At 37.9% G+C, this 72,089-nt stretch overlaps 1 long non-coding RNA gene across 2 annotated transcripts; it reads right to left on the reverse strand.

Annotated features, from left to right (window-relative positions):
• Positions 1-7,235: 7,235 nt before the first annotated feature.
• On the reverse strand, positions 7,236-43,652 carry LOC103675366. Of its 2 annotated transcripts, XR_005835008.1 has the most exons (5): positions 43,595-43,651; positions 38,924-39,040; positions 38,763-38,834; positions 15,347-15,460; positions 7,236-7,501 (listed from the first exon to the last, which is right to left on the reverse strand). It is a non-coding gene; the product is annotated as an uncharacterized LOC103675366 (long non-coding RNA). The 2 variants fall into 2 exon arrangements; XR_571829.2 differs by lacking the exon at positions 38,924-39,040 and having other exon boundaries at positions 43,595-43,652.
• Between the last annotated feature and the right edge of the window lie 28,437 nt (positions 43,653-72,089).

The raw sequence follows: 72,089 nt of genomic DNA on the forward strand, positions 1-72,089 counted from the left end.
TATTGTGGAAAGAACACTAGTGTTAGAAGACTAAATTTTGGCATCTGCTTACTATTAAGCAGTGTATTATCTTGGGGGATTTCTCTGAGGTTTAGATATATTCATTATAAAACAAAGACAATTCTTAAAAAGATGCTATTAGGATCACATGTGATGATAATATATGTGAAAGTGCTTTGTAAACTGTAAGATCTACAGCAGAAATGTAAATAAAGTTTTATTACTATTAAACTGGGTGGTAATGGCACTCATACAGAGTTCTCTGATAAGGGATGTGTGAAGAGAACTTAAAAGGGGAGACCATTGGGGCGCCTGGGTGGTGCAGTCTTTAAGCGTCTGCCTTCGGCTTAGGTGTGATCCTGGTGTTCTGGGATCGAGCCCCACATCAGGCTCCTCCGCCAGGAGCCTGCTTCTTCCTCTCCCACTCCCCCTGCTTGTGTTCCCTCGCTCACTGGCTGTCTCTCTCTGTCAAATAAACAAATAAAATATTTTTTTTAAAAAAAAGGGGAGACCATAATTCTTCTAAGGGCAAGGAAGGGACCTGAATCAGAGGAGGTGAGGTTCTAGCTAATCCTTCATGGTGGCAGTCTATATTTAAGGAGAGACTTACAGGAAAGGCTGAGACTCACTGTCTTAAGTAGTATACCTTAGGCAGAAGGAAAACTCAGGCAAAAGAGGCATGAAAGACGCTATTTTGTTTGCAAAATTTTTGACATGACAAGAAAACAGAGTTCAACTTCTTGGTAGCAATTTCCCTACTAGTTTATCACTGATGTCTGAAATTTTACTCACACTATTAATTCTAAGCCCTCCCAATTATACCAACTGTACTTAATCATTCCTTCTTCTGTACAACTAACTGCTTTATAATGTACCTGCTTCCATTACCATACCAATCACAGGGTTCATTTAATTCATTTATTTGTCTGTGTTCCTGAGCATCTCCTAGGGGTTGGGTATGGTGTGGAGGAGGCTGTAACTAGTACTATACAGGTGTGAAATAGGTTTCAGTAAAGTGTTACTGAGTTGAATTGCCCCTGGTTAAGACGTAAATACCTCTGAGAACTATAACAAAATATGCCTAAATCATGACCTCTCCACCAATAAACTTTTAAAACATCACTTCTAACTTCACAGTGGTTAGGACTTNNTTTTCCCTACAATCTCTTTAGCAATAATAGTGGACAAAGCGGTGAAAAAGGAATTCATACTTGGATAAAGCCCAGAGAGAACATCATAGCAGGGGGTCCTCATGTGTGGGAGGTTTCCTGAAAGCTAGCGAGAAGGAAAGGGGAAAGCAACAGGAACAACATTGGGGTCTTCTTGATATTTTTTCCACGAATCTGCCCTACCTGTCTTCAAGAAACTCACAATTCTTTTGAGAAGAAAAGAGTGACATGAACAACAACAACAACAACAAAATGAAGAACTGTATATATGTGTGTGTGTATATTCATATGATTTCCAAATACAGATCATATGAAGTTGTTTTACGGGGTGTAGGGAGCAAAATGCAACAAAACACAGGTATATGGGTATTATGTCTCATACTCACATGAATGGCTCTTTTTCATATGCATGTTGTGATTAAGCTACATATTCACGTAAGAACATGTATAGAAACATATAGTCAACAGAGAGGGAGAAAAACCACGAGAGACTCTTAACTATAGGAAACAAACTGAGGGTTGCTAGAGGGGAGGTGGTAGGGGGTTGGGGTAACTGGGTGATGGGCATTAAGGAGGGTATGTGATGTGATGAGCCCTGACTGTTATACATAATTGATGAATTACTGAACTCTACATCTGAAACTAATGATGTACTATAAATTGACTAATTGAATTTAAATTAAAAAAAAGAAATATTTAGTCAAAATGCATAGTAGCAACTAATTCTAAAGGTAGTGCAAGTGAGATGGAGGTGAAATAGAGGTTTGTCAAGGACATTAAGAAAATTCATTTGAACTGGTTATTTTTATCAGAAAAGGTGGAAAGGACTGCTGCACACCATCTTTGAGAAGCAGCTACTGGCGTTCTCTGCCCCATAGGCAGGAAAACTAGATTTCAGGCCAAATTTGATGACTATCTAGCTGGTAATATTGGGCAACTTATTCTATTTCATGGGTGTATCTTGGTTTACCTGTTCTGTCCTAATCAAATGTGGACTAGAATAATCAAGATAGAGTATTTTGTAATCATGAAAGTCTCTGAATTAGATTTGGGAAGATAATTCCATTGTACAAAGACTTAGCAAAATTCCAGCCTTTGAAACTTGGTTATTTGAATTTCACTAGGAAGAGAAGAGCACCTATTATTTCACATATTTTGCATTAATTTTTAAAAGATACAACCCTCATAAAAACCTGAGATAGGCATAATAATGTGCACATTATCACCTTTTAGACAACCCACAGCTTCTAAGTAGTGGTGTCAGCATCCGACTAGGTCAACATCTAATCTCTATGCTCTTTCATTACAACATGCCTTATGTACCCAATATTTTATTGTATAAAAGCAGAAGGAAAGTTTCCTAATTTTCAAGACCTGAAAAATCTAACATTACCTCAAGCCTCTACTTCTCTCTGCAATTTATCCCTTAAGAAACTGTAATGGTTCAAGAAGCATTTATATTAAAAAAAATACCTCCTACATTAGAGAAAGCTTCAGAGTCAAAAAGCTAAACTTTTGGCAGAGCTGACAAAACCACAAGTCAAGATCTCTCACTTTTGGTGTGGTGTCGTTTTTAACTTCCTTTGTTTTAAAATCAGAGCAGCTACCACCCTAATAGATTCTGTAGCTCATTGGGGTCTACTATGGGTTGTGAGGGGGCTGAGCCATTCTTGAAGGTACAGTAGTGATTCAAAGAAGAGTAAACAGACACTGGAGTGGCCCTATGAAAGAGAAAATGGTTTCTGTAGCGGCTGACCAAACTCTCACATGCTCAGTCAGAGTACATATGACAGCAGGGTACCTGGGTGGCTCAGGGTTAAGCATCTGACTCTCAATTTTGGCAGCTCAGGTCATGGTCTCAGGGTCCTGAGCCCTATCTATGTCGGGCACTGTGTTCTGCCTGGTGCCTGCTTGAGAGTCTCTCTCCCTCTGCCTCTGCCCCTTTCCTGCTCTCTCTCTTTCTAAAAAACAAACAACAACAACAACAACAACAACAACAAAAACCCCCGAAACAAAAAAATATAGGATCTTGAAACCCTGTGCCAATTTCCCCTTTACTTATCTTTATTCCTTGCTTCATTTCTTATCTTATTCAAACAAAAGGTTTGAAAGAAAGGGAGTAGAATGTTTTCAATGGAAAAGAGTTTCAAATCTTTTGAGTCTTGCTTTCTTCTGTCTAAAAGTAGAGAATTTGACTAAGTTTATTCTTTTAGTTTTGACATGCTGAAATCACAGTTTCGAATTTAGAAATTTATTTTAGGTGGGGATTTATAAAACATTTTAAAACAGTTCCCATTTTTAGGGATAGACAGAAATAGGTTTAATTCTTCAAACACGGAAAGCACCAAGGATCTATTGGTTTTTCTGACAAGTTAATACAGCTAAAAAGATGAATAGTGCTGTAAGAACTGTCTCTCCCTTGAATGCAAACATCAACATCTCTGGAATGGGGTGAGGAGAGCTAGGGAGGTTTAACCCACTGAAAACTGAGCCAGATGAAAAAACCCACAGGAACTGTTGTCAGTGAACTCTTCTAAATAATTAATAATAATTAATTCACTAATGAATAATATGTTTGAGTTTTTCATTGCTATATTCGATAATTAATAGCCCAAACACATGTTCACCAACATGGCATCTTTTGTCTCTCCCCATTTTGACAAGAGTTTGCCCAAATGTATAAACCTGTATAGTTATCCCTCTCCATCTTTGCTCCTCATTCATCTCCTTGTCCTTATTCCTCAACCTCCACTGAAGAAAAGGAAGAATATGAGTTGTTTTTCTCTCCAGGTTTACTATCAGTTCAGTGAGAGCAGTGACCACATCTATTTTATCCCTGGTGTATCCCCCATTAACTAGCAATCACCTGTCGAAGGGATGAACTGATATCCCTTCAAGCTGAAGGATGTGAAGCCCCTAGAAGCTTCCTTCCCCAGTGGAAAACTGAGAGCCCTGTTTAATCCTCAACTTCCTGCTTTTGGGCTTCATGAACAGAAAGTTTCCCCTGCTCATGGGGAAGGAATAAAGGCAAAGCCAGCTCCCACTATAATTGTCAAGTTTGAATTCTCACTCTTTCTGCTCCCCTCAGGGTTTTTCTTCTCTGCACAGCTGTAAATGATTTATTTCTCCCAGGGAAAAGACATAAATTTAACAAGGCTCTTTGGTGATTGCATTTCAATTTTCCTTTTGAACAAATATACATTCTTCATTAATAATGAAAGGATATCCAATAGAAAAATGAACCAGGGATATGAATTAGCAGTTTAAGTAAAATAAAAATATTTCGATTCTCACCAGTTAATTCAAGATGGATGCAAATTAAACTGAGATAATTTTGCCTAGAAGAGTGACAAAAATGTAATAGATTGAGCATATCCACTTCGGGTAAAGATGTGGGGAAATAGGTACTTTGCTATATTATCAATGGGCACAACAGTGGAAATACCCTTCTCAGTAACAATTTGACAATATCGATAAAACGTGGTGCTTTAACTCTGCAATTTCGTGGGTTATGGGTCCATTATAGCCTTGTTTATAAAATTGGAGTGGTGAGTAATAGGAGGGTGGCTAAGTCAATTAAGGAAAATCCATAGTATGGAATATTTTTGGAGCTGTTAAAAGAAGAATAAGATAGAGCTTTCAATACAGACCTGGAAAGATGGCCATAATACATGGTATAAAAACAAGTTATGTGGTAAAAGAACATGTGTAGCTTCATGTTTGTATCTGCAAGGAAATACACTGTGAGGGATAATCAGAAAATTCTTGGCAATCATTGCTCTGAGGTGGAGAGGTGTGTGTATGTGGGGGGCTGAGATTTAATGCACTGCAGTGATCCAAATGAGGACTATTTCTTACATTCTAGGAGGAGAGGATTTTTGTCACCTACATTTTTAATTGTAAACTCAACAGAGAAAATTTTTAAAGCAAATTTCAACATTAATTCATTGAAGATGATTGCTTTTATGTTTCTGTGTTCCTTTTTACCCCCCTACATATGTTGAGTACTTTGTGCCCTGTGGTTTGATGGACAGCTATAGTGAATATGCTAGCACACTTGCCCACACTTACACGTGTGCATACACACATTCAGGTTCCTGCTTTTATAGAGCTAACAGACTTTATTGCATACATGTTTTTCTTCACTGTGGCATAGAACCCATAGCTGCTATTATTTTGCTTAACGTTATATCTTATTACTGAACACAATAGTTATTATTTTGAATATTCCATCAAACACAAGCCCCAAAATATACATAATTATTCCCCTATAATTAGACATTTAGGATATACATACACCCTTTCTCAGTTAAGGGATCTGCCATGTAAGGAGTTGTTAATATCTACATATACATTTTTGAGGGTGCTAAGGGGAAAATTACAGATGGGGTTCAAGAGATAATGCTCAGTATTGCTCTTATTGCACAGGGTGACCCTAGAATCGGAACAGTTAAGATTCATACCTTTTACTTCTTGTGTACCTACTATGAGCCAAGCACTTTCCTGTACACCTTTAATTTTCACAATAAGTCTACAGTGTTAGTATCTTTATTTTACCGATGAGAAAATTGAGCTCAGAGAGATTTTGTGAGGAGGGTATGATTTACCACCACTTTATTTACTTATTTATTTTTAAAGATTTATTTATTTATTAGAGAGGGAAAGAGTGCAGGGAAGAGGGGGAGAGGGAGAGGGAGAGAATACTCCCCACTGAGCATGGAGCCTGACTTGGGGATCAATCCCATGACCCTGAGATCATGACCTGAGCCAAAGTCGAGAACTGGCCATTTAACTGACTGAACCACCCGGGCGCCTCGACCACCACTTTAAAAAAAACTTTTTTAAATTGTGCCTTTCGAAGGAGGAAATTGCTTAATGCTTACATAATCATGTTTAATTCTCCAAAAACTCCAGCAAGATATGTATCTTTATCTTAAATTTACATTTGAGGAAGTTCAGAAAAAATAAAGCCTCAGTTTGTCAGGGACCAAACTGGTAGACTGCTAACAAAGGTGTTAAGCAACACTCCTAAGTGATGGCATCTCACAGTGGGAGTAGATTCTCCTTATTCACTTCCCAAGCACGGGGTGGGGCAGGGAGATTAACACTTGCAAGTTTTTCTCAATTGTTGTTACCACAACACTGGCCATCGCAGTTCAGCTTAGGTAGATTCAAGTTCTTCTTCCTCCTCAATATGTCCCCAGGTTTCCCTTTTCATTTTGGTTGAAACCAGAAGGATGAAAAGAAAGTAGGATGGGTCATGGTTGAGGTACTTCATGCACAGAGAGCAAAGGCAAAGGCAAGGTAAATTTAATGGAGAGGCTGAAAATAAATGTATCTCTGACATTGCATGGTGATAATGATAAGGTTGGGGAATATACGTGAGGTTCAGTGGGGTGGGGTCCAGAGCCAACCACCAAGAAAGAATTCTTGAGACGTCTTTGGTGCAAAATGGTGGTTTATTAAAGCATGGGGACAGGACCCGTGGGCAGAGAGAACTGCTGCCCTGGGGTTGTGAGGAATGGCCTATTTTATACCCTCAAGTGGGGAGGGGGCTAGGAATAGCGTAAGCCTCTAAGGAAATTTGGAAGCAAGGTCTCCAGGACCTTGAGGGGGCTAGCTACTGTTGGGAAAGGGTCATTTATTACCGTCTAATAAAACCTTAGTCATGAGACCCTTCAGATGTATATCGGTGGGCCATATGCTTGGGGGATGATTGCCAACACGTATCTTGGCAGTGGAGGGGGGCCGGTTAGAGATAAAGGAAGTTTCCAAAGGAATTTTTATACGTTAAAGTAGACTTACAGGATCTTGGTGGAGGGGAGGGGATCAAGCCAGGACTGCCTTTTGCCCTTAGCAAAGTATTAACATCGGGGCAGCTGAGTTCCTAGAGGAATGTCACCATGCCTGTTTCAAGGACTTGTCAATGGGCTGTAGGTAGTAAGGACTGTTTCTTTGTCCTTTAGGGCAGCCAGGACTGCCTGAGGAATGTTGCATACATCCCATGGGGGAGGGGGGTTTGCAGGGTGTCAGCTTCTGCTTTGTCTTCAGCTTGCCTTCTGTTCCCTCATCATTTCCCTCCTGAACAATTTTGACCCTTAAATTTTTAAGGTTGTTGAAGGAGGAAGGTCTCATCTTCTATAACTTCTTCCTGCTGAATAGGGGCGTAGAGATGTCCCTACCTATGGGTCAACATTGGTCAGTCCGGAAATGTATAGGGGAGTTATGAAAGGTAGGGCAGCTGAATCCAACGTGGACAACATGGATGAACCTACCTGAGGAGAAGGTATTATCTGTTAGCCGGAAGTTACGGTGGTGAAGGAGTCTTGGCACTAGGCAGGGAGACATCAGACATGACAAAACAAGGTTAATATTATAAGAAGAGATCTGAAAAAAAGATCTTTGATAGTTGACCTTTGATAATTTTCCTGCAGTCCAGGAGTTTAAAGCAATCACTAAAGGAAAGAGACCGTTTAAAGTGCCAGTTTAAGTATTTATGTCAGTTAGAAACCCAGAAGTATTTTGTGGTAATCTGGACTGTATACACAGCATTGTTTTTATGCTATCACATATTTCACCTTTTATAGCAGTTAAAAACATCTAGCATCACTCTATTCTATAGAGTATCACTTAGGGCTTTGATCATATATTTATTGAGAACTTCCATGTGCCAAACAACATTCTCCAGTCTCAAAGAGGTAACAAAGATAGATGCTAGGTGGTCATACCAGTGAGACACAGAACATGTCCACCATGGTTTTAAATTTGGAAGGTTGGCTGGGTTGGTAATGGTTTTAATAATGCATCCATGCATCCAGGCAAAACCCAGAGTACAGTGGCTTATCCAGCAAGGAGGAAGCTATGGACACAGGTTAAGTTGCAGAGCCATTGGGTCCCAGCCAGGAGCCAGTCATATAATACTGGGCCTCCTTGAAACTGCAGTCAGGATTTTAAGGGCACTTGGTTTTGGAGGGCCATACATACAATGATTTCAGGTCCCTATTTGATTGGGGAGTTATGGCTTGATAATAATCCCTCTTTCTTCCAAATTACACCGTGAGCATGGAGGACCAGGAAAATATATTTGAAGTCAGTATAAATATTTTTAAGGCTTTTGCCAATTGCAAAGCACAGGTGGGCGCTATTAATTCTGTTTTGGGGGCAGACATGTTTGCTGACAGGGCTTTGCCCTCAACAGTCTTGTGTTAGACTTGACTATAGCATACCCAGTTTTTCTTACCCCTCTTTTCCATGAAACTGTTACCATTGGTGAACCAATTGTCCTCTGTATTTTCGATAGGGACATCTTAAATCTGGTTGACTAGGATAAACAAGATCAATAACCTCTGAACAGTTATATTCTATAGAAGTACGATGGTCAGGTCCAGGCTTAAGGGTAGCTGGGTTTAAAGTTTGACAGGTTCTAAGCATTATTTCAGGCATATCTATAAGCATAGCTTGGTATTTAATAAGTCAGCCTCCTATCACCTATTGGTGGCCTTTGGTCTCTAAAACATTCTGGACCTGATGTGAAGTCATTATAGTCAGACTGTCCCATAGTGAGCTTTGAGGCTTCTTTTACCAGGAGGGCTCTTGTATGCTCGGCTAAAGCCTCTCCTTATAATTGTACGTTCAGAGAGGTGGCTTCTAGGATAAACGTAATTATGCGGGATGAAAGCATTAAGAAGCCTTCTTTGTTTGAGGTCTAGCTTTAATATCTTAACAAAGAATCACTGGCGAGTGGGTGGGAAGACTTGTCAAGAGATAAAGGCATCCCCAAGTCATCATCCAGTCCAGGCACAAGGAAAGTGGGGTCATCCATTATCTCCACAAGCCCATAGTTAACCCTATGGGGTGGGGTATGCTATGGCTTTTAGGGAATGATTTCATCATCCCAGCCACATTGGTCAAGGTGATAGCCGAGTTATACAATCATTGGGGAATCAATCTCATTTCCCAGTTGTTCAAATAATTAAATATATGCCCATGGGGTCCTGTTATTAGCCCCATAGAATAAAAGCATGAAGATTATCTATACATGAGCTATTGTATAGGAATAGAAAAAAGCTATTTCTCTTAAGTTTACCTCAAGTTGTCTAGCTTAAGCAAACATTTAAGGACAATCAGATCTAGAATTTAACATCCACAAAGGTGGGTTATTTAAACATAATTTTTCTCTCTAAAATAACCCTCATTTCCAGAGATAGCCAAATCAGGACTAATTTGTTTGCAAAACAAGTCCAGTTTGAACAAACTTGGCCTAATTATTTACATAAATTCAGCAAGAATAGTGACTGATCGCATAGATCTTTTAGAATCTGCTTTGCTGGAACTTTTGTAAGGAATCTCCAGGTTGAACTTTTAGTAACCTCTCCAGGCCAGAAGCCAAGCCAAGTACTTGTCATCAGACGTGCCTGCGATACCTGTAGATTTGGGCGGATTCCTCTCCACGAGGTCCCCAAAGTATCCTGAGGTTCCTGCACCTGTCAGGAAGTGACATTCTTTACTCACCTGGTGAGGCTGCTGGGAACTCTGTAAGCAAGGTATCAGGCCATTTCCAGGGGCTTTATGGCTCCAGGTTTCAAAAGTCAACCTTAGTTCCTGAAAGCTGTTTGGTCATATCTGAGTCTATGCATGTCTCTCAAGTATGACATTCCAGTCAAAGCCTTATGGTAAAATAACCAGTGTTTCCAATGGTGTCTTGTTACAAGGAGAACAATACTTATTGAACTTATGCAAATGATTATGATTGCCATGGAAGAAAGAATACTTACTGAGACCTTTTTAATCTCAGAGGGTTCAGGTAGAGAGAAATGTTAAATGCTTTAATTTGCTTTATTATTATTTCTGTATATCACTGATGTCTTAAGAGAAAGTTTCCTCAATCTGGAAGAGTAAACATTAGAGAACCAGTAATGTTTTAAACAAGAGTCACAACATTATAATCTTTTAGTTAATTTAGTCCCATACATTGTTTAGTTTGAATGCAGCTTTAGTTAGTTCTGGAAATTTTTACCCATTTCAGTTTTAGGATTCCGTAAAGATATCGAATACCTGTACCTGTCCTAAAAAGTCCTTTATATGAATCTCTTTGAAGATGAAACTCATTTTAGAAGAGAATAAGAACAATTACAAATAACAAAAACACAGAGTGGACATGGTTAGTAACTGATGAGTTTACAGTATAGCTGGCAAGGAAGTCAGGTTACTTCTGTGACACACAACACTTCGATAGCCAGAAAAGAGTGATGACGACCTTATATTAAAACATTAAAACTTCAGGAATTGCATATTATCTCTAGAATAGTTACAGCATTTACCCAAATGTAACCTAAGGCTTATCATTTGTTTAACAGTGCTTCCAGAGTAACTCAGCATACCAAAGGAAAAGGCCTAATGAGTTAAAGAGACTTCATTTACAATTTAAATCTTGGTAAAGTTTGTTAAACCTTAAAATTACAGCACAAGCCTGAATAGGATTACAGATCACTACAAAACTCTATTTTTATTTAACCAAGGTGACAATAGGAGACTTGAAGGCAAATATGTAGGGTTCTATAGTTGTCAGCAAAACTTAGAATAATACGGAGAAGTTTTAACTAAGTAATTGAAGACCTGTTAATGACAAAACATAGAAACTTTGTTTTCTGGGCAAAGAGAAAACTGTTTACATTTTCTTATCCAGAGCAGATGAACAATTCAAGAAACCTTTGTCTTTCTAAACACAGAGAAAGCAGACATAGATCTTATACCACTGTATCTTAAAAATCCATTCATTTCACTCTTAGTCGTTTCTGACCACACCTAAAATTCTTTCTACAACTTTCTTTTGCATTCAGATTTTATCCCTTGCCATCTTTCCAAACAACCATCTTATTTAGGACAAAATTGCCTTCTTTTACCTTCAACAAAAATGCATTCCCATTCCTTATCCTTCTTACGTATCTCCTACTTTTCTACATATAGAGTTGCTTCCCTTATTTCCATCAGCCTTCATTACATTTAGAATTTTGCATTCTTTAGAAACTTTAGTCTCCAGTGAAAACTAAGTAGTAACCAACTGTGAACTGTTACACCAAAATGTTTAGATGGCAAATTTATGAATCAATTAAGCAGAAAACATGTTAACCAACAGATTTAAATATCCTTAGTTTTCTGCAATAAGTAGTCAAAAGCACAAACCTACATGCAGTAATCAATGCTTCAGCACTGTATCCTATTTTTAAAAGACCTAGATGTCCAATGAATTCAATCCCATTTACTATCCAAGCAATAAAGATTGTTTACCGAAGACTTTCAAAGCTATTTTAACAATTACCCATGAAAACTTTGAGACGGACAATTAACCATCATTTTAGTCATATTTTTATGAACAACTCACAACAGAGGTAACACAAGTTTGCTTGACCTTCAGTAAACCTCGACAGAATAAAAGTTTTACATTTAGTGCCAATAACTTTAAAGACATGTCGATCTTAATTAAACCAACAAATTTGACTTAGTTTAAATACTGAATTATGTTCCACCTGGGACCACCCCATTTTCAGTTTTTTTTACCTGAGACACTGGTGGGGAAATCTAGAGTGGGTAACGTTAGGTCCAGGGGGTGCTCTTCTTTGCTCCTTGATGGTGAGGGTAGGAGGAGCAGCCATGGTGCTGGAGGCACCGAGGATGGTACAGAAGCCAGTTGTGCAGGTCGCACCCCAGGTGGTGCAGAAAGGAGGAGACAGTAGGGGCAGAGTGCTGCCAGAAGGCAGAGAAAGCGTTCCCGGTTTTCAAGCTCCAACAGGAGAAGAAGCCACGTTTTCCCACCAACAAGGGGGAATAGGGAGTCCATGTTGGGCCAGAGAAGACAGGGAATTTCCCCAAAACAAAGGGAGTTTCGGCAGCTGCTTGGGAATATTCCTTAAAGTCCCCATCCCGAGGTAGACTAACCACAGATGGTTCCAGTTATAGCCATTAATCCGGGAAATGAGTGAGGGAGAAGCTCCCACATCTGTTAGAAGGAACAGTGAGAGAAGAGAGTCAAGTCCCCTTTGTCTGGGATGGCCTGTGTTTCCTCCAGCAATCTGGGTTAACTCCGAGGAGGCCTATTTAGATAATTATCATCCAATATGTCAGGAGAGTTTACTAGCTGACCCATTCAGGCAAATACACTCTGCAAGAGGCCTTTACATTGGGGTCCTGGTGTAGAACAATGAAGGCCTAGGTATGAGCAGTGAAGGTACCCTAGGTCCATTTGTTCTGTTCCTTCTGATAGACCCCACTGTAGCCATGCAGTGTTACGGGAGCTCAGTGCTTTCCTAAATTTTGCAATCCGAATTGTTTCCAATGGGTTAGGAAGAGTCCTTGGGAACCGAAGAAGCAGCCTACTAAGGCCATGCTCAGAAAAGTGAAGAAGGTCCATTACCAAATCCCCCCTGACTCCTGGGTGGCATCCCACCCAGTATATGTCAGAGGTTCCTGTGTGTCAAAAGCGACCGGAGGCATCCCTCAACAAAAATCGCTATTGATCACAATCCTGCCTTCCTGTGAAGGCATTCCTGCCGTAAAAGGCCCGTAGGAGGGATGCCGGTGTCCCTCCCCTACCCCATCGCATCTTAGGCTGCTGGTGGGTGCTTGGTGAATGGACTGAAATACCATGCCTTGAAGGTCATGCCATGAAGGTCACACCTTATTTTGTCTTGCCTTGGAAGTATTTTACCTTGCCTTGAAGAACCAGCTGTTTTTAACCCATGGAGAAAATTAGAAAAGTTTAACAAGGGGAAATTACCAGATTTTGTAGCCTAAGTAATTAGTAGAGGACATTGACAGAAAACAGTAAAGATAGAAATCCATCACGGTCTAAGCGACATTCCAACACAGGTGGTCCTTACAGCCAACGTCCCCGGTTGGGTTTTAGTTCAATCGGGTACTGGTTTCGGTCGGCTCCGAGTGGAGGTCCCGTGGCCAGAAGCGGCTAGACCAGGAATATGGAGGGGATCGCATTAGATCCATCAGGAGGAAACCTCACACAGGAGTCTTAAGATTGGCAGCCGTGCTAGTCACTTAGGTGGCTGTCCGTGCCCAAGACAGATGACTTTGTATAAGGAAAGCAGTAAAGAGGGGGCATCAAGTTTCTGGGTCTTATTACCATCCCGGCCAGGGTACTAACTTCCAGCCAAAGGCAGGCTTTCTCCTCCCCATGGAGTAGCCATGGGCTAGAGGATTGCAGCCTGAGCAGTCGGCATGAAAGTGTTCCAATAAGACCATACTCCTTGAAGAGCCCCAAAAAGGAGAGGAAAGGAAGAGAAGGGAAAGTACTCACCATTTTGCACCAAAGCCCAAAGCCCCACGTTGGGCGCCATTATGAGGTTGGGGAATATACATGAGGTTCAGTGGGGTGGGGTCCGGAGCCAACCACCAAGAAAGAATTCTTGAGACGTCTTTGGTGCAAAATGGTGGTTTATTAAAGCATGGGGACAGGACCCGTGGGCAGAAAGAGCTGCTGCCCTGGGGTTGTGAGGAATGGCCTATTTTATACCCTCAAGTGGGGAGGGGGCTAGGAATAGTGTAAGTCTCTAAGGAATTTTGGAAGCAAGGTCTCCAGGACCTTGAGGGGGCTAGCTACTGTTGGGAAAGGGTCATTTATTACCGTCTAATAAAACCTTAGTCACGAGACCCTTCAGATGTATATCGGTGGGCCATATGCTTGGGGGATGATTGCCAACACGTATCTTGGCAGTGGAGGGGGGCCGGTTAGAGATAAAGGAAGTTTCCAAAGGAATTTTTATACGTTAAAGTAGACTTACAGGATCTTGGTGGAGGGGAGGGGATCAGGCCAGGACTGCCTTTTGCCCTTAGCAAAGTATTAACATCGGGGCAGCTGAGTTCCTAGAGGAATGTCACCATGCCTGTTTCAAGGACTTGTCAATGGGCTGTAGGTAGTAAGGACTGTTTCTTTGTCCTTTAGGGCAGCCAGGACTGCCTGAGGAATGTTGCATACATCCCATGGGGGAGGGGGGTTTGCAGGGTGTCAGCTTCTGCTTTGTCTTCAGCTTGCCTTCTGTTCCCTCATCAATAAGATCACCTCTAAATAAAAGCTTTTGCTGTTACTTACACAAAACACCACATATTCTGCCTCTGAAAAACTCCCTAAATAAAGGACAGGGTTTCTCCCTGCCAGAGGCCATAGTCTAGAATGTGTGGTCTTTTTCTCTCCTGCAGAAACCCTGTGTTTTCCAGTCCACCAGAGAGCTCAGACTGCCTCCCCATAGTGATGCGAATCCTGGAGTTCAAACTGCACCTACTCCCTTATTAAAAGTACAGTCTTGTCAATCATTTCAGTTGTGCCTAGGGATATAGACAGGTCCTCAGGCTATTTTACTCCCCCAGAGTCAGGAGAGTGGTGGTTATGAGCATGAAACTTCAAGTTAAAATATTTTGATTAGAATGACTAGTCTGTTCCTGACTAGGTATTGGCAATTTATTACACCTCTCTGTGCTGGCTTTTGTAAAATGACAAAGCCAATATTATGTTTTTCATGAAATCATTGTGGAGAGTAAGTGTGGCTACCTGGCATCGATGGCCATCGTCATCGTTTTGATCATGATTTTATAGGTCTAAAAACCTTTACAGCTTCCATGTTGGGTTATACTGTCCAGTCATTCTGATACCCAGGCTCAGACTTTTCTCTCAAACCTTGACTCATTTCTCACCTCCCTGACTCCCTTGGGTGTACCCCAGGTCTTCTGGTCTTTCTCCAGCCTTCAGACCACCTTGTTTTCTCATTGCCTCTTGACTCCTGGAGGCAGTGCCTCTGTTGAGTCCCATGTGGACCAATGAGAACAATCCTCTGTTTCTTGCACATTGGCCGGGTAAGTTTCCAAGAAACATTTTTCTATTTTCTGTGTGCTAAACTTTCAACCTTTGAACTCTATACTTTCAAGCTTTCCCCAAACTTTAACTGTTGCCTTTAGTTTATTCTGACTCAGGAGTGATTTATGTGAAAGTTCTTTGGAAATCACAAAGTGCTATAAAAATGTTGAAAATGTTATTGCTTATCTTCTGGCCATCTGTTAGTAATTCTTAGCACAAAATTCCAATCATTAAAACTAAAGCATTAAAAATCTCATTCACATTTTGTTTTCTTCTATACTTTTACATCTAAAGCAGACAGAGATACATTTTTACTTACATTTTGAGGGAGAAGATTCTACAACATCATCTTTAGTGTAGGTTCCTTTTCCAGACATTTGAAGACTTATGCATCTGTCTTTCACTTCAGTAAAGCCTCTTTAGCTGTGCGAACCTAGGAATAAAGTTGGACTTACATAAAATGAACCAGATGTGCTTAATTCTTTATCAAGAAAATCAGTTTAATTAGTTTCTATTCATAATTCCAAGCTTATTAATCAAGTGTTGGCAATCTAGGATCTTTAGAAAATTATTTTGATGAATATATATAATTTATAATTTATTATAGAGTATTTCTTTTTTATTTTACTTTCATCATGACAAGTGCATTTCTTAATCCCCATCACCTACTTCATCCATCCGCCCTCACCTACATTCCCCCACCCCCAACCATCAGTTTGTTTTCTACAGTTAAGAGTCTGTTTCTTGGTTGATATCTCTTCCTCTCTTTTTTTCCCTTTGCTCATTTGTTTTGTTCCCTAAATTCAACATATGAGTGAGATCATATGGTATTTGTCTTTCTCTGACTGACTTATTTCGCTTAGCATAATACATGCTAGCTCCATCCATATAGTTCCAAATGGCAAGATTTCATTCTTTTTTATGGCTGAATAATATTCCAGTGTGTGTGTATAAGTGTGTGTGTGTGTGTACAACTTCTTTATCCATTCATCTATTGATGGACATTTAGGCTGTTTCCGTAATTTGGCTATTATAAATAATGCTGCAAAAATAATAGGTATGCATATATCCCTTTGAATTTTAAATTAGTGTTTTTATATTTTTTGGGTAAATACCCAGTAGTGTGATTATTAGATGATACGGTAGTTCTATTTTTAACTTTAGGAGGAATCTCCATACTGTTTTCCATAGTGGCTGCACCAGTTTGTATTCCCACCAACAGTACAAGAGGGTTCATTTTTCTCAACATACTAGCCAACACTTGTTTCTTGTGCTGTTGATTTTAGCCCTTCTGACAGGTGTAAGGTGATATCTCATTGCAGTTTTCATTTGCATTTCCCAGAATAGTGATGTTGTGCATCTTTTCATGTCTGTTGGCCATTTGGAGGGCTCCTTTGGAGACATGTCTGTTCATATATTCAGCCCATTTTTAATTGGATTATTTTTGGGTGTTGAATTGCATAATTCTTTATATATTTTGGATAGTAACTCTTTATTGAATATGTCATTAGCAAATATCTTCTCCCATTCAGTAGGTTGCCTTTAGTTTTGTTCATTGCTTCCTTCCCTGCACAGAAACTTTTTATCTTGATGTAGTTCCAATAGTTTACTTTTGCTTTTATTTCTCTTGCTCAGGAGAAATATCTAGAAAAATGTTCCTATGGCTGATGTCAGAGAAATTACTGCCTGTGCTCTCTTCAAGGATTTGTATGGTTTCAGGTCTCACACTTAGGTTTTTAATCCATTTTGAGTTTATTTTTGTGTATGGTGTATGGAAGTGGTCCAATTTCATTCTTTTGCATGCTGCTGTCCAGTTTTACCAACACCATTTGTTGAAGAGACTCCTTTCCCATTGTATATTCATTCCTCCTTTGCCAAAGATTAATTCACCATATAATTGTGGGTTTATTTCTGGGTTTTCTATTCTTTTCCATTGATCTATGCATCTATTTTTATTCCAGTACCATATTGTTTTAATTACTACCGATTTGTAATATATCTTGAAATCCGGAATTGTAATGCCTCCAGTTTTCTTCTTTTTCAAGATTGCTTTGGCTACTCAAGGTCTTTGGTGGTTCCAAGAAAATTTTAGGATTTGAGTTCTGTGAAAAATGCTATTAACATTTTGGTAGGGATTACATTAAATGTGTAGATTGCTTTGGGTAGTATAGATATTTTAACCATATTTGTTCTTCCAACCCATGAGCATGTAATGTCTTTCCATTTCTTTGTGTCACCCTGAATTTCTTTCATGGGTGTTTTACAGTTTTCAGAGTACAGGTCTTTCATCTGTTTGGTTAGGTTTATCCCTAAGTATCATCGTTTTTGGTGCAATTGTCAATGGGATTGTTTTCTTAATTTCACTTTTGATGTTTCATTATTACTGTATAAGAATGCAACAGATTTCTGTACATTGATTTTGTGTCCTGAAACTTTACTGAATTCAATTATCAGTTCTAGTAGTTTCTTGGTGGAGCCTTTAGGGTTTTCTATGTATGTTATCATGTCATCTGCAAATAGTGAGAGTTTTACTTCATCCTTACCAATTTGGATGCCTTTTATTTCTTTATGCTCTCCGACTGCTGTAGCCAGGACTTTCAGTACTATGTTGGATGATGTTATAAAGCATTTTATACAACAAATTACTGTTACCAGTTCAAAATCTTTTTTATGGGTCAAATAATGTCACCATAATATTATTTAAATTATATCTTGTTCTGCTAGCTCATAGATATAGTAATTCAATAACTATTTCACATACTAATAAAAAAGTCAAACAATCCTATAGAAAAATTGAGAAAGTATAAATAGCCACTTAACATTAAAAGAAATACAAATAATAATGCTTGGAAAATGCTTATAATTTGAATAAAATATCAAAATTAAAATGAGACCTTGATAAATTATCAGACTGATCAAAACATAAAAGATCCATAATATCCAATGTTGGCTGTATTTTGAAGTGGCACTGTTCAACAGAATTTTCTGTGATGATGGAAATGTTCTGTATCTGTGGTATCCCATATGGTAGGCACTAACCACATGTGGTTATTAATCACTTAAAATATAGCCAGTGTGACTGAGAATTGAATTTTGAATTCTATTTAATTTAAATTTAAGCAACTATATGTAGGTAGTGGATTCCTGTATTGAAAAGCACAAGTTTGAAAACATGGGAAGTTCATTAAATCTTTTGTGGTAGCATAAATTCATGTACCTTTTTTGGTGAATAATTTGGAGAAATCAAAATTTAAAAGGCAGACACATTTTGACTTAGCAGTACAGACAGTAGTGATTATGAGCACTTTAATGAATACTTGAAAATATGCAAAAACTCAAATGTTATTTATTGCAGTATAATTTTTAAGAGTTAATAATTAGAAACCCAGTTAAATATCCATTTGTAAAAAATAGATTAAATAAGTTGTGATAGGTTTGTAGCATGCAATTTTATAATTGTTTATAAAAGTATATGTTAGATTTGAAATAATGACTTGAAAAGCTATCCATGATAGTCTGTTAGGTTAAAAAATAATGACATGGCCAAATACATACATAGTATGGCAAGTTCATTTCCCAAAGAAAAGAAAGTGTATATATGTTTGTCTATGCATAGAAAAATGCATGATAACATATTAAACCAAGTGCCATTGGTGGTTTTCAATGGAAGATGGGTTTATATACTGATGTTCTACTTAAATATTTTAAAAGCATTTTTTTTTCTTTTTGAAATTAAAAGTAATCCATAGGAGGGAAAAAATGTCTTCTGATTGTGCTCATTAGAATTCAAATTATGTGAAATTTGTATTCTACCTTTTAAGATTTTATAATTCCAGACATCAAAGAAATGCATTTATTAACATTTGTGAACACTGGGATGTTGACTACACCAACATACAAAAGGGAGAGGATACATGATGGAATATTTACTCTTGATGTTTGCAGGTGGTATTACTGAGGGTAGTTGCAATCTTTGTGCAGAAATGTGGGTGAAAGATCAGTGTGGAATCAGCTGTCTTTGAATGCCAAAATCATGTGGTATTTATCCTGCATATAAGCCCCAGGGGGTTGCTAACCAAGCCTAAGCCTAGACTTTTGCTGATTGATATCTCTTAAGCTTCTGGTTATCACAGAGTCTTGGATCAAAGGGAAGGCTTTTTCTAAAATATAAATTTGATCTCCTCATTCTTTCACATAAAAATCTTTAGAAGACTCCATGCAGGTTACAGAATATTGTTAAGTCCAAACTCCTTAGCATCAAATGCCAAGACTTCTACAGTCTGGCCCCAATTTTATTTTTCCTCCTTTTTCTTGCACTTTTTACCCATTATCTTCCCTTTTGCAACAGACTACTCATTCATTCCTGAAATATGCCACCCAAAACTTCATGTCCCTTTCCAGGCAATTTTTCTCAGTAATAACCTTAATTACACCCTTCTGTTCTTATCTACCTGCTGAACTCAAGACCTAGCTTAATGTTACCTCTGTGAGTCTCTCCTTGATGCCCCTAGGCAGAACTAATCTCCCTCCTGCTCTCTGTTTTCTGAAACCCTCTGTAATTACCTCTACCCTAAATTAGAGATGTTTACATATTAAATTAGAGATAATTATTTGCATTACTCATTACCATTTTCCCCTTTCAATGATGAGTTCCTCAGGCTGCTATCATGTCTTATTCATCTCTGTATGAGTTAATGCATACGTAACTTGGCAAAGTGTAAGCCTTTGATACATGGAGTTATTATTTTGTTGTGTATATTCTTAGTGCCTCCTCAAATGTATATTACAGATTTCATGTTTAATTGATTTTACTTTAATTAGTGAATTTCTCATAGCACATACCTGAATGACCTGTATATCATCTAAACCCTAGCTGAAATAGTACTGTCACATTGCTCAACTATGCTTCTGTGAATCTTAAATTTTCTGATCTCTGGTTTTAGATTACCATATTTCTCCTTGTCTTTATATCTTCATTTAATTTGTTCATTTCTTATAGAAACATGTACTGAACACCTATTTGAACCAGAGAGTTTACTAGGCACTGGGAATATAGACGTAGATACAATGAAAATTATTTCTGCCCTCATGAAACTTCAGCATCTCTCAGAAAACATAAACATTCAACAAAAGGTTATATAATTAAAACTTGTTATCTGTGAAGTAGGAAAGTCAAAGGTATTAGGAACCCTTATAAAAAAAAAGACTAATTTCATCAGATGAGTTAAAAAATACTTCTTTGAGGAAGATTGAGAAAATGGGGGAGAATTTCAGACAAAGGGAACTAAACTCAGAAAAATAGATCCTAGTGAGAAGAAGGCAGTAGGCTGTATAGAGCTAAGTTGTTCTATAATGAGTATGACTTCCTTTGCTGGGATTTTTATGTATATATAACTATGCATGATATTAATGAAACAGGATGGAGTGTCGAAGGTCCACGGAGTTCAAAAGCAAAATTGTTGACTAAACTTTGGTTTAGTCAGGAGTTAGATATGTATTTATCCCATTTGTCATGTTTAGTTGTGATCTCTCCAAATAAGGAATCATGAGGAAGTCCATCCACTTACCATGAACACTCTTAGAGATGAAGAGGATAGGTCTTATTGCTTAGTACTCCAGTGTTTCCCACCACTATGCATATGCACATCATGATAAAGACATATATTTCTGTCAGTTTTTAAATTTAAATCCTAAAATTGAGTTTTGAGTTCTTCCCCATGGAAGTCTTGTTGAAGCTGCAACTGTTCTTTTCTGGTATAAAACTCATATAACTCTGAGCAATAAGTGGAGTCTTCTCATCCAGGCATGTATAATCCCACCCTGAGTTCTGGAACCTACCTATTTCTCCTGAGTCTACTTGAAAAGAAATATTAAAATAGCTGATTCAATCATGGTCTTTCCTACTTAAAGCATCAGTACCTTCTCTCCAATATAATGCTTTATTTTTGTTTGGGCACATTGGGGCAGTCATATCTCTCCTGAGTTAGAGCTTATGAAGACAAAATATGTAGTACAGAGCTCTGGGCTGGTTAGTACTGATCTTGGGAGTAAAGGAATGATATTTCCAAGGTTCGGTGTCTGCAAAGTTCTTTTGCTATGCATATAGAGAAAAACTAATCTGTGGTCACGGGATGAACTGCTAATTTAGTTAGCCACCTTATAAATGTGGGCCCTTGGTCATAAGATTGCACAACAGGAAAACCAAAGATAGTGGATCAGAAATATCTTTATGTGGAGAGGAGAAAAAATATTTAAAACAAGGAAAAGCCCTCTCCAACTTCACTTCCCACTCCTGATAAGAAATTATGCACCAAGATACTTCCAGCTTTCTTTGAATACAGTGCAATCAACAAAATTGAAATGAAAAGAGTGTGGCCAAGGCAGGGATGACTAAAATAATTCCACTGAACTCATTCAAATTATAATGACAGCCACTGGGTAAGCAGCCCGACTGGTTAGTGTTGATTCCTTTGTGATTCAGTTTGCTGAATCACAGGGGTAGCCAAAAAAGGATATTGTCTTTTCTAAGAATGATACTTCACGTGATCATAAAAGAACAGGAAATGCAGTGGGCCTGGGTTCAGATTAGATCAAATGGTTTATACTGAGATCTAAACTGATTCAGAACTCAGCTTTGCTCTTCTGCTTCCAAGTTCTGTCTCTTCCTCTGCAGGATTAGGCATGTTCACTTTTCCAATTCCTCAGTTTTTTCCTGAACCAGAACTAGGGATGTCTTAATGCCACATAAGGGAGATATAATTTCACTGTCACATTAACCTATTTTAAAAAAAATTTCCAAGAATTTTACACGTATCATCAAATGTGACTGAAATGTGAGTCTTGCTCATGTTTTACTGGTGTTTGTTTAGAGATGGAAACATGGAGGGAAAAGAGCCTAGAATCCATAGCACTCCGAGAGAACATCTAGTCATTTGTCTGTATTCATTCTGGCCTGCATGTTCCTCCACAGCAGGATATGTAGTCACACTTGCTACTGAATTCCCAATGCCCTCCTTAGTGTCTGGTACAACAGTGAATGTTTCTAGAATACATAAGCTTTGTGGAATAGGAAGAATAGCTGAAAGACCTAGAGATGTTTTGCAGGACAAGAAATGACCTAAAGAGAACACAAATCTCATCTATTAGTTCCTGTTTTTTATTTTTAAGATTTTATTTATTTATTTATTTGAGAGAAAGAGAGAGCAAGCGAGAGAGAGCACAAGCAGGGAGAGGGGCAGAGGGAGAGGGAGAAGCAGACTCCCCACCGAGCAAGGAGCCCGACGTGGGGCTTGATCCCAGGACCCTGGGACCATTACCTGAGCTGAAAGCAGCTGCTTAACAGACTGAGCCACCCAGCTGCCCCTCATCTATTAGTTTCTTAACAGTGGATAAGTGAAGGGGAAATCTATTGTCTGTGTTACTATAAACAGCAGAGTCCAGAGTCAGGACCAAGAGTGTGTTCATGGAAAAAGATTTCTGTTCCAAGGGGCTAATGCTTTTTAAAACTGTCATCAAAACCCATACATCAGCTACATCTGCTAATGTAAAATATTTTGAGAAAATGGAAAGGAAGTCAGCAATAGAGTGTGATTATTATCACTCATTTCAAGTAGACAGATTAGGCCATGCATTTTATAGCACTGCAGGCTCATTTGCCCTGTGTGGCTTCCTCTAACCTCCTCCCCAACAGGAAGAAGTAATGTCTCTGTGTTAGGATACATCTCTTGTCCTAGCACTGCACCACTCACACATACTGCACTAAATCCAGATCCCTCATGGAAGAGGGGATGGAAAGGAAACTAAGGGTTAATTGGAGTTATTACTATGTCAGACATAATAGATTTTATTCTTTTTACAGTCTGTACTTTCATTTAATTATTATAATACCTAAGTGACATAGGCATTATTTCCCCCATTTTGCAGATGAAAAACTAAAGAGAGGTTAAAAGAAACTGACCAGTACCACACATCTGTTTCCAAGTGCTGTTTCCAAGAATCTCATATTTGCTGATGGCAGAGTCCAAGCCCCTTTCCCCCGCCACACCTAGAGGATTTGGTTCTACAAGAAGACTGACTGGGGTAGAGCTCAACTCTTCCTCCCACAAGCTGCATAACTTTTATTAATCTCTGCCATAGTTAGCTGAATTGTAAATGAAAATTTAATAATGGTACAGACTTCATAGGATTGCTATGAGGGCTAAATAAAATAATGCTTACTAATCATTTAGGAAAGTTCCTGGAACACGGTAAAGGTTGAGTGAAGGTTAACTGTTTTGGAGGATGGATAAAAGGTTCTTTTCTTTTGTAGCAGCAGAACTTAGCATGGTGCCTAATTCAATGCATACCACTTAGCAAACACTCAAAAAAATGATTGTAGAACTTAATTTTATACTGATAGCATAAATCGACAAAATTTTCTGGAAGCTATTTCCCTGGTATTCTCTCAAATGTAAATTTTTTTCTTCATAGTTCATAAGTCTCAGGAAACACAATGTGGGGTCTCCTACTTGTTATTCCTTGACACTCCCAGTCTTTTCCACCTTTTTTTTTTAAACACAAGCTTTTCAATGTCAATTAATAAATGCAGAAGGGATGATGAAATTAGAAAAATTTGTGAACATGATAGTAGTAACTATTTCAGGCAAGAATCATCAATCGATGCTAAAACTAGTGGATAAGGATTTTCATTTCTGCTTAGGACGTAGAAAGTGGCAAGCGAATGTCACTCTTGTTGTAGCAATGAGAAAAGGTTAATCTACAAAATCATAAATTTTCTTGAAATCATAAGAGAGCTGAGGTTGCAAGGCAAACCAATTCACTTCCAATGAATGGCATGCCCCTCTGAGAGGGGATTCTCTGCATTCTCTCTGAAAAGAGATGGGACTAAAGAACAATTTCATTTTTTTAAATAATATTTTTTATTATATTATGTTAGTCACCATACAGTACATCCCTAGGTTTTGATGTAAAGTTCCATGATTCATTATTTGCGTATAACACCCAGTGCCCCATGCAATACGTGCCCTCCTTAAGACCCATCACCAGCCTATCCCATTCCCCCACCCCCCTCTCCTCTGAAGCCCTCAGATTTTTGACAGAACATGAGAGGAAAATACTGCTGTCCACAAATCAGGTAAGAGGCAATCAGTTACAATGTTACACATTCTTAAAGTCAATGAGTAGGAGAGCTTATCATTTTAGAGTGATGTGAGAAGCAGAATTCATCCTAACCCACATTTTCTTTTCCACAGGCTTCCAAAGGTGTTCTGACTGAAGGCTGGGTGCAGGGCTTCAGGCAGCACGGAGACCCCTGAGCAACACCCCCATGTGCAGGTGTTTAGGTAGTGATTGGTTACCACTGCTCCCAGAGAAAAATCTGCTCCTTCTGGAAGAAGGGTAGAATTAAAAGGTGAAAGAAAGGGTGCTGGGTGGCTCAGTGGGTTAAGCGTCTGCCTTCAGCTTAGGTCATTATCCCAGCCAGGGTCCTGGGATCCAGACCCATGTCGGGGTCCCTGCTCCTCGGGAGCCTACTTATCCTGCCCCTGCCCTCTGCCCCACCCGCTTGTGCTCTCACTCTCAAATAAATAAATAAAATCTTAAAAAAAAAATGGGTGAAAGAAATACTCCTGGATTCAGGGTCCAGGACCGATACAAAGTAGAGATTATCTATTTCTGAGAGATGGATGGGAAACTCTTTCCTGCCCAATACCTGATGCAGATAGCAAAGAAGCCATACGGAAGCAGCAAGCACGAATGCTGAAAAGTTGTGGCTCCAAGGCCAGGCATGTATAGCCCCTGCTTAAGACTGAGGCATAAAGCTTGTTCATGATAATTAATCATAGTAGTGACGCTCTAATGCTGTGATCTTTTTTCTAATTGCTTAATTCACATTGTTAACACATGGCCACGTTTTGAGCCTTCATTTTGACTTTTCAAAATTCATTAGACTTACAGAAGTCATACCAAGGTCTATAATCACACTGACCCACCCTCAATTATCATAGTTACATTCCACTCTACCCCAACCAAGTCCAGGTCTAACAATCCTTCTAGATATCAAACATCACATCTTTTGTGACGACTTTTCTTACCAGTCTGGGCTGAATTTCTCCCTTTACTTTAGAAAATGACAGTGCCTATCACATTGCAGGATGATGTCATTAATTTTGTAAAGCTAAGACTGATCTCAAGCCTAGGATTCTGTAGTATTCAAATACTATCTCACCATAGAAATACTCAGAGTTCTTTCTTACTCTACTTAAAGTTTTACCCCCATTGGACTCATTTAGATCCACACAAAAACTGGGAGATAAAGACAAAATATATTAATATTCTTATTGTTTTCACTTGGATTTCTTTGGGATCAGAGAACAAACTGGGCTTCCTTTCACATCTGGTTTTCTTTTTTTTTTTTTTCAATTTTATTTATTTATTTGAGAGAGAGACACAGCAAGAGAGGGAACACAAGCAGGGGGAGTGGGAGAGGGAGAAGCAGGCTTCCTGCTCAGCAGGGAGCCCTATGTGGAGCTCGATCCCAGGACCCTGGGATCATGACCTGAGCCAAAGGCAGACGCTTAAAGACAGAGGCACCCAGGTGCCCCACACATCTGGTTTTCGTAACTCTATCCAAACTGAAATGAAATTACTTTGTCCAAATAAATAATGCAACCAACTTTTCGGAGTATATACTTTTTATATTGGTTGGATATTGATATCCCTACCCAGAAAACTGCCTTCTATAGCATGACAACAAAATATATGGGGGGAAACAGATGGCTTGGAACAAATGAACTTGAACAAAAGCAAAGGTTGTTAGCTCAGACTGCTGTGTATTTTATTTAGACCAATGTTTCACAAACTCTGTCTCTGTTTCTCAAGCTGATAAGAGATTTCCCCTGAAATGAATAATTAATTTCCTGATCAAGTGCATTGGGAAAACGCTGCACAGTGTGATTTATAACACAAATTAACTATTTAAAGATTTTCAGAAGTCCTGCTGAAAAGAAATCCATTATATTTAAACACCTATTTAAACATCCCTCAGAATGCTAATATTTTCAGATCTATCTGGGACATTCTATTTTCACAACTCTTTCCAGGCATGTTTTCCCTTCTGTTAATCATTTCTGTCAGTCAGCATTTGGTTACAGAGTACTGAAGTAGAAAGAAATTTACTGATGTGTGTTAAATGACTTACAGAATTTGGAGGAAAATTAAGTAACAAGACATTAGGCTGAACTTCCAGTAATGACTCCTAAAGCTACACCACAGAACTTTATCTCTAAGGGTGCTTCTGTTTTTATCATGATCAGAAATACATCTGCTCAGTCAAGAGGCTGCTGCTCCAGACAATTCCATAACCACTCTGCTCTGCTGTGATCAACAACAGCAAAATAAATGCCTCACACCTGGCCTTTCCCCCACTTAACCTAATTTAAATTCAGGTTTCACACTTGTGCATCTGATTGGTGAAACATAAACATATCCAGAGTCTTTGCTTCAAGGGAATCTGGAAAATGAGATTTTTCAATTTTCCAGCCTCTACAATACTAGAAGATGATTAGAATAGATGATGAAAGATTTCTGTTTTCTCCCAGATGTTGAGACATTTAACCATTTCTGTTTACTCTCAGCCTACATTAATTATATTGCAAGGTAATGAGATTTCTGATGATGCAATCATGAAATAATAGAAATACATGTAAGTAAAGCTAGTTTCATAAAGATTCATGATGGCAAGAACTACCTAGCTCAGTGCCTGTAATAGAATAGCTGATCAAAAAGAAAAAAAAATGGTGTCATCTTAATGAATGAATGAGATTATAGGATCACCTTGACCAACTTCTTTGTTTTCCTTAGGACAAAACTGAGCTCCAAAGAGGTGCAATGATTAGTTCATATTCTCCACAATGGAACCCAACCAAAGTCTCCTATCTTAAGTTTGTGTCATCTTATCATTCCAAAGTTCTAATATTATAATTCACCATATCAAATAAAGTAATTTGTCCTTTTTAAATGGTTAGAAGGAGGCAGCAATGTGTAATCAAAAGGAAACAAATTGAATCAACAAATATTACTGAGCTGTTAAAATATGTAGAATGCTACGCTAGGTATTGCAGGGAGCATAAGTAAGAATATAAAATCCTGCCCCTCTAAAGCATCAACAGAATGAAGTTTTCAGGGTGGAAGTTCTCTCTGGGTACTGTCATACACAGAGTGTTACAGAAAAATTACACATTCAATCCCCATAGCCATTTTTACATACATTCCCCAAAACTTGAAGGCCCAGGAATGAAACAAACAGAAAGACAGTACATTTAAACCTAAAGATATCAATAATTACATTAATTATAAATGGTTCAAACATCTCAACTAAAAGAGATCCCAGTCAGATTTTTAGACTTGATAAAGAAAACAAGAACCGATCACATGCCATCTATAAGAACCCAAGTTTAAATAAAGATAGAACTAGATTAAATGTGCAAGGATGAAAATATATATACCATGTAAAAACTAATCAAGAGAAAACCACAATGGCTATGTTGATATCAGACAAAGTAGATATCAGAATGAGCAATATTACTAGGGATAAATAGGAATGTTTCATAAAGAAAAATGGGTCAATTCATGAAGATGACATTATGATCCTAATGTGGAAGCACATTATAAGGCAAAAACTGATAGAATTGAAAGGAAAGAGAGGCAAATCCATAATTAGAGCTGTAGACTTGAACTCTCTCTCAGTGATTGATAGGACAAATAAACAGAATCAGTAAGTATAGAAGATTGGAATGACACTACTGGGCAACATGACATGACTGACATTTATAAAACGATATACCCCCATAAAGCAAAATATACACATGAAAGAATCACCAAGATATAAGATGTGCTAAGCTAAAAACAAATCTTAGAAAATTTAAAAAGATTCCAATTATTCAAAGTGTGTTCTGGGAACACAAAGAATTAAACCAGGACATTAACAAAATGTTATCTAGAAAAATCTGAAATATTTGAAACTTAAACAACACTCTTCTAAATAATCTATGGGTCAAAGAAGTATTTCCAGGGGGAGATTATGAGATATTTTAAACTAGATAAAAATAACAACATAACAGTCAGTGTTAGTGTGAAGCTGCTTAAACAGTGCTTGGATGAAAATCTTTGGCATAAATGCTTATATTAAGAAAAGAACAATTGTCTCATATCGATGGTCTAAATTTCAACTTTAAAAATTGTTAAACAAGAAGAGTAAATTAAGTCCAAAGTAAGACGTGGAAACAAATACTGGAACAAGTAAAAATCATTACAGTTGAAATGGAGAAAAAAATAGAGAAAACCAGTGAAACTAACAGCCGCTTCTTGTCAAAGTTTCAATCAATTTATAAAATTCTAGCCAGACTGGACAAGAACAAGAAACAGCACAATTTACAAACATCAGAAAGGAAAGAGGGGCCATAACTGCAGATTTTTCTGACATTAAAAGATAATAAGGGACTATTTTGAAGAGTTCCATGCCACGAATTCAACAACATAGATTAAATGAACAAATTCCTTGAGAGAAAAAAGTAACAAAGTTTACTCACAAAGAAATGACCTCGATAGTCATATATCTAGTTCACATAGTTTTTATCTTAAAAGTCTATTGAATTTTGTCAAATGTCCTTTCTGCATTTAATGAAATGATCATAAAGTTTTTTTTTTACTCTGTTGAGACTATAAAAAAATGCAGATTGCTTTTGAAATGAAGAACCAACCTTGAATTACTAAAGTAAATCCAACTTAGTAAAAATATAGTGTTGATTTAAAAACTACAATTCTGATTTGATTTGTCAGATTTTTTACATTTTTTTTCTTCTTATGCTTATGAGGGATATTAGTGTACAGGTTTGGGGGGCTTTAAGTGTATTTGGTTTTGCTATCAGGATAATGCTGGCCTCATAAACTCACAAGTGTTATCTACTATATTAACTTTAGAATTTCAGGATAAATATGAAGAAAAACACACTTTCACAATTTATAGTCAAATTGCTAAAAAAACAAATTAAAGTGAAAATCGTAAAGTGAGAGAGAAAAGAAGCATTATACAAATGTGAAATATAGGCAGACTTCTCTTCTGAAACTCTGCCAGCCATTAGACAATGATATGCTTATCTGACACACAGAAAGAAAACAACTCCCCACCCAGAATTATGCCCAGTAAAAGCATTTTACAACAGGAAAGCAAGCTGCCTCTTCAGACAACAAAAGCTAAGATAAATTATTTCCAGCAGACTTGCATGAAAAGATATGTTAAAGACAGTTCTTTTGACTGAGGGAGTATGATACCAGGTAGACTTTTGAATCAACACACACACACACACACACACACACACACACACCCAAAAGGAGGCAAAAGGAGAAAAGGAGGTGGGGGGAGGAAGGAGGCAGCAGCAGAAGTGGCAGGACATGGTAACAATGTGAGTAAATATAACACACTTCAATTTTTTTAGTCCCTTTAAAATAAATTTGTATTTATCCTGCTTCACAAATTTATCTGAGGCTTTTGGAACTGTGGCTTTTTATTTGAAAAATATTTGAAATTTTATTATATTTGAAAAAGTCTTGGCCTTTACCTGTTGAAATATTTCTTCTGCCACATTATTTTCCTTCTTCTTAAAATTCTAATTATTGGTATATTAAACCATTTGGTATTGTTTTACAACTCAGATGCTTCTGTTTGCTTTTTCACTCTTTTTTTTTTCCTCTTTGTGTTTTAGTTTGGATAATTTTTATTTAATTATCTTCAAATTTACTGATTCTTTCCACTGCTGTGTCCCTTCTGCTAATAAGCCTGTTGAAGTAATTTCTTCATATATTTTTTCTAACATTTACATTTGAATCTTTTTTGTATTTTACTTATTTATTCTGAAATCTCCCCATCTTTTCACACACGATGCCATCTCTTTCACTATAATTTCTTTAACAGGTTAATTGTAGTTATTTTAAACTCCAGCCTGATGGGCCATCTACAATACTGGTTCTATTCGTGCTTGTATTCCTTGAATATAGATCTTCTTTTTTTTCCTCCTTGCTTTGTATGTCTCATAATGTTTAAATAAATGTCAGACATGGTGAGGGAAATGTCAACTAAAGCTAAGTAAATAAAATTTATGCCTGGCAATGGGCAGCCTTTTCTTCCATCAGACAATCTGAGGGGAAGTGTTGAGTAGATCTGAGCTGTCGCTGAGCTGGGTTTGGGTTTCCACTAGTGGTGGGGCAGTATTACCTTAGAGCTAATGCAAGTTCCAGAGTGCTAAAAGTTTTCCTGTCCCACCTTTGGCTTTCTGTGGGCTTGCACGCCTATGACACGTGGGTGGTTTCTCTCTATGCTTTTTGCCTCTCCCTGCTATTACTTGTTATTTGTGGTAAAAGCAGTGCTTTCTTGGTCCTCCTGTTTTAGCCTCAATCTTAGGTAGACCCTGTGTGCAAGGGCCTCAGTGGAAGGATTTTCCAGTGTTCCTTTCTCTTCCCAAGTAAGTGGTAGCCAATCACCACCTTGTGTCCATACAGAACCTATAGTACTACAGGTGGACTTCTCCAAGTACTCCTCCACCCACACACCTATAGGCACATCCAGCATGCCCGTGCCACTAACAGGCCTCTCTCAGGTCCTGCCCCGTCCCCAGTTTTCCTCATGAGCACTGGTGGATGCACACAGAAAAGAGCTGGTGAGAGACAGTGGATTTCCTTGCATCTGAGACTCCCAGGAATAATAAACTGTCATGCTGGTCCATACCCAGCCTTTAAGAATTTATTAAAATATCTGTTATATCCTTCTACCCACTTTTATTATTAATTGTCTTTTTTGGGGTAAAAATTCATTATTTGAAAATAATGAAAGCATATGAGTGTTTTAACATCTACAAAATGCATTAAACATAACAAAGATATGATCTTATATTGCTTAATTCATGACACATAAATATCTGGGAAGATACGTTTATACCAACTTTATAGAGGAAGGAACTGTAAAAAACGGACAAATTATCACCATATAACTAACAAATGGTGAATCCAGTTCTCACTATTCAGAATTGCTTCAACCTTCATGTATCTACTCTCATGGAAGGCTTCTTCCCAAATATTTACAGTAAGTGGACATTTGAGAAAATAAAAAACAAAACCATTAATGCCCATTAAGTGAGGCGTGGAAGAAGGAGTGAATGATGTCATGTTTCAGAACCTGCTACTCACATGATCTAAATAAGGCACAGAGATTGTTAGATGATCTTGCATTAGAACTATTGCCGCATATGGGCTTTCTAGGCTGAAGTTCACACTGGCCACATTTAAGGACATTTTTGAAATAACCAGCAGGAACAAGCTTTGCAGCTTAAACCTAACCTTCTATAGAAAGCCTTTTCTAAAACCCCTAGGCTGACCTCTACACCCTTTCTCTGGGCTCCACAGTTCTCTCTCCCTTTTATCTTTATACTTGTACTGATAGCATTTCATTGTTTTTGCTTTTTTTGTGTCTCTCTGGATAGAGTATGAATTCCTTTCTTAGAGGTGAGCTACTTCTTATTTTTCATGGTACTGAACATAAAGAACATGACAAATATTTGTTAATTTAATGTCCTTGTGATGTGAAAAGATATGTGTCACTATACTTCACCTTCTTAAAAAGAAAAAGCTATAGCTATATTATTCATAATAATCATAATTTAGATATCACACCATTTTCTAAACATCAATGTTTCTAAAATATCAGATTTCAGAAAGAATGACTTTTTCAAATGTACCCTTTGTATGAAAGAATGAAGCCTCTTAACTATGTACAAAACATTATGAAATAGTATGTATTACTAGATAAAATATTAAATGAGATTGGCAAGTTGGAGTGATTTTTGTTGCACTGAAGAATGCTTATGTTTCTAAAAGAATCCTTGAGTATTTCCAGAATTTGCCTTAATTACGGTAAAGACCAAATGCAATAATTAAGAAAAGCAAAATAGTATAATACCATGCTTTCTTATCATTTTCAAGCCAGAAATGCCTTTTAATGAAGTACTGCATGGAGGTCAAATACAGAAAATACATTTGGAGTTTTATTGGCTGAAGTATGAGTGGGGTGTGTTTCACTAGGTGGACCCCTTTCTACCTCTTTTCCATTTACACACACAGGCACATATTTCCTGGAAGCTTGAGAAAACCACAGGGCTCTGTGAAGGACAGACTAAAAACACCAGTGTACTAGAATGAGCCTTCAACAGGGCATCGGGAGACCTGGTTAAATAAGAGCCTTTTCACCAAGACATTCAATATCTTAGTTTTTAGAAGTTCTTCAGGTGATTCCAAAGTGGGCATTATTACTGGAAGATGGTTGACATTCCTGGGGCTTGGACAAATAAGTAAATAAAGGATAATATGAGCCAGGTTTTTGCTTTCAGAAAAGAAAGTTATGAATACGGAAGGAGAGAAAACTAGAATGTACCTGTGTTGTTGGACTGGACTTGCAATATCAATGTGACCTAATGGTATTCAATGTATAGGCAGATATAAATACAGATGTAATTGTGAATATGTATGTATGTGTATATATAGCTGTATCTATATCTATGATTTATTTATTATTTTGAGAGAGAGAGAGAGAAAGAGAGAGAATGTGGGGGATGGGGAAAGGCAGAGGAAGAGGGAGAGAGAGAATCTCAAGCAGACTTGCTCTCACAGACCTGAGATCATGACCTGAGCCCAAATCAAGTCAGATGCTTAATCGACTGAGCCACCCAGGTGCCCCCCATATATATATCTCTATCTATATCTAAATCTTTGTACCTATCTATGTTCTTACCCTGTCCACTGAGGGGCCTGGGTCAGCAAAAACTCAATAGAAGTGAATACATCTAGCACCCAGATCTTAGTCTGTAAGTATTGTTATATTTACAATAAAAAAACAAGGGCTTCGTGGAGAAATAGCTGGTTCCAGGTCTGGGGAAGGGAAAATACAAATGAGTCCAGAATATCCTGTTCTGTCAAAAAGAAAGAGGTGCCTAAGAAATGATGAAGACACGTTAAAATGATACAGAAGCCAGCTAAAATGGGCTCCCTCAGGCTAAATACAGGACAGCAGGAGCATCAGAATAAAAATGATACCAATGAATGAAAACCCATTGAATTAAACAGAAATCCATGAGCCTGTACCGATGTACATACAGACATATATGCATGCATAAATTGAAAGTTTCATGAGGAATGGAATATTAAAAGATTCAAAGTGTCTCCCCACAAAATATTTACTGATTATGAAGGGAAAAAGTATAAATTTACAGTGGAGAAGCTTGGCAGACACCACCCTAATCAAGTGATTAAAGTGCACATTACCAGTAATGGGACAAATCAAAATTATTTGCCACTTGATAGGATGCACTCAGCATCACTGCTGTGTTATTCCTTCAATAAATGGATTACTTGAAGCTAATTATGAAGAAATGCCAGATGAACCCAAGTTGGGAGAAGTGCTACAGAATAACTAGCCTGGAATCGTCAAAATTATCAAGTCATGAAAGCCAAGGAAAAACTAAAGAACTATTGGGGATTGAAGAAAACTGACATGAAAACTAAACAGGAAACATGATTATGAGCTGGATCTTTTTGTTCTTAGAGATAGTATTGGTATAATTAATGAAAATTTAATGGGATCTGAAGATTCATTAGTGGTAATATTCCAATATGTAATTTTCTCATTTTAATCATTTTTTATAATTATATAGAACAATGTCCTTGTTTGTAGGAAATACATGCTAAAGTATTCAGAGGTAACAGAGCATCATATCAACAACTTAACACTCAAAAGATCAGAGAAAAACTATTCCTACTGTACTTACAACTTTTCTGTAATTTGAGATTATTTCAAAATAAAAGTGCATAATTAAAATGTATATATTTCTAGACTTTAAGTTCTTGAAATGACGGAAAACACTTTATTTTCTTTTAATCCCATTCAAGCACCTAGCACAGCTCCAAGAGGTACTTTAAAAAAAAAAAAGGTGTTTATCAAACAAATAAATCTAGAGGACTGGATAGAAACCAATGATAACTAAAGTGACTGCTATCAGCACTTCAGAGAACTCAATGATTAATACTGATTGTGTTCACTAGCGTCTATATACTAATGCAATAACTAATAATATATTTTAGAGGGCTGAAACAAAAATGGTTGTTGATAAATCCTAAAACAAAGAATTAAATTAAACACAACCTCCCATTTCATTGAGTATTTCAGTTATTTAAGATTTTACTGCACACAAATAATTCAAAGAACATTTAATGTTATGGATTGGGGATAAGATATGAATATTTACTCACAATTTGCATTCTGGGGATGTAACGTATAGTATGGTGACTAAAGTTAACAATACAGTATCATATATTTGACAGTTGCTAAGAGATTACGTCTTCAAACTTCTCATCACAGGAAAAAAAATATAACCACATGAAGTGATAGATGTGAACTAAATTTCTTGTAGCAATCATTTCACAAAATATACACACATCAAATCATCATGTTGTATACCTAAAACTAATACAACAGTAGTATAAATTATATCTTAATAAAACTGGAGACAAACACAATTTTCAGATATTTTTGGCAGAGAAAATTATATTCCTATCTCTACATCCATTTTCACTTTCTTCCTTAGTAACAGAACTCAGCTTTTTCAGCTGAGCATACTGCCACTAGAAGAAAGACTGCATTTCCCATCCTCCTTTATAGTTAGAATAGTTACCAAGTTTGTGGCAACGAACTGTTAGTGGCTGTTGCCCAGAACTTCATGAAAGGCTTAGAGCAGCTATCCCAACCCTGGACTATCTAATGCTGGAGTTCTTTACCTAAGAGCATAAGTTTCCATCTTACATAGCTTTTAGAATTTTTCTGTTAGATGCAGCTGAATATAATCCTAAGAAATACTCCATATGTTAACAGAAATGATCAGAACTGATCCAAACATCTGTCAAACATGTTTAAAGCATAGTTTAAATGTCAAATCGATTATTTATTAGTTCTATAAGCTTTCAAAGGATATTTAGTGTCTTTTAGCTACAGATTCCACATTTGTAAAAAGGAAATAATAATATCTATCTCTTAGTGGTTGAGTGAATATTCAATTAGGTAATAGTTACTTCGGAATGCCTGAAACATAGTAAGGATACAATAAGTGCTCATAGGTCATGCCAGGTTTCTTTTAATGCACATTATTTTCTTTCCCTGTTTTGTAAACTATAGGATTGTTAATGCTTTGCCAAGTTCTTACTATGGATTTTATGTCTTCTTTAAAGTTTTCACTGTACTTAGATATTTCATGATATAAAAATTCTTNCCCTAAATTCTGGCGAGTTTAATGCTGATTTTCTGTTCTATACTTTTTTTCTCTCTCTCTAAAATCTGAATCATCAATGTACCTTATCTGTAAACCATTTGTCTTGAGAAACAGGTGTTGTTGAGTTGGAGTCCATTAAGTCAAACAAGGTCAGAGCACAGGTGTGTTTTGGTGTTGGCCAATCCATCAACACAGCTCTTAGGTCGTCCCCTTCACTAAGGAACTGCAGGTTGAATTACCATACAAGATCTGACATGGCTTAAATCTATAAACAAAGTTTGTGTGTCTCTATTCCACTAGTGTTCCTGGTACAAAATTATCATTCTTACTTCTCAGTGAGACCACTGTTTCTATGTTCCTTCTCCAAACTGGGTGACACATGCTGGAATGACAAAGAAGATTGAAGACTCCTAACAAATACAGTAGACCAGGTCAGATATGTTACACATTATACCCAAATGGTATTTCCCACTGAAGGTAGGCTGTAACTCCTACAGCACTACCCTGCTTTCCCTGCCTCCTGAGTAGATCTTGATTTTCTAGGAAGACCCAGCCAGAGCTCAACTCATAGGAAGAGTACTGGTAAAATCCTGGCAGCAATTTAATACAATCGCAATCAATCCAATCAAACTTTTATTCTACTGTGAATAAGGTACTCTGGTAGATTGCAAAGATGAAAAAGACAAGATCTTCTTTTCTAAAAACACTTATAATTGATTGGAGTTTATGGCTGCCATAACAGAATCCAGCCAGACCATCAAGGCTAAGCCTTTTAAGCTTCTAGGAATTTAAGATATCGAAAACATTCCACGGAATTCAATTTAATATGGTTCATTAGGATCTGTTGTGGATGGTCTTGGACATTTTTGGCTAATGAACAGAATTAGAAGATCATGTGATGTTGGAGGATTTATCTTGGTGACTTTAGGATGCTGGTTCTGTTGTAGGTATAATTATGTAAAGCTAAGAATCTAGGAAAGAATTGCCAGAGGAGGAATTAAAAATAAGATTTTATATGAAAGTACCCACCTTGATCCTGAAAGAAAACAAACTAATGCCAATAGCAGCAACTGAGCAGAGACTGAAGCATAGAAAACCCACTGGAGTCAGTGTGAACAAAGCTGAGGTCAACTACATTAAACATCATATGTACCATAAGGCTTTCAATCAAGTAAATCAAGTATGTGTAAGTTGTAAAACAAAAACAAAAACAAACAAACAAAAAAAACCTTACAAGTGAAGGTCTTATTCCTTTTTGTATTTCCCACTCTTAGTCTAGTAAATGGCAGGGCACTATATAAATATTTAATTAATTTAAAAAACAAACACATTAAGCTATAGTAAGAGGCAGAGCTCTTATAGAAATCTGTTCCTCAAAAAATGAGGCTACGTTGTTTACAATTCTTTTAAATAAGATGGGATAGAAATTTCAGGGTACAAGAGAAAAATAAGTCAAATAATTTTTCTTTTTTAAATTCTTCATCCAAGAAAATGCTTATCAGTGTTCAAATGCCATGTACATTGCTTTACGTTCTCTGCTAAGGGGAGGTTTATTTTTCACACTTGAGCCATCTAGATATTTGATCTAGACATTTCTTTGGAAAAGGAAGCAAAAATTAAAAGTTTGCCCACAAGTCAAAGTCCACAGGCAAGACTGCAGGATGCTTTAAAGTGAAGTATTCAAATCCTTTTTAATCATCTCCCTTAAGGCAGATATGTTGATACTCAATCCAAACTCTTTTAGGTTATTCAGGATGGTAAGCAGCATGTCTGTCTATATTCTTTAAAGAAATAATTCAAAAGCAATTTAAGACAATTTTTGGCAAGACAGATTTCCCCTTGGATTCTTGGAAATACATAGAAATTTTATGTGGGGTGCTGAGAATGGAGATGATGTTCAGGACCCTAAAGTGGAGTATGTCAAAAGGTATTCATCATGTCCACTCCACTATAGACCTCTAGCTGCTTCTTTTGCTGTTTCGTAAGAGAAACACAAGCCTTCCAAATCTTCTTCAGATCAGGAAAATATTCAATTCCTAAATCTTCCTAAATTTCTTATATAGGTGTTCAAACTTGTGATACCAGATTAACAACTTTACAAAATTGTATATGTCTTCATAAGACTATCTAATTTCCCACAAGGCATGAGTCAATTTTTATAATGGTAGATAAAATCTTCATGGCTCCTCAGTGACTTTCATATTTTACATTAATTAAATGCCCTGGGAAGAGAGAGAGAGAGACAGATAGCAAGATACACAAACGCACACATACAGAAAGTGGGATGAGATTAACAGTGAGAGAAAGAGAAATTCAAAAGCCATCTGCTCTACTTATTGAGTAAGCAAAAGGATTCTTGGACCCCTTATATAGTCTCTTTCCATATGCCTAGGGTAGGATGATCATCTTAGTAAACTGGAGTCATTTCAAGATTTAAAAATTTGTATGTTTTTGAGACAGCATGGTCTCAAATGTAAACCAATTATTATGCTGAACTGTATAAAACTGTCATTTTTATAGGTCAAAAACTGTCAAATTCTAGCAATTGCTTATTGCTCAACTGTTCATATCATCTCTTATTCACTTTGTTGGTGAGGGAGTACCCCCCAAATAATACAAGATGATCAATCATATGACACTTAACACTGAAGGGAAGGAAGGTTGCTTGCCATGTAGGGCCACGAGGAGCTGTACTTGGGAGCACAGTGAACAAGCAGAGGCTGTGGAAGGCAGGCTTTAAAGTAATAAGATGAAGAGGTGCCCTTGGTTCTTGCAGGAGAATGTAACAGGGTTGTTTGAATAACCCACAAGCTGGCAGGGAACTCAGTCAGGCTGAGGTACAGTGCAGCTGCTAGCTAAGTCTGCTGATGGGAAGCATATCTGTTGAGAGGAAAGGAACTCACAGTTAATCCTTGGGACCCTTTGAAACCCGGTGACCTATGTCAAAGTAGCACATGCAATTTTTGATATTACAGTACATCAACCTAACTTCAACTGATAATTCAACTGGCAAAAACTTCAACTGGAAAAAAAAAGTTGATATGTTCCATTGTTGGAGAAAATTTAGTTGTGTTGTATTCATATCTTCAATATGGAGGCTTCCCAATCATAAGTTTTAGTATATGTGATTTTCTGATTAAGTGCTAAGATAGATGCTGCCAGTTGTCTACTCAATGTTGGTTCTTTCCTTCTTATTTACTAACTTTAACTTTATTCAGGCAACAATGTACTCAATTAAAAAACATGATGTCACAGGCTCCATTATAGTTGTGGTGACCATGTGACATAGCTTTGGCCAAGAAGATATTACCAGGAGGCTACTGGGTGGGAATTTCAGAAAAGCAATGCTTCCCTGATAAAATGTAACAGACTCACCTGCCACACATCTTTTGTTCTTAGGAACTTTGTCTTTTTCCTTTCTTGCTCCCTCATATGAAGATGCAATGTCTAGAAATGGAGAATTATGACCTTAAGAAGCATGTAACTTATACATATATATGAAAAATTTCAAGAATTAGTGTGGCATATGGGTGTACCTGAATTTAAATGTTGACTTCCAGTCATAGACGTAGATGGATAAACATGAAAACAATATGCAAATTCTTACTTTTCTCATTATTTGTCAATTTTCAAGTTTCCTGTAAAGTTTATATCTGAAAACATTTATTTAAGAATATTTATTGTTCCAAGCCTTTAGAGTATAAAAGTAAAACAAAACAAAAAACAAACATAGGGCATGCCCCTAATGAATTTCTAGTGAGGGATGCCACCACCTTAAAAAAAGAAAAGAAAAAGCAAAGTATTAGTAAGTATAAGGTATGACTGACAAATAGGAAGACAAGTGTTATTAATGGAGACAAAATGAGACAGTCAAGAAAACTGTGCTTCTTTCCTTCATCATCAGACTTTTCAAAGTAGTTATTTATACTTGTCTCCACTCTGCGCCTTACCACTCCCCTCACAATCCACTCTAATCTGTCTTCTCCCATCTTTACATCATCTAGGCATGAAAACAGCTCTTATTAAAGAGCACCAGTGATTTCCATATCACTAAAAACAATGTATATCTTTTGGTACCTTGTCTTAATTGCTTTTTCAACATGGTGTGACACAATTAAATTCTCCTCCTTTCTTGTAAAAAAACCCTTCCCTTTTAGTTTTCCTCCTTACCAGCTCATCTTTTTCTTTCATTGCATGTGAAAATTCCTCAGAGCTGAACCTGAGGTCTCTTTCTTTTTATTTTCTGTATTCTTGATGATGTTATCCATACCCATGAGGTCAATTAACATTTATATGTTAGTAATTCCAAATTTATATCTCTAGCCCAGATTTCACTTTTAATTTACAAACACAAATCCTAATATATTCGTGCAACAGCCTGACAATTTGTAGTTAAAATTGGACATTGTTTTTAACTTCCCAGCATCTGATTCCCTTTTTCTTTTCCTTTTTTTAATAATAATTTTTTATTATGTTATGTTAGTCACCATACGGTACCTCCCAAGTTTTTGATGTAAAGTTCCATGATTCGTTACTTGCGTATAACACCCAGTGCACCATGCAATATGTGCCCTCCTTAATACCCATCACTGGCCTATGAAGTGAATGTCCAGCCACTTTGGAAAACAGTGTGGAGGTCCCTTAAAAGGTTAAAAATTGAACTACCCTATGATCCAGCAATTGCACTACTGGGTATTTACCCCAAATATACAGACGTAGTGAAGAGAAGGGCTATATGCACCCCAATGTTCATAGCAGCATTGTCCACAATAGCTAAATTGTGGAAGGAGCCGACATGCCCTTCAACATTGATTCCCTTTTTCTTGTTTAAGAAAATTAAGAGGTATAATCCTTGTTCCACAGAGGAATTTCAAAATTCCAAATCCTTGATGTCCCACTTTTTCTTGTATTTAGATCATGGGGACATGACCTAGGATCCATCAATCATATGTACCTATCACAGACTGTAAATGGAGAACTAGTGGCATAATGAACTGAAATTTGTGAGACTTCCCCTCTGACCATGGGGTTGAGGGAAAAACGATCAAAGCCCTGGACCAGTAGTTGTGGTGCAGCTAGTGACAGGACTCTGTTCAGTGCTCATAGGGTTAGGGAAACAGTTACAGTGTTCACAGCTGGAGTCTCACTGGGCTAGTTCTATGGCATAATTTTGGGCACTGTCCCTGAATCTATATTTATGGATCTGGCTCTGTGCCAGAGTGATGATCTGTGATCTATGAGATGAGACATTTTTTCTTTTAAACTCTTTACTGAAATACAACACTTACACAGAAAAGTGAACAAACCCTAAGTAGACAGACTTCGTGAATGGCTGCAAACTAAGACAAACATGTAATCAGCACCTTTTGATACCTCCTTTATGCTCACCTCCTCCCACAGCTTCTCTTACAAAGGTAACCATAACCCTGACTTCTAAAACAAATTTTGAACTTTATATCAATGGTTTTAGACAATATACACTCCACTGTGTCTGGCTGGCTTCCTTTGCTTAACATTATGCTCTTGGGATTCAACCACATTTTGCATGTAGTTGTAGACTTACTCATTCTTACTGGTTTATATTTACCACAAGGTAATACACAATGTATTAATTAATTTTTCTATATACAAGCATTTGAGTAGTTGCCAAATGGGGGCTATTTCCATTATTATTTGCAATATGTTATGAACATTCTTGTATTTGTCTTTTGGTGAATGTATGCATTCAATTCAATTGGATGCATACCTATGAGTGGAATAGCTGGGGCACAGGGCTTATGAATGTTCAGTTTTACTAGATACCATCACACAGTTCTCTAAAGTGTAGCAACTACTTCTCTTGTAACAATTTATTCTTCTCTTACAGGGTATAAAAATCCCAGTTCTTCCATCTTCTTATCAATGCGTGGAATTCTCTGGCATTTACATTTTAGCCACTTTGGTAAGCATGTTATAGTGTAGAAGTAGTTATAATTTGCCTTTCTTTGATAAACAATTATTCATAGACTGGGTGGCATTTATTTCTCACAGTTCTGGGGGCTGAGAAGTCCAAGATCAAGGTTCTTGCAGATCTAGTGTTTGGAAAGGGTCTGCTTCCTGGCTTATAAATAGCTACCTTCTCCCTGTATTCTGACATAGCTGAGAGAGAGAAGCATGCTCTTTCTTGTCTCTTCTTATAAGGGTACTAATATTATCATGAGGGCTCCACCCTAATGACCTCATTACCTCCCACAGTCCCTATCTCCAAATACCATCACATTGAGGATCAGGGTTTCAACATATAAATTTGAGGGGAACATAAACATTTAGTCCATTGCAACAATAAAGTTGAGCACTTTTTCATGTGTGTATTTTTGATTTGGATAGTTTCTCTGTCTATTCAATTCTGTGACCATATGAGAGCTCTGCCTTTTTCCTTAATTTATAGGTCTTCTTTGCATATTCTGGATATACTGCTTTGTTAATATATGTATTGCCAATATTTATAGGAGTTTTTATATATTCTGAATATGACTCCTTTTTTTAAAAAAAATAAAATACCATTTATTCATAAATATAGCTCCATAAAGTTAAAAGCAGGGACAACCTCTTTTTGGAAAAGGTAATATAAGAAGGCAACATATCACTTATTTTACATTTTTTATATCTTGTCTCATTCTGTGGGTTACTTTTACCTTTTCACTCTCTTAATGGAGTCTTTCGATAAAGAAAAGTTCTGGAGAAGAGATTTTCCAAGTTATTATTCTGTATGTTCCATGCTTTTGGTGTCCTATTTAAGAAACAATTGCCTACTATGAGTTCATGTAGATATTTCCCCATGTTTTCTTCTAAAGATTTTTTCCCCAGTAACTTTGAGTTATATTCTATATGAGTCAGATAAAGCTTGTTTACTTTGCTTGCAATTAAGAATACTATTATTTATAATCACCTAGACATTCCAATGTCACCCCAAATTCATCCAGAATAAAACAGAATTTGTCCTACCCTCAAAAACTAGGTTACTGCTTGTATTCTCTGTCAAAGCATGTCAAAGTAGCTACAAAAGCCAGAAATCTGGGATTTCCTTGATATCTTCTTTTTCACTTACCACATTCAGTCTCTTTCCCTATTAATTACTATTGTTGTGTAATACATCAGTGGCTTAAAGCAACAAAAACTACTTATCTCTCACAATTTCTATGGTTCAAGAATTCAGTGTGACTTGGCTGGGCAATTCTGGCAGGTAGTGTCTCTTAAGCAGGATGTAGTCCAATGTCAGCTGACACTGCAGTGCTCTGAAGGCTTGACTGAGGCAGGAAGATCTATTCTGAAGTTTGCTTATACACGGGGTTGGCAAGTTGTTCCTGACTGTTGGTGTAAAGCCCCAATTCTCCTCTACATAGACCTCTCCAAAGGGCTGCTTGAGTATCCTCATGGCATAGTTGCTGGCTTTCCCCAGGTTGGATATCTACTACACCAAGGCAGAAGTTGCAATGCCTCGTTTGATCTAACCTTAGTAGTAACTGTCACTTCTGTAAATACTTTATTAGTCACACAGGTCAGTCTGATTCAATATGGAAGTTGCTTACACAAGAACATGAATAACAGGAGGTGAGGATCGCTGAGTACCATCTTGGAGGCTGGCTACAACAATCACCGGATTTTGTCCATTTTGTATGAGAAATATCTCTCAACTCTGCCACTGCTGTGGTCTAACGGACAATCATTTATCTCTTGTCTAATATGACATATCTTCTTTAAAATCCTTTACAAGTCTTCTCCTCACGAGGAGTCAGAGTGATTTTTCCAATAGATAAATCTGATCATATTAATCCTCTGCTTTAAATCATCAGTAGTAAAAATACTTATAATTTATAAAGATTATATTATAAAATATAAAGATTATATAATATAATCAGCATTATAAATACTTCCTAATAATTTAAAGAAAATATCTAAAGCCACTGAAAGACATATTGGGTTCCCCATGATTTGGCTCTGCTCCCTTGTATTTCTCCTTCTATTTACAATACTATTGCCTCACTAGTCCTCTCTCAGTTACTCCAATGCTTAGATACTTATTCAACTCTAATGCTTCTTCCTGGAACACTCTTCTCTCTCACCCCATTTCTCATTTGACTAACTCCTAATCACTCTTAGATGCCCATTTAAATACAAACTCTTAACTTTTTTTTTCCCCTAAGCTCCCACAATAAATTAGATCTTACTGTTATCCTGGGGTGCCTGGATGGTTCCGTCAGTTGAGCGTCCAACTCTTGATTTTGGCTCAGGTCATGATCTCAGGGTCCTGGGATGGAGCCTCATGTGGGCTCCATGCTCAGTGGAGAGTCTGCTTGAGGATTCTCCTTCTCCCTCCTTCTGCCCCTCTCCCTCCCTAAAATAAAATAAATAAGTCTTTTAAAAAAATTAGATCTTACTGCTATTCTTTATCACATCATGTGATTCTTTTCTACCATAGCTCTTAGTTTAGTATATTTAACTATTTAGGTAACTACTTGATTAGTGTCTATCTCTTCTACTAAAGTTCTGTAGGAATTGGAACCACATCTACTTTGCATTCCATAAGAAGGTGCCTAACTCACAGTAAGTCAATGCATATTCTTGAATAGCTTTGAATAAATGGATGAATAGATACATGGATGAATAGATGGGTGGGAGTGACTGAGTACCTAAAAGGGAAGTTGAGTAGAGAGCCTTAAATCTTGGGACATGATGAAGAAAAACAAGGCTGCAGATTTAGCTGGCCATATCTTTCCCCCAAGATAACTGGTTCCAGAATTTCTTGTATGGATATGTGTGTCTGGTAAATGGTGAAGGGGGTGATGGGAAAGTTGTATTCCAGCCAACAGGTGGAATCTGTAAAGCAGCTCATACTTTATATCATGGTTATTATTGAAGGAATGCCAGTTCATACATGCAAAAGAGTGACCACTCTGCAAACACATTTTGCCTTGTATATGTTATTGTTGATTGCCAGAAGCGATTTCAATTTAATTAAAGAAATGAACAGTTTTGATTCTCTTGCATTGTGTTTAACTACGGAAGTCCCTAGAAGACTTCCCTAGGAGACTTTCCTAGAAGTCTTTAAAACTGAAAGAGCTTCTGTCTGTTCTAATCTTTATACAATCAGAAGGAACCTAGATTCCATGTCAGCTTAATGCTCTACAGAATAAATGTCAATGATAGAAGTATTTTCAAACAGGGGCATAACATGAATTCTTTTTTTAAAAAAAATCCGTTTAGGGCTTCAAAAAAATGAGGGCATGAAATATTTTTAGTTGTCTTTATTTTTTATTTTAGTCCCAGTTCTTAATTCCACATACTATCTCAGTAACTTTGTTTCTTAGAAACACTAAGGAATAGCAACTCAAAGTCATAAACCAACTTGCTGAAAAGTAGTTGGAAACAAGATCTTAATACTAATACAAAGATGAAAATTACATATAGTCAATGAGTTTGGTATATTTATTTTTGTCAGTTTTGTGTGACAGAAAAATTGTGTATATGAAATACACAATATGTGTTAAAGACTACTCTTTTTGCTGCAGACTCTCAATTTCTGAATCTTATCTAATTTCTCTGCAGTATCATGCATAACTGATCACATGCTGATGCTTTTCTCTATTTGTTTAAACCAGATATCCATGCAGCCTGTCTGCAGTACTTAGAAAGAAGAGTAGCTACAGAGCTGTACTTGGCTCTATCAAGCAATTTCTTGGTGGAAAATGACGAGTTTAATTTTTCTCAACAGGGAATCATTCAGCCTTACTTCTTAGGGAAGAAAAGCAATGGAAGAAGGAGTTATAAACTGGAGAACACATAAAATTTTACTTCAATTTTATTCTACTTTGTAATAATAATCTTTTGCCTTTGTATAACAGACTGCCTATATCACTTTCATGTTTACGGAGATATATTTTGTGCTTTCTTATACAAGATTCTTTCTTGTTAAAAGTCTGTGTTTCTTATTCTTATGAAATTAGCTTAAATCTTTTCATTATCTACTTTTTTCTATGAGAACCTCAGCACACATTTATTGGTCTGTGCCACGAATAAATGTGCTCAATACTATTAAGAATTCACACATACACACACATATGCTTAAGAAAGAACATCTGCTCATAATCCAAAATCCAATGACAAGAAGAGGACAAGCACACAGACACCAATAACACTAGGGAAAATGTGGTAATGTGTGAAAGGATTCATAAAATGAAAATGCCAAAGAAGTTCTGAGTAGAACAGAAATTATCACTAGGATTCTTGAATTGCTTATTATACACTAGATAATTTGTACTTTATACACTAGGTTGAATATTTACCATTATTCTGTGAGACAACTTATTTTCATTTTACAGATGAAAAAAAAAGATTCTCAAAGTTCTTGGGTTCCCAGTCCCAAATCAAAATAAATAAATGGAAGATCTAGAATCAAAAAGCACGTCAAGAGCCTAGGTATTTGGCTATCATGGAAAAACTTCGCATGGATGCATCACTTGAATTAAGCCGAGCATTGAAGAAATCAATAGGATTTTGAATAGTCAAAGAAAGGGACGGAGGAAACCAACCACTTGAGCACAAGTATAAATCAGACCCCAGGCAGCTGGAATGGATATCTACAGGAGTGAGCCCAAGCATAATGGTGAGTTCTCAGCACAAAGCTGAGAGTTGATAGAGGAATATGAACTCAAACAGACAACTGAGAATAATGCCAAGAAGGAGGTAAAAATGAAGACTGGGCACTAAGTGCTAAGGACATTAAGGGGGTGGGGGCATGAACTAGTTTTCAGGGGGAGGAATGAAAGATGAGGATGGATAATACATCATGTCATTACATAAACTAACCTTGAAAAATTCCCATGTCTCTGTTTTTGACCCCACACTGAAAAATACCTTGATTTTGCCTTGTTTATCAGAGACTGAAAGTGGTCACCAGTATCTTCTTCTTCCTTATTATCTTCATTTTCCAGGACATATGATTTCTTTATCCATTTTCCTTGCAATTAGATAAAGCCGATGACTAAGTTCTGGCCAGTGACATGTGAGTGAGGGATGGTCAGCACTTCCAGGCCCAGTTTAAGGAAGCTGTTCTGCATCCACTTGATCAATGATGGTGTGGCACAGGTACCATCCACTGACCTATATTTCTTGTCAAGTGGGAAACACTGCACCCCCTGCCCTTTTTGTGGTAGTAAAACACTGGAATTGTGGGATTATTTACCTCTGCAGTTATCCCACCCTGATACTCTTTGCTGAATAATTTGGCATGATAACTACTATCTCTGACTTGGTCCCTATTTCTCTCCTGCTTGCTATTCCTGAGACTGAATAGTGCTGGAGAAATTATGCAACCCTACTGGATAATGCCTCAACTGGGCTCCCAGTGTTGCTGTGCAATCCTTCTGTGTGCTTCTAGGTCATGAACTGTTCTCATTCCTTTCATGGCCTATTTTGAAGAATCACCACTCTCCTTAAGATCCTTCTTGCTCTGGCTTTCAGCAAATGAATTAGCCTTCCCTTTAGTTAAGTGCTTATTCAGGAATTGTGTCCATGTTTTTGTTGTCCTTTTCTTATTAAGTAGTTCTTTATGTATTACGGATATAAGACCATTATGCATATAAAATTTAAAAAATGGCTAAAATTAAAAAGACTGACTATACCAAAAGTTGGCAATGACGTGGAGAAACTAGAACTCTTGTACACTCTTGATGGAAATGTAAAATGGTACAATCACTTTGTAAAACTTTGGGCAGTTTTTTAAAATTTTCAGCATTCGTGTAGTCTATAATCTAGACATTCCACTCCAAAGTAGTTATCCAAGGGTCACAGAGGAGATCCCCAGTAGTAGTACGGCTGAGAAGAGGCTTTATATAGAGGATTTTCTGTGGTTTTGTGGCAGGGGTGAGATGTAAATACTTTTCTCTATTTTCCTTATGAACTATTCATTAAGGTTAATGTGAGTGACTACTTACTGTGTGTAAGCTGTTTTTTTATGAAAAGACTGCTGATAATTGTATTATATAAGCAACATCTATTGATTACTTACCATGGTCCAAGTACTATGCCATCCACATTCACATATATTATCTTTTTCAAATCTTACAATTACCTTGAATAATAACTATTATTCCTCTTTTAGAAATGAGAAACAATGTAACTTGTACTATGACCAAAAGAAAACAAATAACACCTAAAAAGTTGCTGAGAATAACATACTGGGTGATCCTAACACCCTCTACCCTCCAATTAAAGATAAAGCTGCTTATTGTTATCTTTACTTGGAACTTGACCTTATTTTTATCTCAGTTTTTGACCTGTCAGTCTCAGGTTAGTATTAGTGGAAACTTACTTTGGGCTAGGCTTGAGGCAAAAAAAAAAAAAAAGCCTATGAGTGGGCTGAAAATAAGACATAGCACCTACATTCGATGCTTTAGAGGGGATGGAGAATAAAAAGATATTGCCTGGATGTCTATAGTGAAGATCAAGGTCCAAAGAAACACAGAAGAAAAGTACTGATGGTGTGATAAAGGAGTCTTCCAGAGGAAGTGACACTTCACCTGGGTCTTAAAAGATATGCAGGTATTGTAGAAAAAGTAGGGGAAAGTGGCCCTGAGTCACTTCTGGCAGAGGGGCTGATGGTACAAAGGTACTGAAATTAAAAATCACAAAGTCATTAGAGAATAGTGGGTAGTTCAGAATGGCTGGAGCCTGGAACAGAGATTTCAATACATGGTGCATGGCAATAAATATGGGAAATGGTACAGAGGACACCAACTCCTAGGAAGCTACTCTCATGTTTAGCAGCCAACTGGACCTAAACCAGACTCAGTCCCCCGCACTCTACAGGAATTTTATAACCATATTTCCTTCTTAGACATACAACATGGAGCTCAGTACTCTGATTTTCATTTATTTTTACATATACTCAGTTTAAATCAGAGTACAAAGAACAGATTACTTCGTGGCACAGAGCTTCTCAGGTAGCCAACTATTGATAAGATACCCTGATATTGCCCTCAGTTTTGTAGGTTCTTTAATGTGATTTGATCACCTTCCCCACAGATGAGAAGGCACAAGAGCCCCTGGTGGACTGCCTCACATTAGCAAAACTTACAACCAAACTGGCAAATTAGATGCCCATTTATTCATTAATAACACAGGAATGCCTCTCCATTGGCCAGAATATTAGAACTGGGCATTCTCAGTAACAGGAATGGCATTTAGTGAAGAACTACTCCATACAGCAGTGAGCACTTACATTATTTCAATTAGTTACCAACACAATTTTGTAATGTAGTTCTTACTTTATCCCAATTTTACAGATGAGGAATTCAAATGAAAAACATTATATGATCTTCCTTGTTCTCACAGCTATTGAGTCTTGAAGCTAAGACCCAAACCTAAGATTCTTTGATTTCTATCCCATACAATGGATAGAGTGCACCCACACGGGCTGAGAAAAAATGATGATGATCTAATTATTTTAATTATAATTTATTAGATGCTTACTTTCAGCCAGGTGCTTTTACATGCATTATCTTATGTAAGCTTCACAACACCTCTATTAGGTGGGAAACTACTTTCATTTTAGAAGTGAGGAGACAGATGTTCAGAAAGCTTAAGTAACTTTTCCAACCTTTCAACCTGGTTAAGTGGAGGGGCAAGTATTCAAACCAGGACTTTCTGCACACAAAGTTCTTTCCACTGCTAGTCAAATAAGAATACCTGATAAATGAGAATCAGAGTGGACAGAATTTGTTAATTGAGAGAATATTCCATCTAGACTAGGGTAGAGGACAGAAAATCATTGAAATTGCCCTAGTAGGGACTGGTCATATCTTTAAAACTTGATGTAGCAGACTGAACAGTTTATACTATCAGTTTTTGCTTTTATTAAGAAGTCTTATTAATCACAAAGAGCTCCCGTCACCATCTTTATTCATTGTAGGCAATATACAGTATAATTTTCAGTTTATATATCTCTTTTTTTTCTCAGGAGAAATTTTAGGGATGACAAAGAAGCAAATTATCTCCAACCTGAGCAAAAACTTAATTACTTTTTGATAACATCCTAGAGCAATTTTTCTTTGCTAATTGGTAGTATATCTGTTTAACGCCCTGATCAGTGAAATTATGTTCTAGCCTAAAAAATGGATATATGTGTGATAGTTTTACAAACTTAAAACCTTTAAGCACTCTTGGGACCAGATCAATAAACTTTGACATTTCTTTCTAGCTCCTCGACTAACAATCTTATCAAGACAGTGCTTTTTGTGTTGTGTGTGTGTGTGTGTGGCATTTTTTTTTCTATTAAGGCTTTTTGCAGAAGCAAGATTTACACTAGCTTCCTTTGAAGTTAGTACCTGTATGACAAGTTTGAAATAAAGCTAGACGTCTGCTCAAAATCAATACATCTGAGAAACTTCCTTCAACATTCTTTTGTCTCTTGAATTCAACTCCTTGAGAAAGTTTTGTTTCTTTTTTTTTTTTAAGATTTTATTTATTTATTTGACTGAGAGATGAGAGAGCCAGAAAGCACAAACGAGAAGAATGGCAGAGGGAGAGGGAGAAGCAAGTTCCCCACTGAGCAGGGAACTGGATGCAGGACTCGATCCCAGGACCCTGAAATCATGACCTGAGCCAAAGGCAAACGCTCAACCAACTGAGCCACCCAGGCACCCTGAAAGTTTTGTTTCTTTCCACTGTAGCTCAATTATCTGGTGTGAGGTTTGGTACAAGTGAACATGTTTTCTAAAGGTTAGCTGAACAGATAAATATTTGAATGAATTTACCAACTATGGACTTGGCTTCATTTTTACAAGGCTTATTTTTTGGAAAGATATCCCTGATAAAGGAAATTCGTGTATAGGGACCCACAAAATGGAGGCTGCTCCAGTGGCGCAGATCACACCCCAAATCTCAACCAAAGTTAGCACAAACTTAGGGGAAACACTTCTCTCCCTAGGAAACCTAACATACCAATCGCAATCCTCCTACTCAGCTTTAGGGAGCTCACCTTACTATAGAAAACAGGATCTCCTAGCCAATCCTGCTTTGTGTCTGTACTGCCTCTTCTAACATTCTATAAAACTTGCTCTTGCCCAAAATCTCACAGGAAGAGTGCTTCACTACTTGTGAGGCACTGTACTCCTCCAGTCCATGGATTGTTTTCCCTTACATAAAGGACAGCAAACTTTGGGACCTCCTCTCCAGATTTCTCAGGCCTGTCCGGTCTTACTGGCTTGGAGTTTTCAGTATTTCCTCACCTGCCTGGGGCAATTCCCTCTCCCTCCACCCAGTTAATTCACATCATATTCAAGGATAGTTTCTAAACCTCCTTCTCCTATGCACAAGGATTTTTGTTTTTTTGTTTTTCTTAAATTTGAAAAGGATGGTGGACATTTATTTAGGCAACTTAGAGAATATTTAAAACAAAAGAGAAAAAAATAAAACAAAAGAGAAGTAGATAGAAGGTTAAGAAAAGGTCACTATAGTTAGTAAGAAGAGTCTGACTCACTGAAAAAAAAAAAGCCATTAACTGACAAAAACAATCAGAAGAAAAATAATGAGAACATTTTGGGTGTCTGGCCAAACCAATACCAAAGCTGCAAGTGATGAGAATGGGAAATTAGTCAGAAAAGACTACAGGCACGCATCTGAGATACTCTGGTTCAGTTCCAGACCACACAAAAAATTGACTATCATAAAGAAGCGAGTCATGAATTTTTTGTTTTCCTAGTACATATAAAAGTTACGCTATACTGTAGTTTATTAAGTATGAAACAGTATTATGTCTTAAAAAAAACAATGTACATACCTTATTTAAAACATATTTTATTGATAAAAAAAGGCCCACCATCATCTAAGTGAGCCAGTCAACCCTTTGGCTGGTAGAGGATCTTGTCTGGATGTTGGTGGCTGCTGACCGACTAGGGTAGTAGTTGCTGAAGGTTGGGGTGGTTGTGGCAATTTCCTAAAATAAGACAATGAAGTCTGCTGCATCATTTGACTCTATCATTTGACTTCATGAACTATTTCTCTGTAACATGCCATACTGCTTCATAGCATTTTCCCCTCAGTAGAACTTCTTCCAGAATTGAGTCAGTCTTCTCAAACTCTGCCACTGCTTTATCTATCAACTAAGTTTATGTATATTCTAAGTCTTTTGTTGTCAACATTTTTCATAGCTTCTTCAGGAGGCATAGATTCCATCTCATGAAACCACTTTCTTTGCTCATCCATGAAAAGCAACTCTTCCTCTACTCAAGTTTTATCACGAGATTGAACAATTCAGTCATATCTTCAGGCTCCACTTCTAATTCTAGTTCTCTTGCTGTTTCCTCCACATCTGCACTGGTTAGGATTTTCATTTTCGCTTTGGTTTTCTAAGGATGTATTTCTAGTGCTGTATGACTTTAGCCACTTAGAAGGTTAACAAGGAATTCCCTGGACTTTCAGCACCTTCTATAAGAGAGGATAGCTGATTCTTAGTTGTGTTGATGTGGTCACTACCTAGCCTGGTCTATAGATTTGTGTTCAATGCACAATAGCACCGTAGCTGCCTGGAGATCTGGGAGGTTGCTCAGTGGCTCTCACAGAGCTTGATGGTGACATAAAAATCTGAATTGCAGATGGAAACCCTGAGAATAGAAGAGCCTAGACCTGGTTGGGAACTTGGCCACCCTCTGAGGTCCTGCAGGTGGACATAAATGTGTGACGCAAGTGGGCACAAGACAATAGAAAGCGATGTGATTAGCAATTAACTAGAAAGCATATTTCACTAAAAATCTTCAAATTCTTCTTTCTTTCCCTCTCTCCTTTGAACTCAATGCCTGAAAACTGCACAGGCAGTCCTAAGTCTCAGTTTTGAGATCTCTGGTGGCCAATAAACTTCTACCCTGCATGATGATTTTTGATCTCAGATGCCTGGTCCAGTGCCTGGCACATTGTAATACTTAACTAAGGAAGCTATTTTTGCTACTGTTGCTTACTGGTTTTTATTGCCTCTTGTTTGAAAAGGTATTTAAACTGGTCAAATGTTAAATATTACTAGGATGACTATTATAAGCAATGCTGGATATTTAGAGTCAAACATATATAAACATTTGTTAGGTTAAAATGGTACATACAGAATACAGAAATACACCAAAAATTATAGAGAAAAATGCACACAGATACACAAAGTGAGCATGCCTACATCAAGAAACACAACACCATCAGCATTTTGGAAGCACCAGGCCACCTCATGCTCATTTCTAAGGATGATGCTTAACATCAGTTAACAGTGTCTGCCTCCTAGAATGATCAGTGTAGAATCAAATTATTTTACTTATCTCCTCCATCAGACTGTGAAGAACTTTAGTCAGGGACTAGTTCTTTCTCTCCTTTTTATCCACATTATCATTTCAATGGCTTATAGGGTCATCTTAAAGTCCCCAGACCCCAGACATCTACCTAATGAGAAGCCACAGAAAAATCCCATTTCCAGGTCACATCTCAGTTTCTGATTTTATATATCAGATTTAGCTCTTTAGATGTACTAAGAGCTCTCAGAAAAGAGGCATATTCTAAATACAGTCTCTCTGGTTGAACATTAAAAACTGGCATAGAGGATGGTGAAAGCAAAAGGGGTTAATTAGCCATTTTGTGTACATTAGATAACACAGCCTCTTGCAGTTCAATGACCAATATCAGACGTTCTCTAGAAATGTGTTTGATGGAAATTCCCACTTACTCTTGTTTAAGTGGGTTGATACAACTTCGGTAAGCAAGTTGCAACACTGGGGAGAAAAAGGAGACAAGTACCAGCAAAGAAATTAAACTCAAGTGCTTTCTGGTACACCAAATAGCCATGGGAAACTCAGGGCACAATTGGAGGTTTCTGGCAAGCAGCCCCTCTATTCAGTTTCCTGTCCTTCTTGAACCAGATTATAGCACAAATTTTGTTACATAGCTATTTCCTTTGCAGACCATTGTCTTTAGCTTAGGTTTACCTCTAATCAATTCAAATTATCCTCATGCCAGTCCTGTGTTGAAATGTTACCGAGCACAAACTGAAAAAGATCATACTTTATTACAAGATGGGGATCCAGCAAGCTGTGAAGGAAGAGTGCAATAGTCAGTCTGGAAACATCTGTGGGAGTAACCAGATGTTTTATTTAGAGGAGAAACGCAGGCTGAGTGAATGACAGAAAAAGGCAAAAGAGTAGATGACTCATCTCTGAGCAGATGAGAGCACAAATGCTCATGGATTTTCTCCTTTTTTAAGCACTGTAGTTGGATTAAGTGTCTGAAATCATCCTCCTCATACTCTATGTTTTTGGAAACTATTGAATTAAGTTTCTCGATTCATGGCTCCTACTCAAGGATGACCGCCTTTGCATAGCAAATTTCTGATGCCTGGATTGGAAGAACCACAGCAAAGCCATCCCTGTTCATAAGCTGTGGTGGTGTGATTTTAAGGTCATCAGGAAAGTCTTCACTCAGGCTTCTCTCTCCCTGAAGTTCATAATCCCACCAAAGAGGATTCCTTCTTTCAGCAAAATCAATCAGTATCTCAAACTTAGTTTTAAAATGTAAATCCTGATACAAGGATTAACAAGTAAAATTCTGGGGTGCCTGGGTGGCTCAGCCATTAAGCGTCTGCCTTCGGCTCAGGTCATGATCCCAGGATCTCGGGATCCAGCCCCACATCCGGCTCCCTGCTCTGCGGGAAGCCTGCTTCTCCCTCTCACACTCCCCTTGCTTGTGTTCCCTCTCTCACTGTCTCTCTCTGTCAAATAAATAAATAAAATCTTAAAAAAAAACAACAAAAAAGTAAAATTCTGTCTGAATCTCTTACAAAGCAAATTAAGGGCCTGGGGAAAAACTAGAGCAGTGTGTGTGTGTGTGTGTGTGTGTGTGTGTGTGTGTGTGTGTCACTTTCTTGAGAATGTAGTCCATCAGGCACTTCTCTGACCCTAGATTTTGAAATTCTAGCAGCAAGCAGAGAAAGGAAGGCATTTGAGGAAGAAGCAAAAAGGGAGACAAGGGTTCAGAAAATGAAATGAGGAGAGAAGACCAATTTTGGATTTTGAACTGATGATTTGAGTTTTTGAGTCTCAGTTTTCTCATCTGTAAAATAGAACCAATAACATTTTTTTCTCAGCTATTTTTGGTCAATGACCAGAAGGGACTCTCTTTCCTTTGCCAGACTAATTAATTAACTAATCATCTTATTCTTTCTACAAAACAGTTAATGTAAGATTTGGAATTTCAAGAGATATATATAATCAAAAGAGTCTTTTCTGTTCCCTCCTATATTTATTTCTTGGCCCTTCTCTGGTGAGAATTCTTTATTATTATTTTTTTCCAAAAGCATATTAAAAGAATATTCTTCCTATCTTGGGTTAGAGACTAGGGACTAAAAGAAGTCTGCCCAAGCTCATAGTTCATGGACATGATTTGATCAGTAATTTGAAAAGGCAAGATGATTGTGTGTTTTTATTCTTTATTTATCTAAGCAATTTTTTGGAAGGTTTTTTTGATACTATCCTCTAGATTACTTTCACTACCGACAGTTGGTTAAAGCCAAGATTTTTCAGGAATGGAAAGATGATTTCATGCCAAATGCCCATCAGTTTTGGCCGCACAAGTTTCTAGAGACAGCTCAGGATCACTGCAAATTATATCTCTAGGTTCAGGAGAAAAGTAAACATGATACTAAATGTAAAACACCTAGCAGAGAACCTGCATGCTATTAATATGTATTCATAGCAATTTACATACTGACAATTTTGAGAGTAGTTTTCCTGGATTTTTTAGAACCACTCTATTTTATGCTACAAAATTGTGTATCCTTTTTCACTGATTGAATAAGTAAAACATGAGCTTACAGAAAACTCAAATTTTAAGACACATGATATTTATTTCTATGGACACCCAGAAGTATCATTACTACTGAATTATTAGTGCCTTGGCTATTAATGTATTAAGGCCCAGTTTTCCTGTTTAAAACAAAACAAAACTAAATGATTCAATGACTAGGGACTTAGGATATCATAAACTTTTTTCATTACCAGTTGGCATGGAGCCAATTCCATCACTAATTTAGACTTTTTCTGAAGCAATTTTCAGTTTCTACCACCTCCCGAAGTAATGAGTTTCAGAAGCTTGCTTCATAGTATATGAGATAAGTCTTCTCCATCAAAGTTTTTCTCCTTCTCTTCCTCCTCCTCCTTTTCCTTATTCTCCCTTTTTTCCTCTTTCTTTGCTGCCCCTTCCTCCTTTTTCTTCTTCTTGAGGTCAAATTAACCATCAAGTTGAAAGCAGAGTTTCCTAGCTCTGATAGACTAAAATATCCAAATTTTGTTTACCCATGAATAAAATCAGATTTAGGGAATATCTTTAACTATTTGGTTGTCAACATCTCCAGACTATTGATAAATATTTCATTTCTTAACCTGTCACATAGAAAAATTATACTGCTCATCTACTTTAATATTGGGCATACTCATATGATTTATTTTTCCCAATGAAATCAGAATGAAAGTGGCATATAGCCACTTCTGAGCAGAAATTTTAAGAGCCATGCTCAATTTGTCCCATCTCTTCCCCTGAAAAAATAATTGTTGACAAGCAAACCCTTATCAGCATAAGTCCCTGAGTGACTAGTATGAGCAGTGTTGACCTGTACTGGAAATGTACAGTGAAGAAAGACATAAATCAGCTGTTAGGCCATTAAGATTTGGAGGATGGTTGTTACTGTGGCGTAATCTAGCCTATTGTAATAAAATACAATTGCATAATAGATTCTTAGCCTTTATCTTCTCAGTCTGAAAAGTTAGTTTCTTTTTTCTTTTTTAAGACTTCATTTGTCTATTTTGAAGGGGAGAGAGACAGAGAGCAAGTACGAGCTGGGGGAGGGGCAGAGGCAGAGGGAGAGAGAGAATCTCAAGCAGATTCTAGGCTGAGCGCAAAGCACCATGCAGGTTTGATCTCATGACCCTGAGATTATGACCTGAACTGAAATCAAGAGTCAGATGTTTAACCAACTGAGCCACCCAGGAGCCCCTGAAAAGTTAGTTTCTAATGATGGTCTTCAAGTCAATGCAAACATATACCATACATTGGCAAGAAGATCTCCTAATACTCATGGCTGGTAAAATCCTGGCTTGAATCCCTTCACTTTTCATCATCATCATAACCGCATTATCAATGATATACTTAATAGTAAATTATACACTCTTAAAGTTAAGAATTAAAATGAGTTATCTTTCTAACGGTCTTATTCCAGCAATGAGAAAGCTCAGATTTTCCAGAGATAAGGGATTTATCTAGGACAATATAGTTAGGTTTCTTTTTAATTTTAACTTGTAATATTTTTCTAGATCTTTACACTTTGTAATCCACTCTGTTCAATTATGCATTGAATTTTTTTAAAAGATTTTATTTATTTATTTGACAGAGACAGCCAGCAAGAGAGGGAACACAAGCAGGGGGAGTGGGAGAGGAAGAAGCAGGCTCCCAGCGGAGGAGCCTGATGTGGGACTCGATCCCAGAACGCCGGGATCACGCCCTGAGCCGAAGGCAGACGGTTAACAACTTCGCCACCCAGGCACCCCTGCATCGAATTTTTCAATTAAATTTTTAAAAAGTGAGTATTTCCTGGCTAGTGGAATAACCAAGATTAATCTTAATGGCTCTTCCTAGAGACCAGTGCTATTTCTAGGTGTATTAATTTCTTGGAGCTGCCATAACAAAGTACCACAAGACTCAGTGGCTTAACAGCGATGTGTTTTCTCATGGTTCTGGAAACTGGAAGTCCCCAAGGTGTTGGCAGAGGTTTTTTCTGAGGTCTCTCTCCTCAATGTGAAGATGCTTTTCATTTTGTGTCCTTAACATGATCTTCCCTCTGTGCTTACATACCCTGGTGTCTCTGGGTTCAAATTTTCTTTTCTTAAAAGAATACCAGTCAGACTGGATTAAGGCCCACCTTTACAGCCTTATTTTACCTTAATCAGCTCTTTAAGGTCCTACCTCCAAATACAGTTACATTTTGAGGTACTGGGAATCAGAGCTTCAACATATCAATTTGGAGGGTGGGACTAGATTCAGCCCCCAACTCTAAGACAAACTGATAGCATTTTATATTAAAAACAAAACAAAAGTTATGGTTAGACTCCCACTGTAATTTTCACTAGCAGTGATGTTTATAGAGTATCAAGTAGAAGAGTTGGACAGAAAATATCTAGAAGACTTTAATATGTTACAAAAGGCCTTCTATCCCAGTGCTAAGACTATATACCACAGTCTGTGCAACTGACAGCTGAGCCATCTACAAGCTGTGTAAGATTGACCACACCTATGAAGGGGAATTTCCCCAGATGCCAAATGGAAACAATCTCACTCCCACTAATGAAAGTCATAATACTTCTGTCCTCTCTCTCTCAGTCTTTCCCTCCTGCCTTTTTTTCTTTCCCCCATATGGCTCCTGTGAGTACAATGCCAGTTTCAGGTACCATGCTAAGAATCAAGTTTGGGTAAACCATAACCCTGCCCTCCAGGGGCTCATATCTAGGACATAAGACAGACAAGTGATCACACAATTATAAATAATGTAATATGTGTAATGCTTTACGCTATATGAAAGCATGGAGGAAGATTTTCTAAGTCACAAATGGAGAAGTGGGAAAGAGTCTTATCCTTTTCCTTTCTACAACTGTTCTTCCTTTTCAGAAGGTATTCCTACAATTATTATCATTATATTCCAAGAGATGGAGCATGTAGTACAAGGTGCATTTGCAAAGCATGGGACTAAATTTCTAACTAATGAACTGGGAAATACGCTTCAAAAGAAGTTGGCCCCTTTAAAGTCACCCCTTTGAGGGGCTACTCTCTAATTCCAAAGATGCTGTCTTTCCTTCAAGTATTTGGAATTTACATTTGGTCAGACTGTGAACTCTTCTACAACACAACAACAATTAATGTATGGTGCGTGATTAGGGTTTATAAAACAAGTAAATAGATTCAGAGACAGTGGCCCATTTTTAATATCATGTTTGGCCGATAATACTTGTTCCTGCATGTCTTGGGTTTTTAGGGAGTTAAGACATCCAGATTAAACAAAATCATGATCAGATGAAGAATGTTAGAGTTCACAATTAAGTACGACTGCACAGTAACGGAACTGGCATCCTTTCAAACCAGCTCTGAAGAAAACCAGAACAAAAGCAGGAAGACAAGAAAGCAGGGTTTGATGAATAGCAATGCCATTCTCAAATGTGAAGAGTGCTAGGTGTGATGTAGGAGGAGATTGCTGTATAAAATAAGTACTTTCTAAGAAAAGCGGATTGTATTAGAGGTGTAATTTCTTCTGAGAACAAAACACCATTCCAGGGTTACTCAAGCGCTGGATGATTGTGAACAAACAAAAGTGCCATAGAATTGAATTTCTGGATTGAAGCTGGATAATATGCATGGTGTGAAAAGAATTTGAAATTCCTAGGAGCAAGCCAGGGGAAGCCCACGAGGAAGGAGAAAAGAGGAAAGATACCACCAAGATGAAGAAAGGACAAGTGACACCACTGTGCCTGGGTGGCTAGGAGACAAAGGTAGATTGGTTCACATAGGGATTTGTTTTTTTGCTGCTTATACTGTTGCTGCAAGTATGAGTACCATACCTGTATGATTTTATTGTTAGTCAAAGAAAAAATCTGAAATCTTATACATGAGTCAAAGTGCTATAAATCAGCGACACCATGCAAAGAAGATGAAATAAAACTGATTTGTGGGAATAGGAGTTCAGAGCTAGAAGTGACAGTGGAAACCTAAATCCTCCAGGGATTCATAGAACCCTCAGAAAAGGCTTTCATTGTGGCATGGGAGTTCTGAGAAGTCTTAGCTTAATGAAGGAGTAGGGTTATTCCAGTTGACATGTGGGTTTCATGTAAAAGACAGTGCTAGACAGACTTTTTTCTTAAAAGGAGAATACTTGATTTGAACAAACAGAACTGCATACCTTCCCTTAAATCCTTCTGTTTATTTTGTACATTTGTTTCCAAGGATCTGTGGTATAATCTGATCCCGATAAGGGAAATGATGTCATGTGCAGAAAAAAATGGGATGAACTAGACATAAGATTTGAGCACCTCAGTTTGGTTATAGAAAAGTGATCCCAAAGCTCTTTCCACCACCCCCAGAAATGTCCTCCTTTTTCTTCCTTTGCTTTATTAAGGAAAGTTTCCCATCCAGCTACTGCTGCTGTTACAGAGCTGAATATGTCTGCTCACATCTCACTGTATTCTCTGGGAATTTCTATTTTAGCACCTGTACAGTTTTAGAGAACTTATGTCTTTACATATATGCTTTTCTTCCCCTTTAGAATGTGAGCTACTTGAGGGCAGGAAACATGTCTTATTTATTTACATTTAACCTGAACCTATTATTTATATCAATCATCCAGTAAGTGTTTACTGAATAAATGAATGAAAAAGTGGTTAAATGAATGCATGAATAAGTAAATGAATGAGAATGGGTATCTATATTCCTAGAACTTACAGTCTAAATACAGAAAAAAATCTGAATAATGAAGTATGAATGAGAACCCAAATCAAGTCAAAGCTTTTCAAAAGTCAAAAGGAATTTGGCCTGACTTCCTCCTTAGAGACTGTCTCAGTTTGTGTGTTTTAAACATATTTCATCTCCATGTCCTTTTTCCTAGAATTTCTGTAAGCCCTCACACTCACAAAGCAAATCTTTCCCCGAGAAATGAAAGAGGAAATAAGTGAAATTGGTTTGCATGTCTTCCTGAATTCTTACAATGAAAGAATAACCTGGAAACACTTTCCCTTACACTCAGCTAAACATTCTTTAGTCTACATAACCCACTAAATCATAAGCTTGGAATATTCTTAAGAATGGAGCAAAATCCAAAGAACGAATTACATACCTAGTCAGGGTTACTGGCAATGTGCTCAGCAGCTGGTGAGAGAAAAGAGGAAGTGGCTAAACCAGACGATCTCATCAGCCTGTTGATCATGTGAGGGGAAGCTCAGAAGTTTTCTTTCTGTTGTTCTCATAGACCTCGGTGTCACCCAAAACGAGACAAGAGACCTTTTTAAAGAGATCACATGAAGCTGATAATAGGAGTGCGTGGGTAAATCTGAACCTTGGGGAGAGATTACTGGCAGAAAACTAGAAGCATCGATTTGCCTTGTTCCTGGTCTTCTTCAAAGACCTGTTTTGAAAGCCGGCCAGCATGAGCTGACTATTGTCACTCTGCACTCGACCAGAACACAGTCTATTGCTGGAGAAAAAGCAGTATACGTGGGAAGGAGCTTGGCACCCCTTTGTGGGCCTTGGCTTGTGACTGCACAGCAGAGGACCACAAAAGGAAACCAGTTTGCTTCAGTGGGTTTTTTGTTTTGTTTTGTTTTTTTAAAGGAGAACTGATTTGAACAAACAAAACTATGTACCTTCCCTTAAATCCTTGTGTTGATTTTGTACAATTTGTTTCCAAGGATCTATGGTATAATTTGATCCTGGTGAGATCTGTGATGTCATATGAGAAAAAAAAAAAGGAAAAAAAAAAGAAAGAAGAAAAGGAAAGGCTTATATTAAAAATTATTTTAAGATTGGAAATAAATATGGGCTAGGAGAAGGAAAGGATGTGGCTTGGTGGCTAGGAGGACTAGGAGGAAAGAGGGTGTGTTAGGTGGAGAGCACATGACATGTGAAATCCTAGAAGTTAGAGGGTCTAGTGTTTGGGGTGGCAGTACTGGAAACCACTGTGGGGGAGATGGGTGATTATACCCCCGGACAAGAGATGGGTAGAGTCTCTAAAATCCAAGGTCAGATCCACAGACATTTGTTTCATTTTTGGTTTGACTGTATACTGGGATCATTTTTAAATGACTAATGCCCTGGTATTATAGGAAGCTCTCTAGGTGATTTTAATATACTACATGCTAGAGGAAGCACCCTCACTTTGCCCTGAGTAGCTTCAATCTTGCAATACCCCTGACAGTATTTCTTGACTTCTTTTGCTTTAATGACCATCTGTAGTGTGTCACTTAAATATGTGGTTTTCAAATTTAAGATGCATAGGCATTTCCAGGGTATTTTGTAAATTAATTTTTAAAGGATAGATTTTGATTTAGTAAATCTGGGGAGAGGTGCGAACCTTAACATTCTAGCAAGTTCTTTGCTGGCCCTTTGAACACACTGAGTAGCAAGACCTTAAATTACACCTACTTGCAGTCCTGTTCACACTTCAATTTTGGCATAGCTTTTAAGAGTCCAGGCTTTGATTTCTGACCACATTGACTTCTACCTTCTACTCGCTGATTGAGTTTCCTCACCTATGAAATAAGGATAAATGGGGGTTTTGGAGGATTATAAAAGATTGCTAATGAGGACTTACATGCAGGGCCTAGCACAAAGTTAGTGTCTAATATATATTAAATATTATTATCTCTAACTCCTCAAATACTTTCTCTGTCAGAGCTCCTTTAATTTTTTTCCCTCTGTTCACTCACTTCTGTTTAATCTTACAGAAATTCTCAGTTCACCCAGTTGATCTCTAGTCCCGTGAATTCTGCCAACTTCCCCTATCCACCACTTCTCCCTTGGTCTCTCTTCCCTTTCCACCCATGTGTGTTCTCTGCTCAATCATGAAGACCATGCCTTCCATCCATTCGCTCATTAAACAAGTATTTTCTGAGCACCTGCTATGTGTTAGGCACTGTGGTAAGCTCTAAGAGTGTATCTGGTGGCTGGCTGATAAACTCTAATGGGCATAAACATGTATGTGTACACATGTATGCATACACATATACATGTTTTTATATTAAACACTGATACAAAGAATGGTAGCACACAATGTTGAATACTCTTTATTGTAAATTTCAGAGAGCCAATTTGTTCCCAAGCAATTTTTTTTTTTGGCAAACTCCTGTGTCTTCAGCCAACTTATGGCTGCATCTAATGAATAAACATAGTTCACAGAGGAATGTCACTTGATTTTTTCAATATATATTAATGAATAAGATGAAAGCAAAATGAGGACAAATGTTGTAACTTCATTTGTTTGCCAACAACATGCTTCCTTGCTAATTTTAGGTTTTGAATACTGGAAGAATAACATTTCTTAAAGTTTTTATGTAACAGCTATAAGCACAGTCCATTTTTGAGCTTAAACTGTGTTATTAACATTTTCACCATTTTTTAAGCCTAGACAAGAAAATCAATAATAAATCAAGTCATCAACTAGTGTTCACTAATTTCCCCTACAGCTGGTTTCAAGCTCCCAATGTGACATCACTGAACAGATATTTGGGAAGAGATGTGCTGTAGCACATTAACAAATAGTGTTTCTACTATACAGATACAATCGATGAAAATAATCTCAAGAGAATAGATAAAAGGATACAGGGTATGATAAATAGGAAGTCATCAGTTCTGATTATTTACTAACTTTCGAAATTATACTTTAGGGGGCACCTGGGTGACACAGTCAGTTAAGTGTCTGACTCCTGGGTTCAGCTCAGGTCGTGATCTCAGTGTCGTGAGATCGAGCCCCACGTCAGCCACCGCATTCAGTGTGGAGTCTACTTGAGTTTCTCTCTCCCCTCCCTCTGCTCCTACCCCCCCCAACTCTCTCTCTCTCTTTCAAATATATAAAAATCTTTATTAAAAAAAAGAAATTATGACTTATTTGATTGCAAATTTAAACATCTTAGTATCAATGCTTAACAGCCAGATTGCAAAATTTCTGAATAATTAGTAATAGGCACTTGCTAGTTGGTACAAGGTGGCTCCAACACAGCATTTGTGAACACTTGTGAAATAGACTTAGTCATTGCCCTCATGAAGCTTAGAGTCTAGAAATGGAGGCAGAGAAATAAGTGGGCATAGGTCCTATAAAGACATCTAAGCCAAACTTGGAAAGATTAGTGGAGCAGGCAGAAATCTGATTCCCATGATCTTCACTTGCTGGTGTTATGCCCATGAATATGTTATGTTAAATGGCAAAGAGACTTTGTAGATTTGAATTTATAAAATAGTTGACCTTAAGATAGAAAAGTTATCCTGGATTATCCCACTGTGCCTAATGTAATCATATGAACCCTTAAAATAGAGGAAGGAGGCAGAAGCAGAAATCAGAAAGATTTAAAGTATCAGAAGAATTTGATGCACTGTTGTTTGCTTGAAGAGGAAGGGAATCATGGAACAAGGAAAAGGGGATCATGGTCCTATGACCTTGAAAAATGAATTCTACCAATAACTGTTAAGTTTGGAAGAAGAACCTTACTTAGCTCCAGATGAGAACCAGAGCCCTGGCCAATACCTTGATTTTAGCCCAGTGAAAACTTAAGATAATTGTGCCATACTGTGCCAGACTTCTGACCTACAGAAATGGTGAGATAACAAGTTTGTGTTGTGTAAAGCTGCTCCATATGTGGTAATTTGTTATACATTGATAGAAAAATAATACAATCAGTGAAGAAAGCATGAAAGTAATAGTTTTGGAGGAAGAGCAGGGGAAGAATGTTCTACCATTTCAGGGATCTAGAGCTGTTTGGAATGTATAAGAGGAAGAGAAATGAGAAATAATGATGGAGGGGCACCTGGGTGGCTGAGTCAGTTAAGCATCAGCCTTTGGCTCAGGTCATGGTCTCAGGGTCCTGGGATTGAGTCCCAAGTCAGGCTCCCTGCTCGGTGGGGTATCTACTTCTCCCTCACCTTCTGCCCCTCCACGTCCCCCTCTTGTGCTCTCTCTCTTTCTCTCGCTCTTGCTCCTGCTTGCTCTCTCTCTCTCAAATAAATAAATAAATCTTAAAAAATAAGAAGTAAAGATGGAAATGAGGTAGGTCCACTTATGAAGAGCCTTTTAAGCCAGGAGAATATTTTGAACATTTTCCCATGAGCAAAGGGAATCAAATTATTTACGATCAGATTGTATTTATGGAGAATAGATGAAAGGGTGTAGACTGGAAGCAGGCAGATCAATTAGATCAGAGGAGCCTGATAAGTTTGGGAAAAAGTGGGATGGGGATGCCTAACCCTGGATACAGACTATCACCTGCTTGTTCTTTCTCACTTCCATTCCTCAGTTCAGGTCAACAATCACTTGATTGGTACCAACTGTTTGCCAGGCACCAAACCAGCAGCGGGATACCCACCCAACCTCGACCTCAGCGTTGCTGACCTTTATCAGCAGTCACGTGGTGTAAGATAAATAAAGTTTACAGATTCCCCAAAATTGTTCTGCCATTTATTAAGTACACAACCTAGGGTGAGTCGCTTAATCCTTCTTAGCTTTCCTTTCCTGATGTGTCAATAATTTTATAGTTACTTCAAGAATCTACTGTGGGAATCAAATATAAAGTATACAAAAACTTTAAAAGTCATAAATGTCTTATTCAAATGATTTAATTTCTTCTCTTCATTCCTTTATATTCCATGTGCTCCAATTCTTCTCATATTCTTTTTACTCTCTCCTCTAGGTCATATTTCTTATTAAATTAGGTTAACAAATAATTTTTGAGAGCCAATTTTTTTTTAAAGATTTTATTTATTTATTCATTCGACAGAGATAGAGACAGCCAGCGAGAGAGGGAAGACAAGCAGGGGGAGTGGGAGAGGAAGAAGCAGGCTCATAGCGGAGGAGCCTGATGTGGGGCTTGATCCCACAATGCCGGGATCACGCCCTGAGCCGAAGGCAGACGCTTAAGCACTGTGCCACCCAGGCACCCCCTTGAGAGCCTATTATACACTATCTGCTCATCTGAATTTCTCTCTGTATTTGTTTTACACATTGTTTTACACACACACACAGACACACATAAACACAATTCCTGTCCCTCATGGCGTTTATTCTCTGAACCCTTAAGTATATATAACAAAGGTCATAATATATTCTTAGATGGAAAAGAAAAGTGATTACAAAATATGTTGGATTGGGCAAGCATGTTTGTGTGTATATGTGTGTGGTATGTGAAAGGAAACAGGGGAGAAAAAAATGAATTTATGCATAGAAGCAAAGATTGGAAAAATATACTTCAAACGTTAGTAGACTTCATCTCCAGATGATTTCATTTGGCTTTCTTTTCATATTTTCTAAATTTTCAGGAATAAATACATCTTATAAATTGAAAAGTATCTCCACACATTTTAGTTAGACCATAAAGTGCAAAGTGCTATGAATAATTTATACAGAGGATGTTATGGGAGTGGATATTTCTTTTTTTTTTTTATGGGGGGGTGGGGGTGGAGTAGATATTTCTAAATTAAATGATACCTGAGTGGAATCTCTATGCTCAGCTCCGAGGGATAAAAAGTTTTTTTAGGAAAGAACCTAGGAAATGACATTTCAGAAGGAGGACTCAGGGATGAGAGAGGTTCAGCATTAAGTGTGCACAGGACAGTATTATGTGTGTAGTTCTTACTGCCTAAAGTGTGCCTTGGGTTGAAGCAAGAGATGGGAACTGAATGCCATGCTATGGATCTTAGATTTTATCCTTTAAGAGCTAAGGCATTTGAGCAGAGAATCCACTCAGAGTTAGACCTTCACTTTCGGTAGATTATAGTGGTAGCAGCATGAAACATGTACAATAGAAAGTTAGAGGCAGACAGGAAGCATGGAGACTAGTGTCCAGGTTTAAAAAAAAAATGATAGAAGTCTGGAATAGCACAATGTAGGAAGAATGAAGAGAAACTTTTATAGATAATTAAGAAATATTTCGGGCTTATATCCTACTCTGCCAGTGTCATACTACAGTCCTAAATTAACAACACCACAACTCAGATAAGGGAATACAGTTGGTGCCTACATAAAATGCCTACATGGTTTTCCAACTGGAAGAAGAATGTCAAAGTGGATGGGAAGGCCCGGACTCGAAGACCTTGGAAGACCTCATAATTTGGCTTAGGCCTAACTTCTGCATGCACAGAGGAGATATTTAGGATTAGAAATCCCCACACTCTGACCTAGGATGAGGCTGTTGAAAGATGGAAACAGCTCTGAGCCTGAGAGACTCCTGAGCAAGACCCAATAGGCCTCCATGGCAGATGAGGAACAGAGGAGCCCCTGCGGTCTTGTGGGCTGTCAGAGGACAGGCTGTGCAGAGATGTGACTTGGAAAGGGAGAGAGGGAGTTTTGTGTTTGAGTCATGCTTAGTTTTCGTGGCAGCACGATTTCCAACTGGCACAAAGTGAGTCAGGAATTAACAGAGAAAGCAAAAAGCCCGAGTGTGTCATGAGAACAGGATGTCAAGACATGTTTGCTCGCAGTGAGAAATAACTTGGCTGTCTGTGCTAAGGAGGGGCATAAAAGGCACAGAGAGGGATACATTCTCAAACTCTCTTTGGGTCATGCTTCACCTCATTCAACATCTGCTTTATGTTTGCGCCAAGGGAGCACAAGCTTTCCTGGTGTGATTTTCAGGCTTTCTCTTCATCATCTCTCCCTGACCATACATGTGGGAAGTGTCTAAAAGCTGTCCGATTAAGAGACAAACCTTCCTTTTCCATATACAATGAGTGAATATAGGTACTGAAATGCAAACCAAGGTGTGACTGATCTCTGCCTTCCTGCTGGCAGACCTTGATGAGTGTGAAGACCGGGGTGTGAGAGGGGAGAGAAGCCCTAAAGCAAGGAGTCAGGAACACAGGGAGGTTTTTTTAAAGAGTCTGAGATCAGAAGTCAGGAGCACCTATGACACATGGCTTCTGAAGTGATGCCCAGTGAGGGCCACAGCCTCGTGTCTCTGAAGAGCCCTCTAAATCCTGCTACTGGGGGAAGTCAAACCTTGAGTGAGGTCTGAGGGGTTTGACAGCCTGACATAGATAATCCCTAAGATTCTTTTCATTTTCACATTTAGATGCCATGGACCAGGAGGATTGAAAATAACAATTATTTGGAGCTTTTGCAGAAAATAAGAGGAATCTACAAAAGTGACCTTTCCACAATAGGATAACAGAGGGTTTTAACTGAACCAACATCGAAGGCCACAGGTAAAAATCACAGGGCTGCCCTTTTCAGTGAGGCCTATTTTGAGTTTCAAAGGGATGTGCCTCATATTAGCCCTACATTAAAATACATTTGGGATTTGGCAGGGTGGTGTCTGTGTGTGTTTATTTCTTTTTACTCAAGTGAAAATTCTTTCTTCAGCAAAAAGCCCCAAGGTACAGGAAATATAATGAGGAGGCAGTAGGTGATGGAGTGAGAGCTGCTTTGGGCCCCAAAGTCTTCAGATTGGATACCAGGAAATGACCTGTCACATGACCTCCCAGAACCTGAAGACTTGTGAAACTGCTTTTCTGAGAAGACTTGCCTGGCAAACACCCACCCACACCTTCCTCTTGCTAGCTAGTCCTAAAGGAGTTCACTGTTAGCAAGGCAAGAACAGCTACCTTGATGCCCCTCTCCCAACCTCCACTGTGGCTCAGAGAAGGCCTTTACTCCTCAGAGGGCAGCTCGTGCCTGTGGTAAATAATCCCTTGGGAACTTTTTTTTTCTTTCTGTTTATTACCATTTCTCTAATCCTTTACCTTCAACACATTTTCTTTTTAAAATGGAATTGTTGCTGGGGCACCTGTTTGGCTCAGTCAGTAGAGCACGTGACTCTTGATCTCAGGATCTTGAGTTCAAGCCCTACATGAAGCCTACTTAATTAAAAAAAAAAAAGTCTGTAAAATGGAATTGTTGCCAATGAAATAGAACGAAGTTTGCTTTACAATTTTTTCACTGGTTAGGCCCATGCAGATACACAATAACATTTCTGAGGCCTTTTATTTCTTTCATTTTTTTTTTAAGTACTTGTTTGAGCTACACCTCCTTCAGCTAGGTCTTTTTTCTGGGAGGGGCTGAAATTGCCCTGGGGAGTGATGTGGGTGAAATAAAGTCAGAAACGCAGAGTAGGATTCCTACACCAATTGGCAAGAAAACCTGTACTTGTGTGTATATGACCTTGATTTGGGAAAGGTTAATTATCATATTTCCAAGGGTTAAAAGCAGAGCAAATGATTCAATGAACAATTTTAAAACTGAATTTTGATTCTCGATTTGAAATTTCCCTGGAACATAAAAGCTTGTGGTCCAACTCCCAGTTTGTGAAATGTTGAGTGGTAGACAGACTAGAAACCTTCAGATTATTTTCCTTTGCCTTCCTCCCCTATTGTCTCTTTCCCACGGAATTCTATGTAGAAGATGATAACATCTTCCAAACTTTTCTAGGATAGCCAACTAGCAGAGTGTGGCTCTTTAGTACTCTGGGCAGAAGAAAACTCTGAGATCTTTCTCTTTGTCTATGTCCACCTATCCTTCAAAACACAGACAACATAACTCCTTCATCGTGAAGCCTCCCTTAATTCTCCTTTAATTCTTCCAAAATAAATTTTGAGAATTGTGAATAAGCAAAAGATATCCCTCTTCTAAACTTTCAAAGATCACAAAGCAGTGTTTTGTTAATCTATAATTAGAAGTTAACGGATTCCAAGTTATCGATTAAGTACTTCACAAGTACTAACATTGTAGGTAAATACAACTTTTATCTCCCTTTCGCAAATGATAAAGAGATGAAAAGATGATTAGGTGACTTGCCCAAGGCAACTGGTAAATGCTGGAGCCACTTATTTGCTGTATTGATACACATAATATACTCTTTAACTTTATTGATGTTTATATTAAGTATGTCTTATCTATATTTTTCCTTGCAACAATAATTTTTTTAAAAGATTTTATTTATTTATTCGACAGAGATAGAGACAGCCAGCAAGAGAGGGAACACAAGTAGGGGGAGTGGGAGAGGAAGAAGCAGGCTTATAGCAGAGGAGCCTGATGTGGGGCTCGATCCCATAACGCCGGGATCATGCCCTGAGCCGAAGGCAGACGCTTAACTGCTGTGCCACCCAGGCGCCCCTCCTTGCAACAATAATTAACACTTGTAAAAGGCTTTACATTTTGCCCATTCATGAGCTCATTAACAGCAAGAACACTTTTGTGATGTTGTATTACTATTTTCCTCATTTCATCAATGAGTAGGGCTCCCCAAGTTCCATGGCAAATATGTTATAGCGCCTAAATTGAGTCAGGTGCTTTGATTATAGATTTCACTCTTCCTCAGACCACAGAACTCTCTTGCCTAGCCTCATTCAGGGTCGACATGGTGTTTTTAGAGCCTTTGTAGGACCAGGCCTTTCTCTTCATCATAGCTATCTGAAGGCCTAAGTTGTGGAGACAGGGAAGGGGCATGTCCCGTACTGGCTCAGGGATCAGAGAAGGCTGCACATTCCCTTTACTCCTAAAAGCTGCCGTAAGGAGAGAATGTTCGGATCTTTCTAAAGTTGTATTACTTCCAACGGGATTAATGGGTATCACTTTACATTGGGCTGTTCTAGGAGGTCATAGAATGTAAGGAGCCAGGTCGATATGACCAGTGGCTTTATATGACCAGGTCAATATGTCAAGTTTTCACCAGCCCAAGTCTGGATATTGGCTCACAGAATGGTCCCTTGTCTTTTCTGGGGATAGAATGAAGGTCCAGTTCCATTTGGCCAACACTAAGAAAAAATGATATGGAATAAAGAATTACTTGAATCCCTACAGTAGTTCAAGGGCATGTTATAGTTCATTTATCCTTTTAGTCGTCACTGTCTTGAGCACTATGTGCCAGACTCTATGTGCATATTAGAGCTTTACAGGTAAAATAGTGAACAAGAATTTGTCCACATCCTCGAGGATTTCATAATCTTGTGAAAGAGAAATGAAAGACAGTTATGCTGTGTGATGGTTGCTCACAATGACAAAAGCAGGGTGCTTTGCATCAGAGAAGAGAGTCACTTACACTAGAAAGTTGGATAAAGCAGAAGGTGGCAGTGGAGGGGAGGAGAGTGATTGAAGGAATGAGATACAGGGGAGAGTATTCCTGTCAAATGGAATTAGCATGCACACAGGTGAGAGACAAAGGAGGACACAGAAAGGCTGGAGTTTAGCACTCCCAGAATGTATTTGTACAGTAGGACTGAAATGTCTTCCACCTCTTGGGAGGTTAGAGCAACTGCTAGTCTCTGAGGGTTATGTTGCTTCACAATTCGCTCACCTAATAATGTCGTTACACACTAAAGGAATTCTCTAGGCCTTTGGACAAAAAAGTTCCAACTGCTAAAAACAACTTATGTTCAAAGTGCCTAGTACCTTGCTTCAGAAATAAATGGATGGAGGATAGTGTTTTCTGGTTACTATACTGTGCAGTAAACTGGCCCAAATGTACTGGCTTAAAACAACAAGCATTGTTTTATGTTTAGATTGTGTAGGTCAGAAGCTCATATAGGACTAATGAAGAAACCTGTTACACATCTATGGCCTAAGGCTACCTCCTATAAAGTATAAGAACACGTCTTGTGATGGACCACTGGGACTGCGTAGTGTGAGTATGCAAGCCAGGGTCATGTAAGAGTCTTCTTGGAAGCAGACTTCTTCCTCTGGTTTCCCTGGTCCGGCCCTCAACTAGACCTTGGGTGGCCTTCCATGGCTGGACTCCTGCTTAGCACCAGGTGACTTGCCTGGAATCCTTACTCTCATTCTACACAAGATTTTACAAATGGACTTTTGTGAATGGATGATCTGTTGAGGTCACAATGTCCCCTCCTGACTACCCTTTTATCCTGTTTGGCCTCACCCTTTTTCTCTTTAGCTCAGAACTAAGCCTGAGTTGAGATGTCCAGATTCTCTCACAAGGACTACAGTCTTTACCCCTGTTAGACTCCTGAGAGTTCTCAAACCTCTCAGTTTTGTTTTGTTTTTCTTCTTATATCCCAGTATAATTTGAAGAAACTGCCAAAGCTATGAGTACGAACCATATCTCATTGGTTTCCTTTTAAAATTTTAGTTAAAAATGATTTTTTGAATAGGCAATGCATTCACATAGATAAAAATTCTAAGATGAATAAATAGGTTTCCTTCCACACCATCACGTGCTTCATAAATGTTTCTAATTTTTCTAGTATAGGACCTCAAAATACTCACTGAATTTTAACAGTCAAGTTCCTAGCCAAGTACACATAGTACATGAGATGGATTTAGCAAATGAGCCTTAAGCTTCAGGGCACCTCACTTGCCTGGGCCCTGTCCTAGTTTGTTTGGGCTGCTATAACAAACTACCATAGACTGGGTGGCTTGTACACAACAGAAGTTTATTTCTCAGTTTGGATGCTAGGAAGTCCGAGATCAAGAGATTAGGTGTCTGGTCAGAATCTGCTTCCTGGTTCATAGTTATTTTTTCGCTGTGTCCTCACATAGTGGGGAGGTCTCTGTGGTCTCTTTTGTAAGAGCACAGATCCCATTCATGAGAGCTTCACCCTCATGACCTAAACATCTCCCAAAGGTCCCACCTCCTAATACCAATACATTAAGAGTTAGGATTTAACCTAAGAATTTGGGGAAGACACAAACATTGTCTATAGCAGTCCCCTTCCAACTCAATTTCCAGGAGCAAATTTGCAAAATTTGCAATCATAATATGTTTTAACCACATTATTTGAGTCTATTGACTCTCTTCACTCCAACACCCCTTGCCAAAAGGTGAGTGGGAGAGTACCTGTGGGCAATTTTAGGATCTGGCAAAGGAGAAATTGACTGGGATTACATTTTGTTTATGTTTAGAGAGAGATGTTTACAAGCTTTACATTCTCTTCTGTGAATAGCTAAGTTATTGTTAAGTG

This window comes from Ursus maritimus, unplaced genomic scaffold (assembly GCF_017311325.1).
Source record: "Ursus maritimus isolate PB19 unplaced genomic scaffold, ASM1731132v1 scaffold_16, whole genome shotgun sequence".
Taxonomy (NCBI): domain Eukaryota; kingdom Metazoa; phylum Chordata; class Mammalia; order Carnivora; family Ursidae; genus Ursus; species Ursus maritimus.